The sequence below is a fragment of the Armigeres subalbatus genome, unplaced genomic scaffold, assembly GCF_024139115.2.
Source record: "Armigeres subalbatus isolate Guangzhou_Male unplaced genomic scaffold, GZ_Asu_2 Contig1548, whole genome shotgun sequence".
Classification (NCBI taxonomy): Eukaryota; Metazoa; Arthropoda; class Insecta; order Diptera; family Culicidae; genus Armigeres; species Armigeres subalbatus.
The window spans coordinates 55,646-127,734 of record NW_026942338.1 but is presented as its reverse complement, the minus strand read 5'-3'; the positions used below and the strand labels follow the sequence as shown (position 1 = coordinate 127,734).

Sequence of the window (72,089 nt, the reverse complement as noted above, 5' to 3'; positions counted from 1 at the left end):
CATTTCAAGTGGTGTATAAAAAAATTTAAACTGGTAAATACCCATATATTTGATACACCATAAACATGTCTTATTATATAAAATAAACAATTCGTCAAGTCTGGCAACATTATGCATCAGCTGGTATATTTTTACCACCAAATTCCAACCCACCCCAGTTGTAAACAAAATTTATTTATCGCTGCTGCACTTTTCCGTACCAATTGCATCACTATTACAAACAAGTGATACAGTCAGTAATTTTCAAAACATTGTGATGGAGTCTTGAGCCTTAATAGGCAATGATGGGGAACGGTTTTTCACAAAAGTTACTGTTTTCATAGTACTTTTTATTCAAGCTTAAAACTGCTTGTGCTCAGTCAAATTACATCCAAATTAGCTAAAAACTTAGAACAATTATTAAAATGGCAAATGCCATCGTTTAAGCTTAGGGGAGCAAAAAAGTTAAAATTTGAATCACTCTAATGCACAGTGAGATGGAGATCGGAACATTTCCCCTAGTTAATGCAACTTATAGAAGTACACTACCCGCCAAAAGTATGTAAGCGCAAAAATAAGTATTGCAACACCTACTTTGAATATTGCAACACCCCCAAAAAAGTTTAGCATCACTTCAGAACTCCCATATTCCCATCGGATCTTTTCCATTTAGAATATGTATGTTTAAATTTTCTAAATGTCAGTTTAAGCTGAGTTCCACCGGCGAGTATTTATGCCCGCGTATTTTCGACGCGCGGCTACGTGTTTCCTTCTATTTGCTCCGTAAAAAACATACGAACGACATGTTCCGCATGTGAACGGGCAGTCCCTAGCGAAAGCACATGTCCGATTACTCCGATTTGAAAGGAAGAATCACGATCATTGCAGCAATGATCGTGATTCGATTCCATTTGATCGTAAGTTGTACATGTTCCGATTAACTTGATGTCTACAACTGTACACATTTATAGTAACGGCTTTTTGCGTGCTCTCGCAATAAACGTTGAATCGCGTGAGTTACAGGCTGTGAGTGTAGACGACACCGATTTACGTGTATCTTGCTCTCTTGAGATCATGGTAGCTCACTACCCGAAACGCTCCGCACGAATAAGGATGGAGAGCGCAAAAGCATCGCTTACTGACAATGATGCTAATAGATCTCACATAAGCTGTGTACATGTTCGTTAGTCGCTAGAAGCGATTTTCTAACATCGCTGCTCTAGATAGGCGTGATAACCCCTACACAACAAGACGGTTAGCTCTTTTTTGCAAATTGAATATCTTTCGGATGCTTGATTTGTCCAATCTATACATGCCCTTTACTGTTGTATATCCACAGTCATGCGAGTGCATATTGTTTATTAAACGAGAGGATCGCACTATATGCCCCCAACAATTCAATTTGCAAAAAAGAGCTAACCGCGGTGGAGGTTGATAATCGGATTCTGATGGCTTTTCCGCAAACGTGACTATTAAGTGGTATTGTGTAGGGGTTATCACGCCTATCTAGAGAGTAGGAGGTTGAGGGTTCGAGTCCCTCCAAGATACGTGGATTCTTTTTCGCGAATTTCATATCAATTTATCCATTTCGAAACATGTGCTGTGCAAATGCACAGCCAAGATATTTAACAAGAAAAATGGTTTTCGTACGTCGGTCAAATTTAATAAAAAATAAATATTCAAATGAAAAAAATCAAACTCCTCGGATTTGTTAAAGAATGTTTTGAAAATCCTCAAAATTATCCGAATTTTATTTTGTTGTCCCCTCAAAATATCATTTTTTGACAAAAAAAAATCCGAGGAGGGGGAGACAAAATGGATTTTAAATATTTGTATCGGCCTTATAACAAAAAATAGATGGAATATCAGCTCTTTAATATGTATAGTCATTTAATTTATTTAAAAAATGTTTTGTTTTTTGCGGGTTGTGGAATATTTGATGTCATATTTTTCTATTCCTGTCTTCCTCAAGTAGCGCTACTTCACATACATCTCGGGAATCTACCTTAAAGATGGTGGCATACGACCGCATTTTCTTCCAGAAAGTTTATATCTAGAATTGTAGAATGCAATTTGTTCAGCAAAAATGTAGGGAAAACAGTAATTTACAGAAATAAAATACCTGAAGATTTATTATAGACTCTAGGATCTAGAGTTGAAACAAAATTTACTGGAAACGAAGCATCAGCAGCAGGGACGTTAAATACTAGTTGTGAATATTAGTCTGAAATTTCATGAAATAAATTTATCAACAAAACTCTGGAAACTAGAAAAACATCTTGGTAAATGCTGGTAAGAATATCGAAACATACCTGAACATTAAGTTGAGATCATGTTTTTTCTGGTACCACTAATCAAGTGCGAACAAAAATCGTGTATAATAAAATTGATCCAATTCCGAGTAGTAAAAATGGCGTCACATAAGGAGGCATGTGGTTGGAAACTGAGCTCGGTATTTGCTTTAACGGGTGTTCAGTAAAGCACTTTTGATTTTACTGAGTGATCGGCATATTTTTCGACAACTTCAGAACATTTTCTTATTACAGAGTAGATCGGTAATGCTTATTACCGGAACTCAGTATTCTTTTTTGAACTACTGAGACAGATGTAAAAATGAATGCAGAAATCAGTAAAAGCTTATCAATTACCTGAGCTCTCGGTTTAATTTTTCTTTTACCGAATTAAATCAGTAAATAATTTTACCGAGCTGAAATTCTCGATTTGAGTGTGTGTGTGTATTTGTGTCATGGAATAGCCCTTACCAAATGTTACGCGCGATTTTTTGGAATGACAGGTCTCGTGCTCGATTGGAATGACACTGACAGTAAAAATTTCAAATTCCAGTTGGAACAATTCCTGTCTTTGTTTATAATGTCTTTAGTTATAACAGTAGGAATCGTTTTGGTAAAACGTGAAAAACAGAAAGAACTAAGATAGAAATACAAAGTAGGAAAGGGACGAGCCTGGAATTAAATCCACGCTCTCCTGCTTATAAGGCAGAAGCGGTAGCCACTAGACCACCGAGCTCGTCTTCTTCAACTAGTTCATAAATAAATGCAAAATTATTGTTTTTTAAGCACAGTTCGGTTGATTCTAATACATTTTTCCTTCCGTGTTGTAACTAGGGACGATCCCTGCCCAGCACCAGTGAGACCTCCCTTTTTTCAAATTCCTCAGGGTCGACGTACGCGCTTGATTATCGATTGATTTTTTGTATTAAAGTAACAAGTAACACCTTTCTCTTATTAGCAATTATTTTTTAGTAATTTCTATTGCTAACAATACTCAATATTAAATTGCTTTATTGGCCAACCAGACATCAAAATAGGAGAATGTTAATATATTGATGCTCCTTTTTGTTTTGTTTCTCGCTTTTTCTAAAAGGCCATTATCTAAATCTGAAATTGGCGGCGTGAGAGCCGAATTAGTGTTAAATAATATTAATGTCATAACATTTCGTGACATTTGTATTTGGAACAATGATCTGTTTGGCAACGTTCTGGGATCCTTTAAGCATTACATGTTAATCAAGAAATCCGAATTGAAAATATTTTTTTTTTATTTACTGTCAAAATTCTGAATTTGAAATTCTTTGTTATTTTCGATTTTTGCATCGCAACAGGCGTGGTAAATTCTGTCATTTTGTAATATTTCAAGCTCTATCTGGTAAAAGGGCGAATGTCGCAAGAGAGATTTATCCTCGTTCAGCGTTAACATCTTGGTAGGCGTGGTTAGGCAAACGTAAAAACAACCATTTCCTTTGCCAACGCTTGACAATATAAAAGACGGGCATCAACAGGGTACGAGCTGACGATAATTGAAAACACCCATTGGCAACTGCAATCCATCCATAAAGAGATCTCGCAGGTGAGGGATCAACATTTACCGGTGGTCCGTCAGGTAAACAATGCCCTAATCCTTGATACACTCGTCAAAGACTTGATCCGTTTGCGACGAAATGTCAAACGAAGACAGTTTCAACGTACCGGTCTACCCTACCGAATGCAATCGTATGACCAAAATAATTAAGACTAGAACGGTGGACCTCAGAAATCTCCCAGTCTGTGCTAAGCCGTTCTGGAAATTGACAAAAATTTTGAAAACCAAACCTAAAACCCAAACCAAAATCCCAACGACAACAACGACTGACGAGCTGTTCAACTATGTAAAAACGTCGAAAAACATGAAGGCCCCAGGTTTCGACAGAGTCTCCAACCTAGAGCTCAAGCACATGAGAGAGCCGTTATTCAACCATGTTGCCGTGATTTTCAATCAGTGCCTTCGGCTTAGCTACATTCCTTCAGCCTGGAAGTCAGATCCCAATCAGGAAACCAGGGAAAGACCCAACTTTCCCCAAAAGCTATCAACTCATCAGCCTTCTCTAAGCGTTATATAAGCTATTTGAAAACGCTGTTTACCGCCGGCTACTTGAATCTGCCGAACAAAACAACATCTTACTCGAGAAACAATTTGGTTTTCGCCGTGGTCGATCAACTGTTCATCTACTGATCCGAGTCAAAATCATCCTTAGTCGGAATAAGTATGTTTCCAAAACATCCGCAATGGCCCTGCTGGACGTTGAAAAAGCCTTCGACAACGTCTGGCATGATGATTTGGTGTTCAAACTTCATAGGTGAAACATTCCCAGCTTCTTAGTAAAAATCATTAAAAACTATCTGTCGGCGAGGACGTTCCAGATCTCTATCGGTGGAGCTACATCGACTACATCTAATGCTCATCGCATTATCACAGGCGTCCTCCAGGGCAGCATTCTCGGGCCCCTACTTTTCAATTTGTTCACCGCCGATATGCCAGCACTCCCGAGAGGCGACATACTGTCTCTGTTCGCAGACGACACATCCATCATCTACAAAGGTAGAGTGATCAGAGCTCTCAAATCAAAGCTTCAACAAGGCCTGTGTGCGCATCGGCGGGTTGAGGAATAACCCAACGCTCTAAGCTGCTCCCAATCAGGTCTTAAGGCTCCTCCAGACCGAAGCGATTACATCGCCGCGACGGCGACAACTAGTCGCCGCGATTCTATCGTTCGGTCGCTGCCGGCAATGTTCTATTTACACTTCCATACCAACGGCGACAGAATCGCTGTCGCCAAGCGATAGAATCGCGTCGCGACTGTCGCATCGCGTGTGTTTGGGGGAACCTTTACCTCGTCCACAGCCAGATGTAAAAAGCGGCAATGTTCAGCGTTACTCTAGCGCATGGTCTCTCCCGCTACGATGGGTGTGTTACCATAATGGTAACATGTCAAGGATGTGAATACCAGGCATATACAGCGTAACGACGGTAATGACAGGGTTGCAAGATCGATTATGATATACCACACACCACCTTAAAAAAATATCAATAAATAAAAGAAAGCAATAAATAAAATAAAAATGAACAATCATCGAAGTTTGCCAAATTACATTATTTTAAGTTTTTAGTGTATAGGGTAAAACATGTAGATGGATTCTGTATACACTCAGAATTTAGGACAAACAAGAATAGTTTAAATTGTAATCATTTTATTGATATATCACATTAAAACAAAGCTTAGTATAAAAAGTATACTATCGAACATTGAAATTTATACTAAGGCTGATTTGTGCTTCATTATTAAGAATGGTATTATGTTTTCTCTGAAAAGTGCGAAGAGACATGTTTTCTGCTCATTCAATCGAATTGAAGTCCTACAGCGTATGGCCAACCACATTTTAATTTTGATACGTAAGTGTATAGATAGAATTTTAACGATACGCATGTTGATTGAGTAAATGAAATATCATTAATTTTCATTTTGCATGTGCTTCCAGAGAAAAGCCGTCACCGCACGAGTCGTGACGGAAAAAATGAAGGCTGAAATCGGAAATCTTTACCTGGAGCGATCGTGTTGGTGGTTGCAGTAAATAAACTAAAAGATTCGTTTCACCGTGACCAATGTGGAGAGGTGCCAATGCAAAGTGTAGGACCTGGGACCAACAAGTGGCAAAAACATGGGACGAAGGTAAATACTAAACTTAAACGGTAGAGGTCAAAATGAAACTTGGAACTTTCTCCCAAACAGACGTTACTGGAGCCAGCCCAGAACAGGAGTAACTTATACGTAAATGCGCTGTACTCAAGAAATATAGTTCACGGTGAAATGGGCCTAGTTCACGACGATCTGTGTCACTACGACCCAATGACACTGATTATTTAGTGTAATTTACCCAGATCCCGACGGAGGCAACGGAGGAGGAAAACCTGACCAAGCATAAACACCGGGTGTGAAGTTCGCATTTGGATTACGGAAATATGCTTGAGCTGGTGGATGTCGTCGTTGTGAAGCGTGTTCAGCATGGAATTGCCATCATCGAGTTGTCGAATCCTTGCTCCCTGGACAAGAGTATATGACGTGGACACCATCATCAAATTTGCCGATGAATATGAAGCACTTCCGTTAAGATTATATGTAACTACTGCTCTTGTATCAATAAAATAATAAAGTGGTACTAAAATATATTGAAAGAAATTGGAAAAGAATGTTTATTTATTATGTCTGACAGATCAAAAACAAAACCAAAATGTTTCAAACGCCGTTATACTATTTTCATATACTGAAAAGTTATACTATGCGCTAATAAATTGAAGTTATACTATCTCAGTATTATCCAAATTTAAACTAATTCGGGGTCAACCAGGCGAATAGCCAGTTAGTATGACTTTTAACCTATTTAGTATTTATTTATTTCTGAGTGTACATGTTATGCGCTTTCTTATTTCACGCCAGTCAACCGAAACGTCATTTAGAATGTCATAATCGTCAATTCGCAAAAAAACACCAACAGAGAAAATCAAGACTTTTATACGGGGCTTAAGTACTGGAAATATGTAAATATTCTTCGAAATAAGACATTCTCTGTCAGCAAACCCCGATTAAGTACCAAAATCTATTAAGGAAATGTTTATATGATTTGTACAGTTTATCTGATTATAAGGGTGCTTAGGACCATCTTTGGCGGTGTGCAAGAAAACGGTGTGTGGCAGCGAAGAATGAACCATGAGCTCGCCCAACTCTACGGCGAACCCAGTATCCAAAAGGTAGCTAAAGCCGGAAGGGTACGATGGGCAGGACATGTTGCAAGAATGCCGGACAGAAACCCTGCAAAGATGGTATTCGCTTCCGATCCGGCAGGTACGAGACGGCGTGGAGCGCAGCGAGCGAGATGGGCAGACCAGGTGCAAAACGACTTGGCGAGCGTGGGGCGTATCCGAGGATGGAGAGATGCGGCCTCGAACCGTGTATTGTGGTGTCAAATTGTTGATTCAGTGTTATCTGTTTAGATGTAAACTAAATAAATGAAATGAAAAACAGTTTATCTGATACGCAAAAGTTGTCAAAAGCAAAGCACCTCAGTTCAAGACAAAATTTTCCAACCGTTTTTTTTTTGTTTTCCCTCACACGAACTTACATTTTCCTTAAAAATCTTTGTGATACTGCATTTCTGATCCTTCCAGCAGAGTGAATAACTTCGTGACCTGCTTGTGGATAAGAATTAAATGCAAAATTTGAAGCCGAAAAGAAGAATTGCAGTAAAAAAACACACCTGCAATTTTATGTTTAGGTGAGGAATATGGTTTTATTTAAGAATTAAATACATTTAGAGTTCTTCCGCTTAACACTGTTCCGTTGCGTGAATGTAATTATCCAAGTATGCTGGGGATCGTTTATCCCTTGTAGATCTCCGAGTCGCTACGAGTCGCGTCAGGTGTATCGTCCTTTCGAGCGATTTCCGATCTCGGCTGAAATTCCGATTTGTTGATTACTTTTCCATTTTTCTGGTCAAGTGCCCTCCAATCTTGCACTCTCTTGGTGTGTGATACGTGTCTTTTTAAAGTTTGGCCAGTTTCGTCGACTAAAACTAGCATACCATGTTTCTCCTTCATAACGGTGTATTTCCGGGGATCAAATCTGTATTCATCTTTATTGCGGATTTGTCTTTCTACAATAACTTTATCCCCAGCCGTTATCCGGCATTCGCGATAACCCACGTCGTCGATCCTCTCGTTCCTTACTTTGGATTTTAGAATCGCGATCTCTTGTATTCAGTAAGTCATCGTCGAAAGAAGCTTTTCCATGGCACAGCAGAGGAAGCCCTCGCTTTATTTTTCGCCCCATCATGACGCATTGTAGGCATGAACTGCAGCGTTCAGTTCCTCCACAAAATTTGTTCCGCATGAAGATGCTGCCGTCATCGCCTTATTGACTACTTTCATACAGCTTTCTGCTAGTCCATTTTGCTGCGGATATAAAGGTGTTGAAAAAAAAAAGATTGATTCCGCGCTCTAGGCAATACTGTTTATATTCCTCGCCATTGAAAGGGGGCCCATTATCTGATTTGATTCATTCCGGAAAACCCTCTTTCTCAAATATACCATCCAAAATCTTTCTTGTGTTCTCGAAACTTGTGGACTTTACAGGCTTGGCGATAATGTACCTGGATCGATAATCCACAATCACAAGAATAGAGATCCCGTTGAATTTCAAATAAGGTCCATTGAAGTCAACGGCAATCGTCTCCCATACCGATTTTGGAGCAAACACTCTGGTCATCGGGGTCAATCTCTCGGGTCTGCCGGTTGTCGCACACACTGCACATGAGTTAACCCACGCTTCTGCGTCCTTCGCCATGCCCGGCCACCATACTCGCTGCCTTAAAATGCTTTTTAGTTTAGCCGTAGACGGATGACCTTCATGTGCAACAGATAATGTTTTCTGTCTGAGGATTTCCGGTATAACGACACATCCAGTTTTGAGCAGTAATCCATCGCGCATACTCAATTCGCTGCCAAGAGTTTCAAATCGTTTCAAATGTGCAGGCCAGCTTTCCGATTCCAAGGAGTCCATTATCTATTATTGGTAAAATTCCAAAATTTGGAAGATTGTGTTAGGTAATATTGATAAAATTTACCTCTTGAAACTGTAAATCAGTAGCGGTCGTCTGTTTTATCTCTTCTCGAGTCAAGAAGCTAATTTGGTTGGCTTCCAGTGAAGCGATTTCCCAGGGGCTGATGTCTTCGTTGAAAGGACCGTCGTCACCTTCGTATAATCTGGACGATGGGTCGGCGATGTTGTCGAGTCCGCGAATGTATTCCACCTCAAAGTTATAAGGACTGAGCCTAAGTGCCCAACCATCAGCTCGGTTCAAGGCTCGTTTAGAGTCTTCACGTGACCGATTAAGGATAAATGTGAATCCTTGCGCATCCGTGCGGAGTGTAAATGGCCTCCCAAGCAGGAAATAAACAAAATGCTCAACAGCCCACACTGCTCCTAAAGCCTCACGCTGATTTTGTGGGTACCTTTTTTCTGTTGTCGTAAGCGTCTTGGAAGCGAAACTAATTACGCGAGGAGGTCGATTGTTTGCTTGCTGAACCAGCATGGCTCCAAGTGCATTTGGAGATGCATCGGTGTAGAGTATGGTCTTTTGACTTTCATCGAAGAAGCCGAGGGTTGTCGTGAAACTTGCTATTTCTTTCTTCAATTTTTCAAAGGCTTTTTGTTGTTCAGCACCCCAGCACCACGCATTAGAAGTGGTAATTGCCCACAATGGGCAGGCTGTGTTCGCGAAACCTTTAATGTATGGACTCACGAAAGAAGCCAATTCCCAGAAACTTCTTAGTTCCGAAACCGTCGAAGGGGTTTCGGAAGTTTCTGAATTTACGGATGTCTTTAACTTTCGTTTCTTCTATATTAAAACCGTTCTCGTCAAGTTGGTGTCAAAGAAAACCAATCCGAGTTTTGCCAACTTTTTTTAGCATTCACAGTCAGACTATTGCGTTTTAGTATTTCTAGAACACGAGCCACGATCTTATGGGGGTTTCAGCAATCATCAATATGTCATCGATGTATATTATTATGTTGTCCACCCCTTCGAGAATTCGCGACATTTCCCTTTGGAAAACTTCTGGAGCGCAATTGACAAGAAAGGTAGTCAGGTCGCGTGACTGCTTATCTAACTCTAGATGGTAAAATGCATTTGTCAAATCAAGCTTCGTGAAAAATCTTGCCCCGTGAAGCTTGATCCGCATTTCATCCAACAATGGCAACCGATAGTATTCTCGTTTAATTGCTCGATTCGGTGCCCGCATGTTCACAACTAGGCGAAAGTCATCTTTGCCTTTGGCGACTGCTGACATTCCGCTAATCCAGTTCGGGGCGGTCGTGATGCGTTCTATGATACCTTGTTCTTCCATTTTCTGAAGCCTCGCCCGATATGCTGCCGGCACATTATAATATGCATTTTTAACGGGCGGGATGGATTTGTCTATGCTGAACTTTACTTTAACACCTGGTACTTTCGGAAATACTGTACTTTCACAGATGTTGACGGATACACCTACTTTTAAAAGCTGCATATCGCTAGCAGTAGAGCGACCCAGTAGCGAACGGCTACCTTCAGTAACGACCAGGAATTCAGCATCAACCGATGGTTTTTGGGAACCGATTACTCCTATTTCCGCTCTGAATCCGCACCTAACCGAAATGGGTTTGGTTGAAGCGTAGGATCGAAGATCGTTGCTGGCAGATATTTCCATTGGTTCTAACTTTGCAAGACCGGAAATGAATTCCCTTTCGAGTTTTATCCAGTCTTCTCCGCCTACAAGTAAGTAGTAAAATTCTTCTTTATTTACAAATTTTTTGTTTTACAATTATTTTTGACATGTACAGTGATCGGCTTCAATTCTAATTATTATTATAATTTTAATTATTATTATTATTATTATTTATATTTTTCTACTTCATTTTTAAAATATAATGTATCATGACGGCCTTCAGGAGGCGCTAGTGTGTTTTTAAAATTTGATAACCTAACTACTATGTACACTAATATTTACAATAAAATTTGATAACCTAGATTGGAACTAGCGCCCTAAGCGCTTCTTGGTCCAGTGCAAGCAACGGACCCTAAACTTCTCTTTACACTCACCAAAGCGTATATGTAAGGTTTTTATTCCGGCCAGACGGTGAACCTCGGATGTTCTTGTCCTGGGAGGGGTGTTGAGGATCATCCTCAGGAATTTGTTTTGGACCCGTTGAAGTTTGAGGTGGTGGGTTTTAGCGCAGCTCTCCCAGACCGGCATGCCATATTCGATCACAGGGAGGATGATTTGCTTGTAGACAGCAAGCTTATTTTTCAGGGACAATGACGACCGGCGTCTCCGCCTACAATATTAACATCTACCCCAGAGTCTATTGGGAATCTAATAGGTGTCGATGATCCTAGCCGGCAGTCGACGAGTGCGTCACTGAGTGATAATGCGTTTATTTGCTGAAATAACGTTATGGACAAATTTGTCATCCAAAAATATTCAAAGTTTTTTATATTTCATTTTTATTCTTAGCTCATTTATTATCAGAATAGCTTAACAAGTTCGAATTCATTATGTAATAAAAAAACAAGTGATTTAAGGCGCATTGTCATTTACCTTCTTATCTTCCTCTTTCTCTGTCCATTCTGCTGGAGATTCGACTTTTGACTGAATACTATAAGTTCCGAACTTGTGAAAAAGACGATAGCAATTCGAACAACGTGAACGGGGTCCTAATCCATGATTCTTGCCTTCATTTGTGAATCGTTGTTTCCTGTTGTCGCTGCTTTCTTGAGGGTGCACCATTACTTCCAGTTATATCGTAGCGACGCTTTCGCTGTACCCTATTGCCGGATCGTTGTTGCTGTTCCCGAGCAACGGCAAATGCGTCAGTAGCGCCGTGAAGTACCGGCTAAATACGCCTCCGAGTAGCTGACTGGACAATGAAAGTAGTGTCATAACTAAACATCCTTGCGGCCTTGGCCAGTTCCTTGTTGCGCATTCCTTTTAGTAGTTGCATACGGATAAAGCGATCTTCATCAACAGTGCTGTAGCGACAAAGGCGTACTTTTTCCATTAGTCGCGCGTGGAAAGCAATCGCCGGTTCATCCGTACCTTGCGTCAAGTTTGAGAACATCTCGTGTTCTGCAGTGATGTCTACCATTGACTGTAGATACGACTCAATATTCTTTACAAATACTTTGGAAGCCTGGCAGCTCTGGTTATGCCTTGCAGTTTTCTCCCAATGAGAGAAATAGTATCTGGGATCGTTTAACCGGGTTATCTACATTCGATATTGATGCGGCGATTTCGAAACGATCGATAAAGCGATTCCACTGTTCCCACATTTGATTCGCTGGTACGTCATTCGGGAAAGGCTGGATGTTTTCCCATCTCATGCCCCCAGTGATCGTAGACGGTCCTGTAAATTCACCGATCGTGTTCCAACTATGGTCGTCTTCGTTCGGTGTTGAATTAATGGAGCCATGTTGCTGATTTTAACCAAGCTTTTCTACCAGCTGGTTCAAGGTACTCTGCATATCTTCCATTTTTCGGATGTGCTCACGATTTTCTGCACGTAGAACAGCAATTTCATCGTAACTATTTATGTCGTCCTTCTTCTCTTCAGGTGCATCGTTCACGCTTGAATCCGAGGAATGTGATTCGCTGTCAACATCAAGATCACTATTTGCTCCGTGTAGCCATCCAACATGTGATGTTTCGGAGTCCTCCGAGTCGCTCTGTAATTCAGGCGCTCGTACATACCTCCCTCCGCTCGACATTTTTGACATTAATTGGATCTATGAAATTTGAAACTTAGTGAAATACGTAAATATTTAAAAAGCAAACCGAAATCTCATTGCAACAAACCGAAATACCAATGTAAACGAAAGCTGCAGAGCCCTAAAAGGCTGATAAATTAAAATGTAGGAAAACTGTTAAGAACAAAAGGAATTAGATAAAAAGAAATTTATCAAAAAAAAAATCGGGTGCAAGCTCATTCTTACAACGGATGGCTTGACGAATGCATCAAATTGGAAGAAAATAAGAAGCTCTCAAGAATTCAAATCAAGATTTGGCATAATATTCTTTATCTTTATCCATTGCTATGGAATTATTAAATGGACCATAATTATATTTATTTTATGTGCAAAATTCTATCAAATTTGAGAATGTGACTGTTATGCAAATAAATAGCAAGATGGGACAAAACAATTGGGTTTTGATTTTCAAATTTATAGAACAAAGCCTATTATTTTATCAGTTTTTCCTAAAAATTAGGTAATTTTGAGCTTATATCTGGCAGAAAATCAAAATCGTCAAAAATCGACATGGGACTCTTATGCGAATCGCAGCAGTTCAGCAGCTGCATATTCTGGAAACTGATTGAAACAATGAATTTGAGCTTCCTTTTCAATGCATCTCTCAAATATTTTATCCCCAAAGCTCAAATAACAACCGCCAGTGGGTCTTATGATCACAGAAGATTTATGCCACCTGTCGTCGTCCGTCAGTATGCAATTCTTAGCTTTTCACGGTGTGTGTGCTGTTGATCAAATGATGACTACACCTTCTACTGCAATATATTTCAGCAGCAACACCCTCTTGACTATATGGTACACAGCAGCCACACATTTCCGAAACTCACAAAGCTATCATTACCTAAGGCTGTTATTAGAAAGACTAATTTTCAGAGAAGAGTAGCGCTTTTTTTTTTCCTTTTCGGTATGTTCTCCCTTTTGGCAGGATGACGATGGTGGATGAAGAATTCTTCTTGTTCCGTAATCGCGAAGAACATCTACTTCTGACGAATGGCGTCTGACCGTCCATCTGAGCAGCACAAATATAATGCAGTTGCAGAACATATGTTTTCCGTGGATGCGCCTTTGATTTTGTTTTTGTTTGAGTTTGATATACGCTTTGTGGACATCAAAAAACGGCAGCGTGGCATTATCTGACTACTGTTGTAAATGTTATAATGCTTGAGTTGTGTAGTAGACGTTCTGTAAAAAAGACCTTTTATATTGTCACTTGGATACTCGGCATTTGAAAAATGAAACGCATTATGTTTTATCCTTCCTCATAAACCTACTGCAGCATTCTTCGTACCCATTCAAGAGAATGAATTCGACTTTCAAACCTGAGCAGACTCAACATAACGACTTGTTATGTGATAATGTGATTAATTGGCTATTAATTCTCACCAATCCTTTCACTTTCATTTGAATCCAATCTCGGTTGAATTGTTGCGTAACCTGCATAGCATCTCGTTACCACGACACCCACCTCGCATCCAACGAATCTTGTGACAGCCGGTTTTCTGTGCGCAGAGACAGAACCGTCAGTTGCGTCTCGTTGCCGTCATCATCCTCCCGGCTGGCACCCACCGAAGATCCTAGATATCCAAACGAAGCCTCGCGAGCATCAACCGTCTTCGAGGAAGGTGCCCAAGATGGATCCTCCGCAGTTAGTATGGAAATAAATCTCCATAGGCCCTGGAAACTTCAAGCACGCATCCCCACAAGTCCAGCGCTCTAACAGCTAGCCCAATAAACAGCCAATGCTCACTGAACAGATGCTCGTGCTATCGCGGTGCTCATTAATTTTAATGCGCACCTTTTTGACTGGTGACTGAAAAATGCATTTATGTGATTGGGCACCACCACTACCGGACGCCAGCAACGAGACCCACGGGAGTCATCGGGTTGTCATCGCGGCAACGCAACGGTTAGACCCTTGTGTAGTTGAGTGTGTTATAATGAAATCGAAATCTTTGAACAAAGTCGCGCAGCGGCCGGAGGTCGGATAGAACCATTTTATTCTCAGTCATGAGATACGGCTGTGAAGAAATATGAAAACTAGTTAATACGCAACAGCGAGTTCAATTGTTGTCAGTTTATCATTTCAATTGACAAAAAATGTCGGTAAGCAATTTGCAGTACTGCTATGGCTATAAAAATAGAAGAAAATTCAAGGAATAATTGCAATAACTGGAGTAAGCAAATCAGAAAAAGAAGTTCTAATTTTTCGAAATTACGTTTGCTAAGCGGATTCTAATCAACATCAGTTGCTTCTTTAATTTATATTTAAAAAAAAAAAACTGTTGCAAGTATCTTCCCAGATTGTGTTCGACTTTTTTTCGGAGTTTCGCCACCGTGCGCCGTCGTGCACGAAGAGTTGGATCAGCTGAAGGAGGCTCGGCTAGGCTTTGGCGTATTTGCTGGGGAGGGTTCAGCTTAGGGTGCTAAATGGAGGTCTTTAGAGTTAACCATTTTCACCTACAAATCACACGTCGTCGTCGTCATCGGCTTTGGGGTTGTTTCAATGCTCCAGCCCAGACCCACGGGGCAATTAGGTAAACTTCTGCCGATCGTGTGACTGCCGTAGTTGGGTAACCTGCAAAAGGTGCGCATTTGCGAAGGAAAAATGGGCGTTTTGAGGAGTGCGGTTTCATGCAGCACTTGCGCTTCAAGTGCTAAGTGATTTTAATCAAATGTGGCACTCGTTGAATGTACGAACGAGTAGGTTGGATTACACCATCACTACAAGCCGGAGTCTCCCACGAGTAACCCGGAGGGTCGCCATCGGAAGGCTGAATCAACAACACCCTCATTCTCGTAAGACATGCTCGTTTCGCAGTCGACTACCGACTTTTCGCAAAGAAGACTAACCCATTAGCAGGAACAAATCTAATCTCGAGAACGATTGACTTCTTAATCCTTTAACATTTGTTCGACGTGCGATTTGCTGCGCGTTACGAAATGCGAAAATTTGCCGTTTCCCATGCACGGATGCCGAAAGCTGCAAATGTGCACAACTTGACGCTCGAGCTGAGCTCCGCTGCTTTGTGTCGATATTATCGATTCGATACGGAAGTCAACTCTGATGTGGTGAATCTGCGCTGCCGCGCCGGTTTCAATCATTATGCTAATGAATTCGGTTGGATTCAATTAGGAAACTTGCTCGCCGACATCATCCAGCAGCTATGTGAAGATGCCATCTAATATCACTCCGACGGCCGGTGTGCAGCTCGATATTGAGGAGAACACCGGTTTCGATTTCATCTCGATCTCATTAGCAGCAAATGAGCAGTCTTCTCGATGATTTGTGTGGTGAGACCAAAACCAATTTTAAGATAGATGGGCCACCGTGTGCCGTTTCGGTTTGTTTTTGGAATCCAATTTGTACGACCTCACGCAAATTGATCTCTCGTTGCAGGTCCGAATAGGGGGCCTGTATGACAAGATGAACCTCATCGGGTTTTAATGACCCTGTTTCGATGGACCACTACTGATCCGTTGCATCGATTGAAATATGGTTGATCATTATCCGCCGCAAGTAGCGGCGGTAATAGCAGCAATGCAGTAATACAAGTATGAATGGCGTAATAAGTAATTTGTAGAAGAAATCAAAACATATTGATGCCTATCTTAAATTGTGTACGTGCTGGAGGATGCGGCTACCTATGATTTGCACTGCAATAATGTATTACATTGTATTGTCACACTTAATTAGGGTTTTTTGTATCCACTTTCTAAAAAATAGCAAGAATCAATAGAAACCCGATATCATAAAGAGATCAAATTTAAAACACATTCTGGTGTTGACGTCAAACTGAAATCATGATTTGTTTTCAAATAATAATTTTCTTGATTGATTACATCTTTTGATTTCATTTAGCTTTCATTTTTAAATTGTATGATATGACATCAAACTGATCACTTATTATGTTAACGAAAACCAACATCATGATATTGGAAACGACTGGAAATAGTTTTCATGTAGAAATTTTGGCTATTTCAGTCTTTAAAACCATTAAACGATTAGAGTTTTACTCTGCCCGACGTTTCGGCCATTGGATGTGGCCTTTTTCAAGGGAACAATTGGTCAATCGTTTTTGTCCTAATTTACATGTCGTTCTGGGTGTCGTATGGTCATAGTATTGGCTTTTTTGCGGTGGTTTTGTTATACAATTTGATATTTTATCAACGGTCACAGTGCTCGACATAACAACGACTGTTTTGAAAAAAAAACAACATCAGAATAAGTTTTCAATTTGCTTTCATTGACAGCAGGATAGTTTTCGATTTAATGTCACCACGGGAGCGGCACTCATGTTATCACTATGGATTTTAATGTTTTGTCTATAAATTTATCCCTTTAGGGTCAGATTACCCCAATACTGACTTATTTTGCAACTAGCCGCATGCACCTGGCCTTGCACTGAATTGTCAGGTTGATTTGGTAGTTTAAACATAGGAGCACCGTCTTCGACCAGAGATCGTACAGCCTTACTATCTAGAGTAAAAGTTTCGGGTGTTGTGGGTGTTCCTGTTCCAATACTCACGATAGTACAGATTTCAGAGAATTAGCAAATTACTCGCACCAATCCACCGTAATGGTCAGTTAGTTGTCGTGTCATTTCTTTTAAATTGGTAAAATATCTTTAAAATAGCTTATCTTTTTTCTCTCTTGCGCCTATAGTTGCGGTAGTGTTCCAATAACTGCGAATCTTATATAAAACCTATGAGATTCGCAACTATAGGAACATGAATAACAAAATAGCGCAACTATTGGAACACTGCACCAATAATTGGAATTGCAAGAACTATAGAAGGTAACAATAATAGATGCAGTTATGGCATGCTCCATACAGAATATATTTATTGAGCTTTCGGATGCACTCTCATGGTAAGGAAAATGAAGTACAGGCCGGACTCGATTATCCAGAGGCTCGATTATCCGGAGGCTCGATTAACCGGAGGCTCGATTATCCGGAGAAAATGGCTCGATTATCCGGAGTAATATTTTTACCCATCTTACAAAAATAGAAATAGTATGTATCGTAACGTATCCAATATGTGCAAGACACCTAGTAATGATAGTGCCTTTCTCACTTTCGTAAGGGACTGTTCACAAATTACGTAACGCTTTAGGGGGAGGGAGAAAGTCAGACCAAGCGTTACGGTCCGAACACAAAAAATGAACCTTCCATGAAAAAGGGTTGGGGGCTGTCCATAAACCATGTAGACCGAATTTTCACCTTTTCAAACCCCCCCTTCCCCCTAGTAGACTTTCGTAGACTTTTCCGAAACCCCTCCCCCCTCCCCTTGAAGTCTACGTAGACTTTTCCAAATTTTACAAAACATCATATGTGATTGGAAAAATATGGAAATCAACCACGTTTCAAGCAATTCAGCTGTTCAAATCCATTTCCATGTGAACATTAAAATAAAACTTGAATTTTAAACATAAGTAAATCAAACTGAACAAAATCCAACAAAACAAAAATCATTTTGAAAGGAAATCAAATTTAATCCTCTGTCCATAGCTCCGGAAATCAAATTTCAAGGCAAAGTAATTTAATTTCTGTTGCATTTGATTCCTCCTAGAGGTGTGCGCCACCATCGCCGACACTTTTGCATCGGCGCGCCACTGCTTAAAATCTGTCACGCATCTGTCCTATAATTCTGAACAGTGTTGTAAAATGTCATTTGCATTCGTTTGTATAACTTTCCCAGAACTTTTTTCCAGAAGGTAGCTATCAATTCATGATGTATGACGAACTTATAGCGCTTAAATGTACCTACAACTTTGTCAAACAAGACATTGCTGTAAATATGTAATCTGAAGCGCGAGAGGCAAAATGTCATTCAAATGACATTATGTCAAATGACACGTGACATTTTGGAGAGTTTCCACTTAGACCTGTGCGCCGCCGCCACCGACACTTATTGACATACGCCGACGCCGGTCAAGGTGTCGGCGGCGCGCCATACGCCGGTTGGTTCGACGCCGCCGAATTTCGTATTTCACGCCGATGATTGGCCAACACAAAAATCACATTATGCAGAACGTTTGCATTTGTCGGACCAAAACAACCTATCAGGTATTAATTAAATAGCTGTTATACCTTTAGCAGATTTGTTTGCTTCTATCTCTATCACTTTTACCCGCATTGGCGTGTTAAATGTTAGATAATCCAAGATCTTATTTGCTACAGAAAGCAATAATGGTAACTTGGCTTCTGATGCTGGAATAAGATGGGGCACATGACCCTTGTACTTAAATAGTCACAATTGCTCTATAAATAACGGTTTCGATTTATTTTGATGAACAATTTCCAAAGAAATTTCTTGGTTTTCCTGAAATAATTTCTGAAGGAAGTTCTGAAGGAATACCCGAAGAAAATTCTTAGTCTTGAGGAATTTCGGAATTTATCTCCGTCTGGAAGATTTTCTGAAGGAATCCCTGGAGAAAATTCCGAAGGAATTCTTGGAGGAATGTCCAAAGAAATCCCTTTAAAATAAATTCTTTAAGAAATATAAGCATGTCGGTAATTCCTTAAGAAGTTCCATTGATTTTTTTTTTCTTTATGACTTACCGAATAAATTTCCTAAAGAATTATTTAAGGTATTCACGAAAAAAATATGTACAAATTTTCGAAGGAATTCCTGCTGTAAGATACCAAGGAATTCTTGAGAATATTCGAATATCCGCAATCTCAGGCGTGGTAGCGGGTCACTTTTTAGTGACTTGGTCACTTTTTTGGTAAGTCACTAAAAAGTCTCTTTTTTCGAGTCAAATCACTAAAGTCACTATTTTCAACTATTTTGTAACTTTTGGCTAATTTTAATTTTGGTCAATTCCTAGAGTTCATGGCGGAAATTGAATGACGGATCAGAAAAAAATGACCGCTAAGTGCCTTTTGGTCCGAAAGTTGCTCTTGACTTCTTCGTGACTTAATATTCGCTTTGAAACTTGGCCAACCATTTACCATGGTGTTCTTATGGGATTTTCGACAATAATTTATTGTAAGAGTTTCATATCATAGTTTATATAAGTGATGCAAACAGAATGGGCACAGGGATTTGTTGATTTTTTAAGTTTTTTCAAAAACTATCAAATTTCATTTCGTATCAATTGAACTGTTTACGTTCAGATTAGTATTTTCAATTTTAGATATACTTTCCAGTGTTTCGAGGAAACCGAAAGTGAGCAAGGGGTTGGTCGAAAGGTCATTAATGCATACCTTACGCAAACATGTTAGCCTTCCCTTTTTTTGTTACAAATAAATATAACAATTTTGTAACATAAAATGAATCGAAATACTAAAATCTGCATCTGTGTTTGATAAGGTAATGGGATTTGAGGCGGTTACGTATCAATATTTGTGAATTTAAAAAAATATATTCAAATGATATACATCTGAAACTGAAAATGCATAAATTTTGGCACTTAAGTCACTATTTTGAACGACATTGGTCGCTACAAACCCTGCAATCTCGATATTTTGGGAGATTTTCTTATCATGTAATTTTGATTCTAAGTCAAAACTGAATTTGTTTTAATACTGTCCGGGTTTTTGAAGAAATTCCAGGAGAAATATAGGAATTTCTATGTAAGTTCCAATAGCTGTTTGAAAAATCCATTTAAAGTTCCTTATACTTTCAACAATTGAGTCGGAAATTTCTTCAGGAATTTCTTCGAAAATCTCTTTAGAAAAGCCACCAAGAACTAATTTGGACATTTCGACATTGTTGTTTCGAAAGGGCGAAAGTCGCAAATGTAAACATTGACTTCTTTTGCTGATTTCAGGAAGTTTAGAGACTTCTGGTGGTATTTTACACTTCCGTTCGCGGAAGCTCCACCAGTTCCAAGTGGTTGTTAGTTGGGAGCGGTCCTAGTTGTTGAGGAATATGCATGAACAGTGTCGATTTGTCCAGGGATTCCTTCAGAAACCCCTCCGGAAAGGCATTTGTAATATTTTCAGAAATTCTTTTGGAACTTCCTCCAGGAAGTATTCAGAAAATTACTTCAGTAAACCATACAAAATTACTGCAGGAATAGTTCCGGAAAGAATTCGAAATTGGAGAAATTTCTAAAGGTATTTGAGAGTTAAACTTATTTTCAAATAAAATAAAACCCTTAAAACGTTTAAAAAAATGAAGGAATTTACAAACAAAATTTCCCAATAGAAATTCTGAAGAGATTTCCGAAATAATTCTTAAACTAATTTAAAAGGAATTTTTCGAAGGTCTACAGGAATTTCTGGAAGAGTTGCTAAAGGAATATCCGAAGGGATTCCTATAAGAAATTTTGAAAAGAAGTCCTGAAGAAATTTTTCAAATAAATTCCAAAGGGAAATTTGGAAAGAATACCAAAAATATCTTCCTAGAGTAGTGGTTCTCAACCTTTTCCTTGAGAGGTACCCCTTCGAACTTTTGCACTCATTAAGGTACCCCCTTATAATAAGATACCTTTATGAAACGCGGATCTGAACTTTACAGTGAGTCTTGAAAGGAGGCTTCCGAGCCTCTTGAAAGGAGGCTTCCGAGCCTCTTGAAAGGAGGCTTCCGAGCCTCTTGAAAGGAGGCTTCCGAGCCTCTTGAAAGGAGGCTTCCGAGCCTCTTGAAAGGAGGCTTCCGAGCCTCTTGAAAGGAGGCTTCCGAGCCTCTTGAAAGGAGGCTTCCGAGCCTCTTAAAATGAGGCTTCCGAGCCTCTTAAAATGAGGCTTCCGAGCCTCTTGAAAGGAGGCTTCCGAGCCTCTTGAAAGGAGGCTTCCGAGCCTCTTGAAAGGAGGCTTTCGAGCCTCTTGAAAGGAGGCTTTCGAGCCTTTTGAAAGGAGGCTTTCGAGCCTCTTGAAAGGAGGCTTTCGAGCCTCTTGAAAGGAGGCTTTCGAGCCTCTTAAAAGAAGACTTCCAAGCCTCTCGAAAGGAGGCTTCCGAGCTTCTTGAAAGGAGGCTTCCGAGCCTCTTAAAATGAGGCTTCCGAGCCTCTTGAAAGGAGGATTCCGAGCCTCTTGAAAGGAGGATTCCGAGCCTCTTGAAACGTGGCTTCCGAGCCTCTTGAAAGGAGGCTTCCGAGCCTCTTGAAAGGAGGCTTCCGAGCAGGATTCAGATTTTTTTTTGCTTTACTAATCGCCATGCACATGAAGCACAATATAAAGTTTAAGAATCAAATTTATCAAAACTCTATCAATAAGTTTTGAATGAAACTGTAATAAGGACTGTATCGAAAATAAGATATCCACATCATTTTATTCGAATAAAATCAGATGAAATTTAAAAATTTATTAAAATTTGTCTAGCAATATATGTTAATGCTGTTTGTTAAGTTTCATGAAAAAATATAATACTGAATAAATATTGCACTATTCCAACATTTATTCGAGCATTTTTCTTCCTGATCACAAATCGGCATAAAATTGCCTCGTTTTATAACATGATTACTTTCTAGTCAAAATTCCGGTCACTTGATTTTGATTTTCTTCCTTTTCCGGCAAATTAGCGAACGTGCGTAGTATTCCGCAAGCTTGATGACCATGATTTTTACCTTTGGGGGTGGATAGCGAAACGCTTGGTCAAATTATCCATCTCGATGCCCTTCTTACGGAGCCATGTGTCCAAAACTCGATTTTAAATATCACTTTCAATTTGCGATACATCGGAAACAACAAATTTTCAACAAACAAACAAATTTTGATTTGAAACTTAACATATGAATACATCGATGAATACAAACCAATTCCTTCATGAGCTTCTGTGTAGTATCACTTGTTTTCGATACAGTCCTTATATCCGCCATTACGCATTTTTGTCCGAGGTACCCCCTGGAAACAGCGAAGGTACCACCAGGGGTACATGTACCCCAGGTTGAGAACCGCTGTCTTAGAGTTTTCGAAATGTTTTGATGAATTACTGGAAGTTTTTCTATTAGAAATTTCTGAAGGATTTCTCCCAAATGGATTTTCGAATGTATTCCTAAAACAGTATCCGTAGGTATTCTCATAGAACTCTTAAAGGATTTGGGATGGGTATCTAATTCTTAAAGGAATTTTCAAAGGAATCGCTAAAAATAGTTTCGAATGAATTACTGAAGAAATTCCCAGAAGACTCCGTAAAGGAATCCCTCAAGTAGAAGGAAATTCCTGATGGAACTTTTGAAGAAATTTCGGAAAAAAGTTCCGAAGAAATACCCTAATAAATTTTCAAGGGAATTCTTGGTGGAAGTTCTGAAGGAATTCATTAGGGAAATTTTAAATTAATTCTTAGAATTCCTTTCTCGAATTTTCTGAGGAATTTCCACACGAATTTCTGAATTTATATCCGAAGTACTTTCCAATGAACTCATGTGCTGTGATGCGGAAATGTCCTAGTAGAGGATGTAATGTAAACTTTTTCTGTGGAGATACAAGCTATAGCTATTAGGATGTTGATGTTAGGGAATCTCGAAGAATTACCTGCGTAAATTTCCAAGAATTTTCTGTTGAAATCAACAGAATTTCACTTTGAAATCTAATGTTTTGACGGAGAAGTGCCGTTTGTTGTTTGGCCGGATATGTCATTATCCGACTGGCATAAAATCGTTTGGCCGAAATAGACATATGGCCGATAATGTTGATTGATTGATTGTCGTCTAATCGAATATGTCATTTAGCCAAAAATGCCTAGTTGGTCGTTTGGTAGAAAAGGGCCATTTGGCCGAAATGAACATAAGGTGTTGCTTGTCCGAGCTGCCGAAAAAAAAAATCGTTTGACCAAAAATGCTGCTTGGCCGGGCGAGGTGACATAAGGTCGATAACGGTTTGCGACGTACGGGTGAAGATTATACGGCCGAACTGATAATTTGGCCGAAAAAGACGTTTGCTCCGACAGCTCATTTGTTCGAAAATGGCGTTTGGCTGAATGGGTCAATGTTTTTCGCCGTATGATCCGATCAGCCGAATAACATTTTCGGCCAAATTGGCCCTACCCTTTCGGTCGAATGGAATTTTGGATGAAAGGCCTATTCGACCAAACGACCAGTTAGGGCATACGGCTTTTTCAGCCAAATGACTAGTTTGGTCGTACCGCCAAACCATTTTCCACATAATAACCGTATCGGACAAATGGAATTCGGCTAGATAGCTTTCGGGTAAATGTATTATGCGGCCATATGGTATTCGGTCAAATGATATTCAACCAAACCAGCCTTCGTCTTTTGAAAATTTTCTCGTAGAATTTCCAAAGAATTACTAATAGACAACATAAGGAATTTCACGTAGAATTCCAAAGAAATTCCGTAAAAAATGAAATTCCGTTGGAAACAGTTTTTGTGAAACTTAAAAAAAATCACACGGAAATTCTGTTAAATTCGAAGCATGCATGCCCGGTGGCATAGGCAAATTCCTAAACAATTTCCCGTGAAAATTTTAGAGCAATTCCTATTGAAAATTCGAAAAACTTAGAAGAATCTCTTGGGACAGCTCATTAGATTTTTCCGGGTTCTCCCGTTAATGTCTTAAAATATCCTGAAAAAAAAACTTTACGTTACGAACGTAATAAAAAAAATCGCCAAGCCATCGCCGACCAAAATTATGACAAACGTTGCCGTTGACGATTTTTGAATCGGCGCTGACCTCTAACGGTAGTCAGAATCCATTAACGGACCAACTAATATTTTATTAGATGTTATGTAATAGATCTCTTCATGATTTTCAAAAATATCAATAATTCAACCGGTTAGTCCAGAATCACAATGCTTATGCTAAAATAAGTCTCCTGTCAAATTTTCAGCTAATTCGGATAAAATTTCGAGGTGGCTCAAGTCGATTTAGTGTTTTTGGGCTATTTTCAGTTTTGGAAAAAATCTACCAAGAGATATAAACGTCGAAAACTATCGCAACAACCTCTATACGGAAGCTTTTGGTGTGCTCTACATGTCTTGTTAACATGTCGATTCGTTCCGTTCACGTTTTGTCCTTGTTAAAGTGATTTTTAAGCTTTTAAGTGCATAAAAATACTGTTTCCCCCAAAAGTCGTTGTTCTACAACATTCTTGAGTTTATAACAAATGAATGTTAATTTATTATATTATTATTCCTCTTTTTTCCCTGGAAGTTTGAGTTATATAATTGCCCATGTGTGATTTACCGTTAAATTCTTAAAAATCAGAAGCTGAACATTTGTCATAAATTTGCACGCTGAGATTTTTTCAAACAAGTTGTTCGAACAAAGAAGCTTCGATTTCACTTGTTACTACGATGCACTCGATGTTAAAAGCATGCAGACATATGGTGAAATTAACTAAATTTGGAAGTCGTTTGTTGTAAGCATCAAATATCATATGATTTGATGTATGTTTTGTTCGAACAACTTGACGACTTGAGCCACTTCGAAATTTTATCCGAATTAGCTGAAAATTTGACAGGAGACTTATTTTAGCATAAGAATTTTGATTCTGGGCTGACCGGTTGAATTTTTGATATTTTTTGAAAACATGAAGAGGTCTATTATGTAACCAAAATAAAGATTATTTGAGCAAAACTTAAATTTTCAGCAACAACAAAAAAATGGCTCGATTATTCGGAGTGAATTTTTTTTCAACACTCCGGATAATCGAGTCCGGCCTGTATAGATGAAGTATAATGGAGCAATCAGTGCAGGAACTCTTTGTTCTTCTGACGTCAAAATCTAATATTTTGTTTTTTTCCCTTTCTTCAAAGTTTTGTTTAAAGTCTCTGCCTTTCTGTTCCGTAGAGCTACGTAGCTCTGGACATCCGGAAGATGCTCCCAGACGAGCCATTCCTCGAGCACGACGACACGCCACATCGTCCCTAACGCCAAATGACCGGACGAGCAGCTGATTTTTATTGATTATGATGATTCCCTGATTTCCGAATCCTAATCCCCTTCTTAATCAATCCATCCTCAAACATTGTAAATTTAACCTCGAGTCACCACGAGTACCTTGACTTTTACCCCTCTGCTACTAACTTCATAATAAAATGATATTGATTGTACATATCACAAAGAAACATGGCTCCGTAAAGTGTTATACACACCTGAGCCTACCCAATCGACGAACTTGGAAAAAAAATCAGTGCAGTAGTTTTTCGAGGGTATGTTAAAAATGCCTTTTTAAGACGGGCTTGGTGGTCATATGGCTACTGCTTCTGCCTCATACGCAGGAGGTCGTGGGTTCAATCCCAGGCCCGTTCCATTCCTCCTACTTTGTATCTTTTCATATGTTTCACATGTTCTAGCAATCGCTAGAACTGGAAAAGGGCTTTCATACCGTTTCCATCTTCTATCCCTATACCTACAACTTGATTAGTTCGAGCAGGTAACTGTTAGAATTCGAAATGAGCGAAAAAGTTCCTTTCGGCATCCAATTAGAATATTTACAGCACCCTTTCATAACTGTCACATTGGCAACCTGTTAACCAAGACGAACCTCTGCCATAACCTTAACCCCAAGATTCCAATAAAACTCCGCTGTTAAAAAATGTTAAAAATGCCTTTTTGACGTGGGACTACGTCTGTCTTTTCTATTTTTGGGTACACTTTATTGGGCCACGAAAGTCACGAAACGAAAGTCATTTTTTTTTGGAACAATCGATCAAGGAAGAGTTAACGCTTCTTGCCCGATGAACACTGAAATTGTTTGATCACTGTTTACGCGTTTTTCCTCGGTTTAGGTTCTTTTAGGCGTTTTTTACGCTGTTTTACGATGATATGATAACTTCTTCGATTATACTTCTATGCCCAGGGAAGTCGAGAAAATTTCCAATCCGAAATTTGCCTAGACTGGCACCGGGAATCGAACCCAGCCACCCTCAGCGTGGTCTTGCTTTGTAGCCGCGCATCTTACCGCACGACTAAGAAGGGCCCCTAAAATAATGAAAGTGTTGCGTGTAAATATTATTGAAATTGAAAGACCCCGACCATGGCGCTAGTCGGTAACTTGGTAAGTGCTTGATGTTTTATCAACATTTTTGATTTGTTTGAAAAATGATAAACAATATGGCAGGTTTCTTTTCGTACTTATTAATACAGGGTCGGCTTCTTCGTTTAAACGGGGTTATCGGTTTTTATACAACATTTTGTTTATGTGCTTTTGGATAAATAGCGCTTTGGTTTTCTTATGTTAACCCGTTTCGGTCTGACCTAGAAATCAAAATTGAAATAACTCGTGTTGGCTCATTTTTCGTCCGATTGCCATGAAATTTTCAGGGAAGAAGCGTCATCATGTCTATTTTTTGGTTTGACCATGGTGCCAATCCGGCCGGATTTATTGAGGTGGGGAACTGGGTCAGATGGAGTCAAACACGGGTCATTTTTTTAAAACCATTGATAAATGAACGAAAGTGACCAGAATGCTGATGCAAACGTGGTCAATCATCATTGACCAGCATCAGAAGCTAGTTTTGATACAATTGAATCACCAGGACATGGTTCCGGATGTTCCGGGAACCTGATTCCCTGGGGTTTCCCTGGGGTGGTGGACACTTTTCAAGTGGACATAACCCAGTCTTGCAACATATCAAACTCCATGGTTTTGAAAGACAATGCTAATATATGAGTTTTTGGGAGGTTTTGGACACATTGGCCACGTCCGGAAGTGTTCCCGGGAACCTGATTCCCTCAAGGAAATAGACAAATTACGATTAACACCGAAACCCATCTAGCGACATATCAAACTCCATAATTTTGAAAGACAAGCTCAATAGATGAGTTTTTGAGAGGTTTTGGACACATTGGCCATGTTCGGAAGTGTTCCCGGGAGCCTGGTTCTCTCAGGGAAACGGACAAATTTCGATTAGCACCGGAGCCTATCTTGCGACACATCAAACTCCATGGTTTTGAAAAACAAGCTCAATATATGAATTTTTGAAAGATTTTGGACACATTGGCCACGTCCGGAAGTGTTCCCTTAATTTGTCCGGTCCCCTGAGGGAATAAGGCTCCCGGGAACACTTCTGGATGTGGTAAATGTGTCCAAGACTTCTCAAAAACTCATCTTTTGAGCTTGTCTTTCAAAATCATGAAGTTTGATATGTTGCAAGAGGGTTTCGGTACTAATCAAAATTTGTCCACTTCCCTGAGGGAACCAGGTTCCCGGGAACACTTCCGAACGTGACCAATGTGCCCAAAACCTCTCAAAAACTCATCTATTGAGCTTGTCTTTCAAAATTATGGAGTTTGATATGTCGCAAGATGGGTTTCGGTGCTAATCGAAATTTGTGCACCTCATATAGTGCATATACTCCTGTATATCAAGCTCTATCTGGAATAAGGGCGAATGTCGCAAGAGAGAATTCTCTTCGCCGACTTCCCCTCTTTTAAATTAAAGTGACAAGCAGATGATTTCGTTGCGGTTTTTCCCCTCAGAACGAAAGAAAACAATGAAAACTTGCATTCTGAGGTGATAAACCGCGATGAAATCCACTGCTTGTCACTTTTATTTAAAAGAGGGGAAGTCGACGAAGAGAATCCTCTCTTGCGACATTCGCCCTTTTACCAGATAGAGCTTGATATACGATTGTGATGCATCACCAGTGCTATGATGTGCACGTATTACCTGGCAATCTAACTGCATTGATTGTCTGCCTTTTCAGAATTCCCAATAAGATTCCGTTGAAATATCACAAATGATAATAATTGTTTATGGAAAAGGAAAGAAAAGTACAGTGGGTACCGGCCAAGTTCCCCCTGGCGATGCTAAAATGATAAGCGGGAACAATGCCTAATTCCATTTAAAGCTTTTAGTATCATTAGTGATTAGCACTCGTTATTATTTTATGTGGGGGGCAAGCATGGAACATATTTTTTAACGCGGGTGTCAGGCGGCTGACCCATGCTCGACCAAAACAGTAAAATTTAGCTAGAATATTATAATTTTGTTTGATTGTTTTTATTTTTTTATATTTTTTGGTATCAAATGATTAGGAGGAGCTTATTTTCAGCATCACATAACGCAAGAGAGAGTAAAAAGTTTGTTTTGGAGCGATCATATAGCCTTTACCGTATAGAAAACCCCAAACAAGTGACGCGCTCGCGAGTGAAGGGTATGCGATAACACACTTTTTCCTAACGAAACGAAACGAAACGAAATTTAAAATGTCTCTGTTGATTCGGATCGAATCGAAACGAAATAAAGATTTCTTTCGATACTTCGAAACGATACGAAATCAAGGTTCATTTAATTCGAAATTTTTCGAAACGAAACGAAATTTTAATTTTTTTTCCGCGGAATTTTTATTAAATTGTTTCTACATTATGTACGCAATTCTGATTTCACTTCGAATAACTGTTTTGCGACCAAAAGAGTTACAATAATAGAAAAGGCAATCTGTGATAAATCGTCACATTCTCGCCGCATATACCATTGGCGATAAGACAATACCCCAGCATTTGTGCCGCTTTCAAAGAAATTCATCGTGGAGCGTGTGCTCCCGAATCTGATCAATTTTATATCAGTTTTATATCAGAAAGTATATAAAAATACAGAAATTGTGGGATTTTTCATATACCTACGGATTCAAATTTCGTTTAAAACCTTAGTTCACTTTAGAATTATGTATGCTAAAGCATACTTCATATTGTCTTGTCAGCGTGGACTAAGTACTGACTTAGTCAAAATTAGAACCGTCTAAGACGAATTAAGTATGGTCCATTTAATTCCACCAGTTAATTTTCGTTATCTTTGCAAAGATAACGAAAATTAACTGGTGGAATTAAATGGACAGTACTTAATTCGTCTTAGACGGTTGAATACATTCCACTAAAAGAGCTATATATATTTTTCTCAAAATTAGAAAATGAATGCTTAGATTTTATTTTTTATTCAGTGGGATACTCAATTACGTTTCCATATCTGCCAGGCGTATACGCAGATAGAACCAAAATGTATTCCTTCTTATTCTTCGTCTACATATATAGCATACATTTGCTCACTAGAAGAATCCTGTGCACCTTTCTAAAATGTACGAAGATATGTATTTCCGATTGAATTTAACAGACCCATACTGCCGTGAATCGCATATCTGTCCCATCTTTGCTGGATTTCCTATTCATATGGGACAAATATGCGATTCACGGCAGCATAGTCTTATATACAATCAGCTCGACAAACTGGGCTATTGTCTGTGTGTCCTCGACATATGAGAATAGCTGTTATGGTCAGTATAAGCTGAAAGCAATCTTAAGTTAAGAACTTCCAGCAATTTTAATGATCTTTCAACCCGTTCTGGATTTTATTTTTGCAAATTCCATGCGAAGATCTAGAAATGTCCACAAATCTGCAATGTTCCTTACATTTACATATTGTGCAAATAGTCAAAGAAGAGCTTATTAGCTTGATTAACTGTACACATCGTCGTTGCTAATCATGGGTAAGGGACCTGACCGTAGTAAGCTGTGCCGTAGGTGCGGAGCCGAAAACCACCAGGCTCGCACCTGCCAGGCTGCACCGAGATGCCTGATCTGTCCTACGGGGGCAGACAACAGGCATCTCACCGGTGCGCAGGCCTGTCCGGCCTCTAGAAGGGTCCAGACATGCAAGTAACACAGCTAAACTTGAACCACTGCGAGGCGGCCCAGCTGCTGCTACAACAGTCGGTTATCGAGTGTAAAGCTGATGTTGCCTTGCTGTCCGACCCATACCGCATCCCTGCTGGAAACGGCAGCTGGATTGCGGACAAGTCCGGTATGGTGGGAATCTGGACTTGTGGGCGCTACCCCATCCAGAAGATAATATCTTCGCCTAACGATGAGGGTTTCGTCATAGCAAAGGTAAACGGTGTTTACTTTTGTAGCTGCTACTGTCCTCCTAGATGGAGTATAGAGCAGTACACTAGGGTAGTTGATACTCTTGCGGCGAAGCTAACTGGCCTTAAACCAGTAGTTATAGCAGGTGACTTCAATGCGTGGGCAGTGGACTGGGGTTCCCGGTTTACTAACGCTAGAGGTCATATCCTGTTAGAGTCACTAGCGGTATTGAACGTAGTTCTGCTGAACGAAGGTCAAGTGCCAACGTTCAGAGGACCGAGCGGTGATTCATGTATCGATGTCACCTTCTGCAGCGCAGGATGGACTGAAGAACCGAGATGGATGGTCCACGAGGGTCATACTTCTAGCGACCATCAGGAAGTACGTTTTATGGTCGAGTATACCCGGAGAACTACGACGAGAAGAGGTGGTGCAACGGATCCCGGATGGCGCACGTCACAGTTCAATCAAGAGCTGTTGGTGGAGGCACTGCGCTGGGAGAGTAGGACTACAGGACTAAGCGGTAACGACCTGACGGAAGTACTTACACGTGCTTGCGACGTGGCGATGCCAAGGAAGACCCAGCCCCAGGAAATCGACAACCAGTGTACTGGTGGTCTGACACGATTGCAGATCTTCGTAGAACCTGTCTTAAAGCTAAAAGAAGGTTGCGACGTGCTAGAACAGACGCTGAGCGACTCGATAGACGAAGGGTATTCCGGACAGCGAGCAGAGCCCTGAACTACGAGATTAAATGTAGCAAGCGAGCCTGCTTCGAACAGCTGTGCAGGATGGCGAATGACACCCCGTGGGGCGATGCATACAGGATAGTGATGTCTAGGACCAAGAGCACACCTCCTGAAAGATCCCCAGAGCTGTTAGCCAGTATAGTAGAGGGACTGTTTCCGACACATGAACCATCGGACTGGCCCGCTACACCGTACGAGTCAGTCGACGTGGTACCGCTAGTGACTAACGAGGAGCTTATCGTAGCCGCAAGAAAACTTAAGCTCAATAAGGCGCCAGGCCCGGATGGTATTCCAAACCTGGCCCTTAAACACGCCATTCTTGCCAATCCAGATATGTTCAGGAGCTGCCTCCAGAGATGCATGGACGAAGGAAACTTCCCAGATCGATGGAAACGGCAGAAATTGGTGCTATTACCGAAGCCTGGCAAACAGCCGGGGATCCTTCGGCATACAGACCAATTTGCCTACTCGACACAGCTGGAAAGCTGCTAGAGAGGGTCATTCTGAATAGATTGTCGGCCTATACAGAGTGTGCTGGTGGCTTATCTAGCAACCAGTATGGCTTCCGTAAGGGCCGTTCTACCATCGAAGCAATTCGAGCGGTAACGGATACGGCCAAGATAGCGAGAGGTCTAAACAGAAGAGGTATTAGGTACTGCGCGTTGATTACACTCGATGTAAAAACGCGTTCAACAATGCTAGCTGGGCAGCAATTGCTGACTCCCTGCACCGATTGAGAGTTCCGGATTACCTGTGCAGGATACTGAAAAGCTATTTTCAGAATAGGGTGCTGTTATACAACACTGATGCCGGTCAAAAGTCGATCGTAGTGTCCGCGGGTGTTCCACAGGGATCGATCCTCGGACCGGTTCTGTGGAATATTATGTACGATGGAGTATTACGCCTAAGTCTTCCGGCCGGAGTGAAGATAGAAGGCTTCGCGGATGACGTAATGCTAGAAGTAGCAGGTGACACTCTCGTCGAAGTCGAACTGAAGGCTTCATACGCGATTGGCAGAGTGGAGGAATGGCTCAACTCGAGGCGGTTGTCCCTTGCACATCACAAGACAGAAGTTGTGGTAGTGCATAACCGTCATGGGCTGCAACAGGCGAGGATAAGAGTAGGGACCTGCACAGTTAACTCCGTGAGGTCTCTCAAGCATCTGGGCGTGATGATCGATGATAAGCTCAATTTTACGAGCCACGTCGATTATGCATGTCAGCGGGCTTCATTGGCGATAAAATCTTTATCACGAATGATGTCCAACAGATCGGCGGTGCATAGTCAAGTGCGTAGGCTGATAGCTGGCGTAGCATTGTCTATCATCCGTTATGGCGTGCCGGCATGGGCCGTAGCACTAAAAGCCGAGTACAATGTAAAGAAATTGATCAGAGTACACCGGCTGATGTGCTTACGTGTCGCGAGCGCATATCGCACCATATCATATGAGGCGGTGTGCGTTATAGCTGGAATGATGCCGATAGACACACTCCTAGAGGAGGATGTGGAGTGCTACAACGAAAGGGACTCGGTGCAAGTGCGACGTGTCAAGAGAGCAGCTTCGTTGCTCAAATGGCAAAGAGCATGGGACACCGCAGTCAAAGGTCGTTGGACCCACAGACTGATTCCAGATGTGTCCAACTGGGTTGAAAGGAAGCATGGTCAAGTCAACTTCCACCTAACACAGGTGTTGTCTGAACATGGCTGCTTTAAGAAATTCCTACACAGGTTTGGCTTCGCAGATTCTGCGGAGTGTCCTGAATGTGTAGGTGAGGTAGAATCGGCAGAGCATGTGATGTTCGCATGCCCGCGATTCGAGGTAGAACGCAATACCATGCTGCTTATTTGTGGTATGGATACAACCCCGGACAACCTCGTCGAGAGGATGTGCCGGGAAGAAGCTATATGGAATGCGGTGAACACAGCATCTCAACAGATCATGTCGAAACTGCAGCGGTGGTGGCGTCTTGAACAAAACCAACGAGTGCAGTAAGGGCACCTGTGATGCAGTGAACACCTTGCTCACCCCGACAACCAACATGTCGCGGGTGGGCTGCGGGGACCTCAGTATGTAGATATAGAGGTCATTGCGGTTCACGCGCGGTGGTTGTTGTCGGGGTGCTCGTCTCCAACGTGAGATTATGATACGGACCGTTAGGTTACTATCATAGCTTGCGATCGACGGGTGGTGAGGTAGCCACCCTTGAAGTCGATGTTGTGTGTATTGACGTCAAGTGCGTTAGCATAGGCGTGAGCGTTCTCAATAGTCCCCCCCTGATGTATTGCTTAATTGCGGGACTGGACTGGCGAAAGGGTTTTGGTTTTAGTGGGTCGGGTAAGAGTTACATGACATACCCATCCCCACACTACATGAGTACCTCCTCAGGTGTCTGGTTGCAGATTTCCGTTTACCCTTGCTCAAGAAAAAAAAAAAAAAAAAAAAAAAAAAAAAAATCCTGATTGGCCGAGAAACAGCAAATATGCACAGCTCATCAATTAAATAATATTCTTGGGATACAAAAAAGTTATTCTTATTGTATACTTGCTTCGGTGTTTCCAATTCATGACCAATAATGATACTGGTCACGTGCTTATAGTAAATTTAGGATTAGAAGAGACGAAAATTAGTTTAACACTCATTGTTATAAGAGACCAAGGATTGCTCTGCATTTTCGTGAGCGCTACGGGAAAGGAATCGTTGGTTAGTTGAGAAAGTAATTCGTGTGAAGCCTCTAAGCCCCTAAGTAAGCGACAATATATGTATTACGAAGTTGTATTTTGAAAACAAGAAGACGAAAACTGTGTTTCAAATCAATCCAACGCAAGATTAATTGGTTTCGTTTAATAGGGGAGACTGGGTAGACTTGATCCCCTTTTCTGATTTCCGATATAACACAACAAAAAATGAATAAACATACGCTATTTCCACACAGACTCTCTAAGAAATATAGTATTTAACTTTACTGATGTATGACAGTCCTTAAATTATTATTGTTATTGATACACAATCGATTTTTTGGAGTGCTGTCAAAAATCGACTTTGAAATATTTGGGGGAAATTGATCCCTCTCCAAGAACTTGCTTTGATAAAATTAGAAAGGTGCCCTCAGATTTTTCAAATATTTTCTGTTCAAAATACGCAGAATTATCGAATTGCTATGCGTATACATGAACGATTTTTGTTATTGAAGTCGACAGGACATGCAATTTTAAAATTTGGGGAGACTTGATCCACTTTCTATGAGATCTACGCAATAAATATTTTTTCCTGCCAAACCTGCATCACACCCGTCAAATCTACAAAAAATTAGAAGCCTAAGAACGGTTTTTATTTTTTTTTGAATTTTGTCGCCAAATTTTTGTATGGGTGACTAACGGGGGATCAAGTGTCCCCATATTGAGGCAATAACTTCAAATCCAAAAAACTTTGATGGAATGTTGACATTTTCATCAGTACAGATCAATAAGCATATTTAAGGCTTGTTGCTGTAAAAAAAACGAAAGACTTTGGTCATTGATATGAAAAGTAGTTCAAATTTTGCGTGGCCAATAAAAAAATCTTTGGGAAGGTCAAAACATACAAAACGCCCTGCAGAATAAATAAGGTTGTCAATCCAAAAAATAACTCACTACATAAAGGTCATTTGTCTAGAGGATCTATACTAAAAAATACGCTAGAACAAAACTACTTTAGTTCTCGATAAAACAGGGGGTGATCAAGTCTCCCCGGGGATCAAGTCGACCCACCTTCCCCTAATCTTCTACAACACGATCGATCGGATAAACTGACACGGTTGATCAAAGCGACGATGGATCGGATGATGTGCGTAGTTCGGTTTTCAGGGGCATTCTCGTGTCCCTTTGAAATGCCCAGAGGGTTACGGCAAGATGATGGTAGGGTATCTGTTCCCATATTAATAACAGCCCGTATATTAATCTCAACCGTCGATAAACCAAATAAAAAATCAATTTGATAATAATTTCTCACATCGTATGTACACAATAATGAATAGACCACCTTCTCCAATGTTTGGAATATTATTTAAAATTCCATTTGAGTAATGTTTTAGTTCACAAGACTCAAATTATTAAAAACAAAATTATAAAACACATTCATTTTCATTTTCCTACCTCTGAGCTGTTGATTTGATGCACTGCTCGATTGCTACTAGCAGATTCATCTCATTTCACGCCGTTGTTTTCCACTCAATTTCAAGCTAAAATGAATGAATCCTTTCAAAATACACTTTACAACACATAGAGCACATCACAATTTCACTATAAATATAATCATACTTGAAAAACTAACGCGATTTCCTATAGTTTGATATAGGTTTATTTCGAACAACGTCTAAATTATTCTTGTCCGTATTCCAAACTATTTACATGGCTTGCAGCATCGGCAAGGGTTGCCGATCTAGATTTTTATTTTAAAAATGCTTAAATGAACTTTTACTGTGAAATTCAACTCTTATGTTTGTAAAACAAGGCATATCGAAGAGATAAGCTATGACAAACATAAAATTAAACTGATAAGTTGGAAAACTACAACGAAAACTGGAATTTTGTAATTATATTTCAACTCAAATACAAAACATTGAAGAACTCGGCATCACTGCAATCATATCGTTACGTATACACACAAGTAATAGTGTGCGTATTTTATGTTGGAAACAGTATTATTGATATAGGTACAGGCATAGGATTAACTTTTTTTTGAATGTTATTGAAATAGGTGCATGGCAGTGATAATGTTTTTTAGCTAAATACTTCTAAATTGTGATAACAATTTCATTTTTGAAGTTACCAAATTGTTATCAATTAAAAATGACGTGAGCCGAGCATAATTATTCTTATGTTTCTTGATTATTGGGTGAGAAATAAATGCATTTCATATGCGCATTGGCTTATTGTTATTGATATAGGAACAGATACCCTATTTCATGTCTGTTATTCAACATCGCTTTGGAAGGGGTAATACGAAAGGCAGGGATAAACACGAGTGGTGCGATTTTCAATAAGTCCGTCCAGCCTTTTTTCTTCGCCGACGATATAGATACTTCCCAAGTAACATTCATACAGCTCTTTGGCATTCGATGGTATTTATTATGGTTTTATTATGGCAATAGGCTTGCTCTTTAGTTTTGATAAAGCATTTACCACGCCTGAATTGTGATTTATCTTCAAGCTGTTGCCAAAACCATTTGTGGCAGGTTATAAATTCCGAATACTATGAAGTTTTTAATATGAACTTATTAGGGCAGTCCATGCCTTGATTAAACCTGTCTTGAAAATATCATTAAAACGCCTTGATGTTTATTTTATTTGTCATAATAAAATACTTCTTAAAGTCGTTTTGTTACTATAAAAGTTACTTTCGGCTTTAAATTAGATCAATTGGCATTTGTGCTTGCTACATAAAGAGTCCTATAAAATACAAACTCTGCAGCTCGGAAAAAAATCAGAACCAAAAAAGTGGGAAAGTGAAGACGAGTAGTAAGAGCTGAATCCTTCATTATTGTAAAAGATATAGCTCTGAAACATCACCACGCTGCTTGCTTACTCATAATATACATCCTGACCAATTTTCAGCTTTATAAATCAACTTGATATCGAAATATTCATTTCCGAAATCGCGAGGTGACAAACTTTAAAGAATACAAGATAGCTTGAGCTTGAGAAGATAGATAGAAGAAAAACACGGTATGCAGACCCGCTCCAGTAGCTATAAATGTTTCACTTTTTCACTTTTCCAACAGTGGTACGGAAATGTTGTTTTGTGTGTCCAACTGATAAAGCGCCGACACCACTAGTTGAGTACTTCATGTTTTACTTACGTGTATTAAATGATCAATTTGAACTCTATCCAATTTTTATCGATGCCCTGTGTTTTCCTTTCGTTTGGTAAACATGAACTGTCAAATTCACTCTAGTTATGGTCACCATATATGTCGAAAAATGACCATTCAGCATTTACAACAGTCATTCGAGCCTTCATACATGCCATATCTAAACATTATGATTTTATTGTTAATTTCATCGAAGCAAAGCAATGTGAATAAATGGATGGCGAGAAATCATCTCGCAAGCCATCGCCATATTTTTTTTCACTACACATTAGGAGAGAATTTGAAGCGAAAAATCTATTAGTACTGCATTACACTTAAGATTTTTTATGAAATTTTATAAACAAATCAACTGCAAATAATAAAACAATTAAACAATGTGCAATTAACAGATAAGTGCAAATTTAACAACAATTTGTTTTTCGAAAAATAATATTTAAAACGAGGTTTACTGAGAGCGCATCAGTTATATTGGAGTTTCGCACTATATGACACAATAAATCTCATTTGGCACCAAAAATTGAAGCATCATACATCACATCTGCTTTGATTATTTTTCTCGATGATTATAAATATTTCATTTCAATGTTTGATTATGGCATTTTAAGGGTTCATGTACAATAAACTTTAATTTATTTTGTTGAGACTGAACGTATTTTATTATTTCATGTGAATGTTTGCATAAAGCTAGATCTAGAGATTTCCGCAGGCATCAAGATTAAGTGGCTTAGAAAAGGTTTCAAATGAGGCCAACTGTCTTTTATAATGGTTTACAAATAGACTACGAAAGGTTTTTGGTGCCGAATTCGTATTCATGCTTTGTCATATTCTGATCTTGAAACCCGTCTTGCATTTACCCTTCAAAACCATTTCAAGAGTGGGCCAACTAGGCAGATACTACTCTCCAAGAGGTTTTGGTGTTAGCGATAAAGAATAAAATGCCTTGATTATGGTTTTATTGTTGTAGGATTCAAATACTCTTGTAGTAAATCATAAATCTTAAAATGTTACTTGGGATTATGACACATAACTTTGAGAAGATTGAGGAAGCCTACATCAGATCGGACTAGACATCAACGAAGACGAAGTACATGATAGGAAGAGGTTCAAGAGAAGACAATGTGAGCCACCCACCGCGAGTTTGCATCGGTGGTGAGGCACGGTGTAAAAAAATGGATTATTATCGAAGTTTCATGTACCTCTGATTTTTTTTCACAGAAAGTTAGGCAAGGTCATTAGAAATGAGGTACGGGGTGTTTTAAAATATTTCATCGGCGATTTTTTCTAAAAAAGTGATTTTTATTGTTTTTTTCTCTAATATACCGTACAAAAAGTCAATTGATAACCCAACAATGGATCAATAATTGTAATTTACCCCTCAAGATTGATTATAAACCCATTTTTAGCCTTTTTGTCTATATAGATATCGTATCTTGACACGAGAATAAAATTTTGAAAAATGTTTTTAAAGTTCAAGCGTTCCTAAAGTATTTTTTGTATTATTTTTTATGTTTTGAAATCTTTGCTGAAACAATAATCTATCTTTTGTATCTTTATCTTTCTCTGATGAATATTGTTTTTGTATTTCTATCTTCTAACATTTTTACTGTTTTACTAGATGACCTGCCCACTGAAGTGTGCCATATTTTATGAAATTCAGAATGTTTTCTCCTTTGATGATGAATTTTGCTTGTAATTCATGCGTATGAGTCGCATGTATTTTTTGGCCTCTCACCGAGTATTGTACGCTAGAAAAATCTGAAAGTATCCTAGGCTGCTTTTAACGTTTCATGTCCGTAATTGTTCACTTGAAAAATTGAGGGATTATAAAAAACGAATTTCGTTTCCATCTGAGTTCTTTTTCTTCACCGGTATTGTACGAGACCTAACTTAGACCTAAAACTGGTTATGTACGCCAGAGGTAACCCTATCTAAAGCAGACAATCTTCATAGGAAGTCATTGCCAGTGTTTACAGCATTGTTAGTGTTTGTCAGCATTTCAAAGGTAAATTTTGTTTATACATCTTCAAACATATCCCCTTTACTTTCTTAGCACAAACAACACTAAGCTTATCTCTGTCTCTGCATGTTATTATGTACTTCATCTTGGCAGAGCTTATGCATATGCTCCTAGGTTTTGCAGATGAAATTAAGCTCCTCAGGAAACAATCGCAGAGTAGTGGTGGAGACTTTTGTCTAACTGAAGATTGAGATGGTGAGAAAGCACATATCCTTTCACACTACCAGTATGAAGTACATTGTTACTGATAGAAATAGAAATAAGAGGATGTACAGGAGATGATTGAAGGCGTTGAAGAAATAGTTCACATTGGAATGCTTGTGAAACGGGATAATGATCCCTAGTTACATCGTTGTACTTATGTATAATGGTTTCATAGCACACCTGAAGAGTAAATCGCTAAACATTATAAAATCATAATTATTACTTGGGTGCAAAAACGGTTTTTTACAGCTTACCATATTACTGCTCATAAAAGTGGGTCATTCATACTTTTATGAGCAGTAATACACACAAATATGGAATCAGTCAAATGTGAGACAGTTGTGCTTGTAGCAACAATATAGCTCCCGTAACATGCTACCGGAAATGAAATTTGCTGTGTATAACTCCATGCAATAGCCTATTTCGGACATGAAGCGTGGTAATTATAAGAAGCAGGCCAGTAAGGTTTTGGGGTTTTCATGCAAAATGTGCTGCGAACAATATTCGGTAAGGTTATTGTACATGGTATGAGACACTGATGATGAGACACTGTATCTAGAGTAAAATATGAACCCTTTAAAATATGGCAGACTGACAATGGGCTGGTCTCATAGTGCGAATGTCGGAAGAAGGAAATGTGAATACAACATTCAATAGAGAACCATATTTGGGGTGGAAAAAGATGATAATTGCTAAAAAAATGAAAATAACGCAAAAACAAAATAATAAAAACATAGTTTAGGAAGGCTTGAATTACAGAAATTGATATTTTTCAAATATTTAGATCTATTTCAAGATAGGTTTTCTACTCAAAAAAGTCTACAAATGTGTACATTTTCAATTTTGAGGATTAATTACAATGATTGATCCTTTGTTGGGTTATCAATTGACTTTTTGTACGGTATATTAGAGAAGAAAACAATAAAAATCACTTTTTTCAAAAATTTGTGAAAAAAAATCAGAGGTACATGAAACTTCGATAATAATCCATTTTTCACACCGTGATGAGGTGGTAGAAGAATTTGTGTATTTGGGCTCACTGGTGAATGCCGAAAATGATACCAGCAGAGAAACTCGGAGACGCATAGTGGCTGGAAACCGTACGCTCATCAACCGTAACGCTCATCAGACCGGTAGTCCTTTACGGACACGAGACCTAGACAATGCTCGACAGATGGCGGACGGTACGTGAAGGGGACGAATGAGCTTCTGGGAGAACCATCCATCGTTCACACCGTGAAAATCGGGCACGTAGCCAGAATATCGGACAGTAACCCGGTGAAAATAGTTCTCGACAACGATTCGACGGACGAAGGCGAAGTGCGCAGCAGGCGAGGTGGATCAATCGGATCAGATGGAAGATGACTTGCGGACCCTCTGTAGACTGCGCGGTTGGCAATGTGTTGCCATGGACAGGTCACTTCGGCCTTTGTAAAAAATCTATTGTGTCGCCAGCACTAAATTGAATTCCGATTTCAGACACTTTACTTCCGAATTTGCTCCCGATATCATGAACGTCAAAACAAAATTTAAGTTTGCCACCAATACATTGTCGGAAGTGTGGAAATCGTCTTCCGAACTTCAATTTGGTGCCAGCGACGTTGTCAGCGACAAAATAAGCTCGATCTTGTGACATTTTTTTTTCGTGTGAATCTCGTCGGAAGTGGACCTTGCTGCCAGTTCATCAGCGTCATACAAACAATTTTGGTCTAAATGCACAATATCTTCTTCTTCTAAAAAAAATGAATTTCTGACTGTCTGACCCTTATAGACTCGAAAACGGGGAAGGTTCTTAAGATGGTTAGAGACACCTCCCTCCATTGAAAAGGGGGCTCCCATACAAATGGAACCGAAATTTCTGCATAACTTGAGAACTATCAAAGAACAAATCAATTCTTGGTCTAAACGAAGTTCGTCGGGTCTGCAAGTATAAATTCAAAATAGATGACACATCACTTTAAAAGTAATGGCTGAGTTGAATCATCGTACGTTTTCATTTGTTCTCCGTGAATTGACGTTCGTCGCATATAGTACAATGCAGACTCTTGTGTGTTATACAATAAATTCACATCAAACTGATTTTAAACATATTTTGTTGAAAAATATGTTTTTGGCAAATAAGTGAAACGATCCGTTTTAGCTTGAAAAACTCAATGATTGAGATTTGTGAATGATTTTACTAACACTGATCAGACCTTAATGAAAATGATATGATAAATGGTAATATAATCAAATGACACTGCAACTGTAAAGGATTGAGCACCGGAAAATAACACAAAACTTAGAGGGCCCACACACGTTCCGACATATTGTACAACTTTGACTCCACCCCCAGGAAATTTGGCTCGGTCGGAGTAAAGTCGGACCGTCTGTGGGCAAGTTGTACTGTCCAACAGTCGTACAACTCACCCACAGACGGTCCGACTTTACTCCAACCGAGCCAAATTTCCTGGGGGCGGAGTCAAAGTTGTACATGTCGCAGCGTGTATGGAGCCCCTTAGCAACTGCGTCCTTATTTTGCGGTATTTAGTTAATAATTAAAACAAATAACAATAATTGTGCACATTTGATGTATAAGACGCAGATATAACCCTGATTGAAGTTCAACTCTACTATGGAAGGTCATTTTCCCCTACTTGTTCCATTTAATCTTGACCAACGTAGATTTTACCATCTGCTAACTAGTTCGCTGTTGTCGATACATCTTGTACAAATATTGGCCATCATGATGCCGAATACCTTTCTCATAAGCTGCATCCGCATCCACTCGCTGGCACACTCGAGGTGGGTGGTATTAAATTAATCCAACCTGGCCTATTACAGATCTATGGGAGATGGGCAAGCTTTACCGAGCCCAGCAGCGTCCAATGCGATCCCATTTCTCCGCAAAGATCCCACCGTAACGCCTTCCCGTGGTGGCCGCTGCATTGGGCGTTCAATGTTCACTGACTCTTGGCTCGGTGCCCCTCTCTGCGGCACGTTGTTGTGGTCAGTTCATAAAATTCTATCGGTCCACTGTATCTGCGCCGCATCCTGCGCTTTGCAATGCCCCCTTCCTTCGCCCCGAATGCTTTCTGGTGGTGATGCTCTCAATCTTGCCGAAGCGCGTAATTTATTTACTTCACGATCACCATCATCATCGTCATCGACAGTGATGATCGTCTGTGCACCGGCAGGCTGGCAGCAGGCCAACAGGCGGCCAGTCAGGAGTCATAATCTCATCCCGATTGGAATGTGCATCGGTCTTTCCTGTGTTGGTTTGCTGTGTTTTTTGCAAATCGATTCCATGGGAAGTTACCCCGATGGGGGTGAAGCACCGCACCGTGGAGAACGAGGAGGAAGGAAGCAGAATTAACAGATACGCGTTACACTTTACCCATTTGCAGTATCTCGTGCAATTTAATTGACTTTTTAATTACGTTTAGTTTAGCGCAACGGTCAGGTTTATTTAGCGCTCAGTCATTTTTACCCTCGCTTCTGAAATGGAAGTATCGTTGGCGAGGGGTGACCTCCTTCAAAAGTTAGAGGCGGATGTCGATTATTGAAATAGAAAATTAAAGAAATTCACGCAGCAGCATTAAGGAGCTATCCAATGAGGGTTTAAAGTTTTCTTAAATTGCATTCAGTGTCGCATAAGTAAAATGTAACAAAATATATTGTCATTGTTGGTAAAAGCCTAAATGACTAAATGCCTCCAATTATTTAGATCATTATGGCACAAATGAATATTATTCAAATTGATATTAATTCATATGCAAAAAGCTTTTTTTTTTCAACAGAAAACTAAAAATCTTGTAGGGGACAGACTTTGGGCAAAACGCCCTTCCTTCTGCCAAACTCCCGTATGAAGGGGGAGGGAAGAATATCAGCGTGGAAGCTGATACATCTCCACTGGCAAAGGTCGTGTGATATGTGCCATCACAAATATTGCCCTCCGCTCACTTTCAAATCGACTTCTATAAAAAACATTCTTCATGCCTGCCGTATCCTAATGGAACTATCAATTCTATACTTTCGCCTCTAATTCTATCATGAACATGTACGTCTTTGTTTGGAAGATGATATTAGCATTTCCATATCATTGTAAATCGTTTAACTTCACGTAAAAGTAACACACACATACAAAATCATTAATTTAGTGTACTACGCTTGGTGGGGGCATCCATCAATTCAGCTGTTATTGGTCGACGGTACAGCAGTAGTGCCTTTCTCTGCTTTCTTCTCTCCGAGGCAGCCAAGTTGGTTGCGACGAGACGGACGCAATGAGAAAACAGAACTGTGCAACAAAAATCCTATTCGACTAGATGCTGATGTCACATTAGAAATTTGGAGAAAGTACTCGTCGATAGAAAATCCTTCCGCACGCGATGGCATATGGGCAAATCAAACCACCTTTCTTTTGCCAGTGGAGATATATCAGCTTCCACACTGATATTCTTCCCTCCCCCTTCATACGGGAGCTTGGCAGAAGGAAGGTCGTCTGATATGTGCCATCACAAATATTGCCCTCAAATCGACTTCTATAAATAACATTCGTCATGCCTGCCGCATCCTAACGGAACTATCAATTTCTATACTTTCACCTCTAATTCTATCATGAACATGTACGTCTAAGTTTGGAAGATGATATTAGCATTTCCATATCATTGTAAATCGTTTAACTTCACGTAGAAGTAACACACACAAAATCATTAATTTAGTATGTTTTTACAGATGTTTTAGGTTCTTCAAACCATTCTGGATTTTAGAGCCTTGGTCTACGAGGTCAATTACGCTTGGTACGAAACCAATAAATAGCAACCCATGGCCTTGCGCATAATTTACGATCTAAACATGTCCAAACCGGATGTTCGAAGTACTCCAAATCATTCTAAAGTTCAGGCGAATTGATCTACCAGGTCAATTGGCCTCAATAAAAAACCAATAGCAACCCATGGTGTCCATACAGGCCCTTAGAGGCCATGTGCGTGATGTATGATTAAGATATGTCTAAACCGGATGTTTCAAGTTCTCCAAATAATTCTGGACTTCATACCAATTAATCTACCAAGTCAACTGGGCTCAACACAAAGCGGCTTTGTATTGCGCCCAGTTGACTTGGTAGATCAATTGGTTTGAATTTTAGAATAATTTGAAGAACTTTGAACATTCGGTTTGAACATATTTAGATCGTAAATTATGCGCATGGCCTCTAAGGGCCTATATGGACACCATGGGTTGCTATTAGTTTCGAACCAAGCGTAATTGACCATTTAGGTCCCTAAAGATCATGCGTATGATTTAGATTTAGATATGTTCCCATACAATAATCTGAGAGCTCAAAACATCATATTTAAACGAACATAGATCTAAGCATGGCCACAGTTATTAACCACCATCCCACCTTCAGCGCATTTTACCCCCATCTTACCTAATTGCTCACCACAAATATGACATCCAGATAGCCGAATAATAAGTTCAAGCCCATAGTCTGCACATAGAATAAGAATCCGATCACCTGAACTGAGCTGCAAATTACTTTATTAGCACCGATAGAATCAGAACGTCAACCTTGACCAACAATTGCTGCGAACTGATCGGTGCCACCATTAGGAGGCGTGTAGTGGATGGCCTGCAATGACGATCTCATCTCAGCTGTGAGCTGACCACCGACCGGCATCCATGTAGGTAGGTAGCCGAAAGGTCAAATGTCAGTTCAAAATGCTAAAAGCACTGGCACTGGACGAACCCTTTTCGCGCTTGCGTACCCAACCGAGCCGCCGAGGGAATGGAATTCTAAGCATAACGAGCACAACAGCAGCACCTGTGAACCGTACGCGAGTGTGTGAACATTAATATCAAGCGCACACGCTTGATGCCGCCGGTTTGTGCGCGGTGTGGTGGGCTGTAAAAAGCACGATCGGTTCTAGGCTCTCATAAAGCAAAGTACCGTCACATAGTGGTCGGAAAGTGAACGAAATCTTGATTTGGCAGAAAACAAAAAGTCCTAACTGAAATTGGGAACGGAGGTGGGGCTGGGTCAGAAAGGAAATTCAAAAGATTCTCAAAAAACTTATACGGGTATTCAGGATCCATAATATATGAAAGTTCAAAACAACTCGAAACATTTCGGGCTCAAGAATTCCAAGTAAATTCCGAGTCCGGAAAAAAAGTCTAGGACAATTACGTGGAAAAACTCCCGGAGAAATTCCTGAAGGAATTTTTTCCGGGAATACTTCCATAAATTCAATAGCGAAATCCTCTAGGATTTCATTCTGGAATTCTTTCCGCAATTACTTCAGAATATCCTTCAAGAATTCCTCTAGAAAAATTCTTTAGAAATCTCTCCAAGAATTCGTCCAAGTATTTCCCCGGAAATCCTTCCAGGAATTCCTTCAGGAATTTCTCCAGGAACTTTTCCGTGAATTTTCCTAGAATTCTTTCCGGACTTACTCTAGAATCTACTTCAGAATTTCATTCGGAAATTAATTTGAGATTTCCTCCAGGATATCTTCCAAGAAGAACCAGAATTTCTTCAGAACAAACAAAGAACAGCAATTCATATGGGAATACTTTCAGGTTTTCATCTGGGAGTTTCTCTTTCCTTTTTAGCCGTGCGGTAAGACGCGCAAGACCATGTTGAGGGTGGCTGGGTTTGATTCCCGGTGCCGGTCTAGGCAAATTTTCGGATTGAAAATTGTCTTAACTTCCCTGGGCATAAAAGTATCATCGTGTTAGGCTCATGATATACGAATGCAAAAATAGTAACCTGGCTTAGAAACCTCGCAGTTAATACCTGTGGAAGTGCTTATTGAACACTAAGCTGCGAGGCGGCTCTGTCCCAGTATGGGGATGTAATGCCAATAAGAAGAAGAAGAAGAAAAAGAATAAGATTTTTCCGGGAATTCCTTCAGATATTTTTCCAGAAATTCCTTCATGAACTTCTCCAAGAATTATTTCAGGACTTACTTGTGGAAATTTCTCCGGAAGTGCTTGTGGGAGTTCCTCCGGGAACTCATCCAGGAGTTTTTCCAAGAGTTCCTCTGTTAATCCCTCCAGGAACTTCACCGGGAATTCCTGGAGGATATTTGGCAGGAATTTCAAGAGAAATAGGATTTAGTAAGTTCCTCTAGAAATTCAACTCCGGGTATTCCACCGGCTGTTCCTCTGAAAATTCCTCTGGGAGTTCCACCAGCAGTTCTTTCAGGAATTCATTCAGGCTTTATTTCAGGAATTCATTTAGGCTTCATCTACAAACTCCTCCAGAAGTGCCTCGGAGAATTTCTCTGGGAGCTCGTCCGAGAGGCCCTTTAAGAATTTCTTACGGAAGTTCATTTGGAAGTTCATCCAGGAGTTCTTACGAGAGTTCCTCCAGGATTTCCTCCGGAAATTCTTCCTGTAGTTCTTCAAGAAATTCATCCAGAAGTTCCACCGGCAGTTCCTCCGAAAATTCCTCTGATAATTTCTTCGGGAATTCCTCCAGAAATTTCTCTGGGAGTTCCTCCGGAAATTACTCCGGGAGTTCCTTCTCAGAGGAACACCTGGAGGAGCTGCCGGTGAAACTCCCGGAGAAATACTCATAGAAATTGCTGGTGAATCTCCCGGAAGAACTCCTAGAGGGCCTCCCGGAGGAACTCCCAGAGAAACTATCGGAAGAATTTCGAGAGGAATTTCTAGCTAAATTTCCGAAGAAAGCCTAAATGATTTCCTGAATGAAAAGCCTGAAGAGCTACTGGTGGAACTCCCAGAGAAATTTCCGGAAAAAAACTCCCGGATGAATTGAAACTACCAGAAGAATTCTCGGAAAAAATCTTAGAGAATTCATCTTATAGACAAATCTCGTCTAGCTGAAACCTTTGTAGGGGTATGTAGCTGGACCATCATCATCATCAGAGGACCTCCCGGAGAATTCCTTGAGGAGCTCCCAGAGAAATTCTCGGAGGAGCTTCTGGAGGAATTTCTATATAAATTCCTGAAGAAGCCTAAATGAATTCCAGAAAGAAAGCCTGAATGAATTCCCGGAGGAAATTCTGGAGAAATTCCCGGAAGAATTTTCAGAGGAACCCCCGTAGGAACTGCGGGGAGGATCTCCCGGAGGAATGAAGGAATTATTGAAGGAACTGTCGGTGGAACTCCTGGAAGAATTTCCGGAGGGACTCCCAGAGCAACTGCTGGAGAAATCTTGAGGTTTCTACCAGAGTTCTTTCAAGTTTTCTATGGGAATTAATCTAGAAATTCCTCCGAAAATTCCAATGTTGATTTCAGTTTCTGTATGTTTTTTCTGTATAAATTTTCGGTGAATTCCTGGAGAAACTCTTTGAAATTTTCACAAAAAAATATTCGTAACTTTTAACGGAAAATTTTATGGAATTCACACAAGAAATTCAAAGACTTTTACCGAAGTTCTCAGGAATGTTTACCGGCAATTCTGCGGAATTTTCACGGAGCATTCTTGAGAATTCCGTGGTTCAATTTTCAGAAATTTTTATGAGAAACAGCACGAAAGAATTATCTGAAGAATTCCCTGCAGAACTTATAAAGGAATTCGTGGAGGATTTCTTGGAGTAAATAATGGTGGAATTTTCGGATCAATTCCCGGCGAAATTGATGGTGGAATTCCTGAAGACATTGCCGAAGAAGTTGCTGGAGGCATTCCTAAAGAATCCGGGCGTGAATGCGTCACGTTTATTGGCGTTGCGTTTTAGTACAAAACGCTGACGCGCAACGCGCTATTGTGATCCGGCCTTTACTGTTGGTTGTGGATTTGGTTTCAAAGTGTTTGGAATATAAAAGGAAAAAGTACCAAGCACTAATATTCATGTGTTTTTATAAAACTACTATAGAACTACGATTCGTAAGACCTAAAAAATTTGCCCCTCCCCCTTATCGAAATCATGGCTACGCCCATGCGTCATTGTCTCCGGAGCGTCGAGTTAATGGCGGCTTGCCAGTGGGCGATCACCGCTTCACAAGATGGCGGCGTGAACTCGTGCCCAAAATGGCCGAATTGCGGAGAGAGTGGCGGCTGGAAGAAAAACTTCCAATTTTCGATCCTCGCCCGAGCAGGAGAAATTGGCTCAATAATACTTAATTCTGTTATTGATACCATACTCTGTTATGAACTAGCCCTAGATAAGAGGTAAAATACCAAGGGAATAATACCAAAAACTAATATGTACAATACTTAAGCTATAACAAACTCAGTTATTAAATTGAATTTCAATACCAAATGCATAACCAATTATTATTCGTTTGGTATTGAAATACCTAAGCATGGTATGCCTCAAGTATTCTGCATATATTTTTTTGGTATTATTTTTTGGTATTTTACCTCTTATGCAAGGCTAAATCATACCAATTTCTGATATCGAGGTCGTCGCTCCTGCTCGGGCGAGGGCGTCCGGAATACCGTTCCCTCGAGCTACTGGGCGAGGACTAAAAAAAGAGACTAACTCTCGGTTCGGGTTCGGTCCAACGTACGATAATTAGCGACGTATGGGGACCGTCCTCTCGGAACCTGATCACAGGGGTTTGTAGCATACGGGTGGTTCTTGGACAGTCCAACGCAAGTCCTCTAGTGCGAGTGAAAATGAACGAGCTCAAGAGTTCTACTCTTCAGGAAATCTTGAAGGACAATTGCTTATTCTTTACCGATTTTCGAATGGCAAAAGCAATTTGGCGCCTTCCTTGATTTAAGCAAATGGTTGGAAAAGTGCTCTATACTTTCAGTAATTGCTGCACTCACTGAAGTAGTATACCACATAGCACTTCGCTCAGCCGAAACACAAACCGCACGAAACGTTTCATTACACAACACAGTCAAGTAGTCAGGCAAAGATTATATTTCGATCTCGCTTTAGATTTCGAATCGATTAACGAATTCAATCATTATTTTACTTAAAAGGTAAAAAACGTCCGAGCTAAATGAATTCAAAAGAAGATAAATATATACAAAAAACAAAAAAATTAACAAAAATAATAATAAACTTTAATTCAATTTATTTATTATTTTGCTTAAAAGGATAAAAACGTCAAAAGCTATTAACTTTAATTACAATAATCAAAACTAATTTCAAAATTTATTTACAAATGATTTTGCTTAAAAAAATAAAAACGTCTAAAGCTTTTGAATTTTATTTCAACTTAAATTCAAAATATCCCGACCACGTTACAACATGCCTTGAACTGTGATTCTCAATGGCAATTGGGAAGTGAGAAACAAGATACTTAGTGGTGAGTATTGAGGAATAAGGAGAAAAGGATGTGGAAGAAAAAGTAAAGAGAGGAGGAAAAAGCAAAAAAAGAATAAGGAAGAAGCACAATGAAAGCGTAGCGTAGTTAGCTACACGTTCGCCTTATGGAACGTACACACGGTCAAGCAGTTTGACCAACATTGACTCCACCTCTCGTTTATTCAAACATTCATCAAGTTTCACCAACAGCGACACGAACAATCAATTTATTCGACCAACAATATCACACACGAACGACTGAAGCGCCAACTTGAGCACCAACCATCAAAAAATATATGGGGGTTTATGCAACTTCACTACAAATGCTCAAACATGTTCGGCGAACCTTGACTCCGCCCCGACAACTCAAACCAAAATCAAACCGTTTTAATTTTTTCCAACCGAGCCGCTAACTGTCAAATGGTTGTTCGAACAACTTCACACACGTTCAAACAAAGCAGCAACCGAAGCGTTTTCTTGGGGGTGGAGTCAATGTTCGTCAAACTGCTTGACTGGTGTGTACGTTGCATTACAAGCGGATGGTCATGGGTTCGATTCACAGCCCCTTCACCAAAACCCTCGTCAGTCGCCGGATGCGCAGCCTATGCGGTGGCGTATTGGGCACAGCTGCCTGATGACGACTGACTAGATTCTGTGTGGATTCTGGATGCAGAATACCACATTAGATCTCGGCACAGTAGCGGTTAAGTAACACAGAGTGCCTACCAAATAAAGAAAAGAATAAAAAAAGAGCAATGAAAGAGGAAATAAGGAAGAAGAAATAGGTAAGCAAGAAAAATGAAGAAGGAGTAAAAAAAAAGGAAAAAAGATAAAAAAGGAAGAAGACAAAAGAAAATAGAAGTAAGAAGGTAGAAAAATAAGGAAGAAGGAAGAAGGATAAGGGAAGAAGGATGAAGGGAAAAGGAATAAGGAAGAAGGAAGTACCAGGGAAGAATTATTTTTTGCAACGAGATGCAGTAAATTAATTGGAGTGGAAACGATCGTGTTGGTGCTGGGCACGCCAGCTAGTCCGAGAGAATGTTAAGTGAAAAAAATAATGTCTGCATCAAAGTGCAGACAATTAATTGGGAGTCGCGATTGAACGTGTTTCATAACGGGCGCGGTTCTACGTGCTTATCCCAAGTAACATTTTAAGTTTTATAACGCTCTTGAAGACCATAATTTACTCTACAAGAGTGTTATAAAACCATAATAAAACCAAAATGTTACTAGCGTAGTACTGTTTTGTGTGGGCGAAACTTAAATAAATTGCTGAAAGTCTCCTTAATCAAGACACAAAAAAATATAAATTAGTTCGCGTAAATTGTTTATATTGAAGGCAGAACGATCGTGCTACCATATAAATGTTTGGTTCTGCTTTGTGCGGGTGAGTAAATTTATAAGAAAATAAAACCTTCAGTGTGCATTTGCTCGCGTTTTATATTGGACTGCGTGACCATCGTTATATTTGGTCTGCTAGGTCGATAAATCGATTAATGATTGCTTACTCATATTATTGTTTAAAATGCTCTGATGGTCACATCACTTATCAGAGTAAATCCAGACCAGTTTGCATTTTTTTATTTTCAATTAGAGATGTCATGCGATGTTTACATATCTGACCTTTTCAATATCTATAGAAACGCAAAGAATGAATGGCATGCGACAAATATTTCAAAAAAATATTTGTTCCTTGACAGGGCATGAAAGTGTGCAATATCTTCTTAAATTTTGTGTTTATTACCACTTTCAACTCGGTGAATTAAAGGAATATGATTAATTTATCGATTAGTCACTATTCAATGCATTCATCTATAAGAGTCATTGAGAAATTTTATTTTTTAAATAACGCACAATATCCTCTCATGACTGCCTTTCAGGCGAAATTGATCAAAGAACCCACGATTCTTTCATTTGGTCGCCTGAAATAGAAAAAGGCGCTTTGCTCTCTGTCTTATGACGATCACGATTTTTTGCAGTACTGATCCAGACCCAACAATACCTACCCATTAACAAATGTTCCTTCCTGTGATTTTTGTGGAGACGCAGAGGTAAACACGGTCTCTAAATAACAAAAACCACCTACTAATGATGCTTCCTTATTCCTAACTGACTGTAAGAACGTGACCGTTATTGATCTTTGTATTTATTGAGTTACAGGGCGGACTCGATTAACCGGAGGCTCGATTATCCGGAGTTCGATTATCTGTAATTTTAAACTATCCGAAGAATTTTTTTCTTCGTTTTTTTTTTAATTTTTTAATTTCAATATTATAATATACAATACGATTATTTTAACAACATGGGACGTATCTGTATATTAAAATTGTAATTTTTTTTTTGTAATTGTAATTTTACTATAATATTACAAAATATGATTATTTGAAGAAACACGAACGTAGCTGGAATAGGAGGGAATGAAGTAAGGGTGTTCTACATATATGTTTAATCTTAATTCCATGAATCAATTATTTTCTCTAGAACATGTCCACAAACTTCTCGCTTCAAGAACTTTCCCATGGTAATCAGTTCCCTCTCTTTATCTTCTATGCAATTGCTTGATCGTTTGTCAATTAAGCTGTTGCATTTGAGACAAAATCTTCTACACTACTCACTTCTGACGTTTCTCTTTCCACTTCTCATTTCGTCTCACCTCTCCATTCTCTTCTCACTTTGCACTTCGCACTTCTCTCTTCTATCTTCTTACTTCTCACTTCACATTTCTCGCTTCTCACTTCACACCTCTCTATTCTGATTTTAATCTTCTTACTTTCCACTTTTCATTTCTTCATTCTTACATCTTACTTCTCACTTCTCTCTACTTTCCGGTTTGATTCTCACTTTCCTTCTTTTCCGGTTTGATTCTCAAGCGTCTTGTACCAAAATGCGAACGATCAACTCAAATCAGACGGTCACCATCCCCGCCCCCTCGGAAAGCTTTCCAAGAGCTTCCGACACTTGGCCATGGATATCTACAAGGTGTCCAGGAAGAAGCTGATGATTGAGAAGTGGTTTGGGGCCAACAAGGAAATCGCTTCTGTAAGGACCGTTTGCTTGCACATCGAAAACATGATCAAGGTGTGACTTAAGGATTCCAATACAAAATGCGTGCCGTACATGCCCATTTTTTCATCAACTGTGTTATCAGCAAAAACAACAGCCTGATAGAAATCTGTAATTTCCTTGGAAAGAAGCATATCCGCCGTATCCGGATGCAGCCTGAAGTATCTGTCGTGAACTCGGCCAAGCAAAAGGACTAACTGGTTCTAGAGGGTAACGACATTGAAGCCGCTTTTCTGTCCCCCGCACTCTTCCAGCAGTCGACTACTGTCCTAAACAAGGATATCCGTAAGTTCTTGGACGGTCTTTACGTGTCGGAGAAGGCAACTGTTGTGCAGGATGAGAATAAAGGATTGCGCGTAAATAATTTTGTTTCTTTTATTAAGGATGAAAGAAAATGGAGGTTCTTCCCATTTCGCACTTCACACTTCTCTATTCTTACTTCTCTCTCTGACTTTCCACTTCTAATTTGTCTAATTTTACTTCTCACTTTCTACTTCTCACCAGTGCACTGGTGTTGGTATAAACTCAAATTCTTAAATCTCATCCACGAATCAAATCAAGCGCGATTCAAACCCACCCGACTCATGGCCCAGAGAATAGTCCATGATTCGATTCGCGATTTGCATCATTGCGTGATTTCTGCGTGTTCTCTTCTTCGTTAAAGTCTTCGGAATAACTTTCTTTACTTAAAACAATGGACAATAAATCCGGGTTAGGGACAAAAGGTCGAAAGACATAAGGTCGAAAGGACAAAAGGTCGAAAGACAAAAGGTCGAAGGGACAAATGGTCGAAAAGGACAAAAGGTCGAAAGGGACAACAGGTCGAAAGACAAAAGGTCGAAAGGTAAAAAATTCGAAAGAAACAAAAGATTAATAAGATCAAAATTACACAATTTTTAACAATTAATTAAAATTCATTCAGTGAGTACAACTAATAGATGGATGTTTGGGTTTTCTAAATATCACATCGATCTGTCAAAATGGCACACGCCATACATTAAATACATCAATGCCCCATTTTGACAGATCGAAGTGACATTCAGAAAACCTTGATATTCATCTATTATTTGCACTCATTAAATGCATTTTATTTAATTGTTAAAAATAGTGAAAAATAAAAGGGCATTTTTTTACCAACTGTATAGGACAACTCTGTCTCGCGCAATACAAGTTTTATTCATTTCCAAAATCAACAATCTGCTTTATCTCTAACAAAACTATCTAGACATTCATAATATTGTTTCATAGTAATTTCTCCTTCTTTGAAAATGGCTCATTCTTCAACTTTGATTAATGAGATGAGTGTGTTATTGTTCCTGCTTGAAGTTTAAATTCATAGCACAAACACCCAACTTGTTATCAACTTGTACTTGATCGAAATTTTGTTCCTTTCGACGTTTTGTCCTTTTCGACCTTTTGTACTTTTCGATCTTTTGTCCTTTTCGACCTTTTATACCTTTCGACCTTTTGTCCTTTCGACCTTCTGTCCCTTTCGACGTTTTGTCTTTTCGACCTTTTGTCCTTTCCACCTTTTGTCTTTTCGACCTTTTGTCTTTCGACCTTTTGTCTTTCGACCTTTTGTCCTTTCGACCTTATGTCTTTCGACTTTTTGTCATAGATTCAATAAATCCATACGTAAAACATAAAACGATGCGATTTTGCGTGAAAAACTCATGCGCAATCGCAATGTTCTCTCTAAAGAATCGCAAGAAAAGTCAGTTCGCACATGATGCTTCGATGAGTGAGATTTGAGCACGATTCTACCAACACTGCTTCTCACTTCTCATATCTCTCTCACACTTCTCACCTCTCACTACTCACTTCTCATATCTTACCTCTAACTTCTCATTCCTCATTTTTCACTTCCCACTTCACACTTTTTACTTCTCAATTCTTACTTCTCACTCTTCACTTATCATTTCTCACTTGCCTCTTCTCGCTTCTACCTTTTCGCTACCCTCAACTTACTAATAAGAAAAGTCAATTTTTTTTCAATAGTTCGATTTTTGTCGACTTTTTTTCACCGATCTCGGCTGTGCGATTCTCGGTTTACGTTCTTTTGCTGAAATGTCAGCTGAATTGACGTATGAGTACAGCGGCTTCTTTGAGTGCCGCAGCAAATAAACTACTTTTTCACCTGAGATATCAGCAGAAAGTCACGAACCGTGCTCTCAGCTGTGCGGATCTCTGTAATTGCATAAAAAAATGCTGAGCTGAACTGAGTGTGTACGGATTTTTTTTTTTAACTATTCGGCCAAACGGTATCCGGAAAAATAGCGTTCGACCAAGTGGCACAACACCGAGCAGTACAAACCTTGCTCATTTTTCGATAGAAAAAGGAAGCCGTTCCAAAGTAATATGATATAGGGGGAATGACGGCTTTGGCAGGCTTTGTTCTATTATTGGTAGGGGGTTTTTTTTTATGACTGAGTAGGCTCAAATTTGGCCTAAACATTCTTTGCATATCAAAGAATATTGAGGCCATATTTCATAAAATTTGGTCGACAAAAACCCCCTGCCAATAATAGAACAAAACCTGCCAAAGCCGACTTTCCCCCTAGAATTTTTGTTCAGACGCTGGATTATGAAACAATTAAAAAAAAATCTATGAGTTTTATTACAAACCTTTAACACATTAACAGATCTAACTGTCCACTTACCAAACCTTCCGTATTCGTAGAGATGCTGTGGTGGATCATATACCCTCCTCAGGTACTCGTTTGAATAAATAGCTACAACTTCCCAACATTTTTCCTTGATAAGTCTTGAAGATGATGTGTTCATATTTCTGCCGAGTTCTATTCGGATTCCTTCCACTGTGCCAGCGTTGTACCGGAGAGTCAACCCTTGCCCAGAGATCTGGGTGAGCGATTGTGGCGAAGAAAATGTTTTTATGTTTGCAGGCAGCATTTGACTTAATCTGATTTCCAGTCTCCGCGCTCAAATCGAGAAGGGGTGTGTGAGTGTGCCGCTCGAAAGGGGGACATACTTATGGGTGACGTGATTTTTTTTTTTCCAGTCCCAAGAATTTCTGCGCATTACCTAACCAGAACCCCTTAGGAATCTCTTCACGGCTCTCTAGGTTCTGGTATTTTAGGGCCTACGGCGGCGGTCTATCGGTTCGGAAGGAGGTGGTGACATAAGACTGAGATTTTGAGGTTCGATAATTAGTGTCTGCTCACGACCCCGTCGAGGCTGCACTACGCTGCGAGGGGTGACATTCCTCAGATGGGGAACCGTTGATACATGTTTGCAAACCTCGCAAGCTGTCCTCTCGCAAAGTATTAGATTCATCTTGAGACACATAAATACCATTGACCGTGGTTAGGACTAGAAAAAATTCGTTTGATTAACATTTTCTGAAATCCACCCGGTTATTAATTTTCCATCTTTATCTCGTTTCCATTCGCAGGTGAGTGTCGATAGCATCTCTAAATTGGCCCCTTCTTGGATCGATCACGGAGCCACGGTAAGCGCTCTAAATCATGCCCCGGCTCATTTACGAAACCCTAACGCAACTCGATTTGCATACATACTAAATACCTCGCTAGTGGTAGGCCTCGATCCATTTAAATCGGGGCAGCTTAACGATAGTTTTGTTGTTCAACATTGTGAACGATGTTGGGTCGTTTATTATGGATAAATATTTAATCATCAGCCTGCCAGTTGCTGTTAATCGCCCGCCGAAACTCCGAGCCCTCATGAACGATGCCAATCTCGCTAGCTCCCTCGGCTCTTGTGTGCAGAGAAGTTGACCACACGAGGCGGAAGAATCCCAAGCAGGGTATTGAAAACATCATTCGGGGTCCAATAGATGTTCGTTAGTTCATTAGAAGCCAATGGATTTCCTTAAGCATCTTTAAGCACGCGGTATACCTAAACCAATAAATCTTCAAGTTCCCAATTACGCACCCCCTCCCTTCCCGGGGTTCCACCCCAATCACAGAATAGTGACCTACATGACGTTCATCTATGGGAGTTGCACCGCCTATCTGTGTAGTCGATTCGCGAGGAAAACAGAGAGAAACAAACTAAACAGTGCTGCTCATCAGCACAAAAGAGGTCGAACACTGCAACCACCTGCAAAACAAAGGCGGGAAAAAAAGAAAATTAATTTCACACTGTTGTATCCGAGTAGCAAAGGCTACAAACACACAAGTCAGTGAGTTACAGCAACACGATATTTTCGATGCAACTTCTTGGACAAAGATGTATTTAATGATACCGATTTGGATAGAGTAATTCTGCGTCAAATGTTTAGTAAAGCAATACAAAATATTACCCTAATTGCCTTGGAGTTAATACATTGATATCTTGACAATCTTTATCTTGAATAATGGCCCAATCACCTCTCATATTTAGATACAAAACAATATTTCCTCCTCATCGAAAACAGTTTGCGAAATTGACGAATGTATTTCATATTAGACAAGACCACAAAACGCACCAAAGATCCCAAATTTCAAGTGATAAAAACTCGCAAGCGATTAGGAATCGTTTGAAAATCGTATCTTGATTTGAAGCATTTACCGTTACATTTTGAAGTCTTTTTGCTTGCTACCATAAAACCATAACGTCAAATAGAAGATATAACGCGACTGTTGACAATTGGCTGATATTACACACTTAAAATAGATTTCACTGTTCGGTAATTTTTTTGACGAAAAACTTCGGTAAACATTAAAAATTACAGTAAGTTCGGTTGGATTGACTTATTTTACCGAATATTGGTAAAATATTACCGAACAAACTGTAACTACAGATTTATTTGACTGAATTCGGTAACCGAAGTTACAGTTCGTTCGGTAAACCCAGGTTATTGCAGTATATGGTAAAATAAGTACCGAATAAACTGTAAAATAATTTTTTTATTACTGAACTCCGGTAAACTAGGTTCAACTGTCAAATTGTCAAAGCCATAGTTGTATTGATTCGAAATCCGAAAGTGTTTGCAGCTGGCGGGTGATTTAGATCTTTTTGTTAAAACGGTCAAAAATTGTCTCCTTTGTGGAAAATCACGCTCAGGCGCTGATAGGAGAAATCATAAAAGGTATTTTAGTTGACGATCAACTCGGTTTGTGTTTCAACTCAATATTTTCTTTTCAGGATCCTCATTCAGCGATTTTTTTGCCTGAAAAAATCATGCGTTCAGGATTCTTCAAAACGGAGAAAAAAAGCCCCCAAAACACACGCAATGCGAATGTACTTAGGTCGCAATGTTCTGTTAATGTTTTCATAACAATGGCGAAAGAATTGCAGTCTCCCAGTAACGGGGACATCGCGTGTGATTGGGGAATCTTTTAGTGTGAAACAAGAATTGAAATGCGTTTTTTACTCGTTTTACCATGCAATGTGGAAAGCAATTTGAATAAAATCATATTTTTGAAACCGCAACTGTGTTTTGTTTCACAACTATAATTGAAAGCATTGAACATTCATATCTTTATTCCCTTCCAAAACAAAAAAAGTACCGTAGCGTTCGGTAGTTTTTCTTTTCAAGTTACCGAACTGTACGGTTCATTTTGACAGATCAACACAAAATTAAACTACCGAACGAACTGTAATCGTTTCGTTTACCGAACTGATTACCGAACGTTCAGCTGTTGAAAGTTCGGTAAAAAATTACCGAAGACTGTAAACTATTCTAAGTGTGTAGTAACATATTTAATGTTTGAATGAAAATTCTGTGTTTATTACGACAACTTGCCTACTATTTTCACATGAAAAGTTTTCACATGAAAATGTCAATCATTGTCGTCTGATAATGATTCGGCACAACACTGTGCACGGATATGAGAAGCTACAAACAGTGTTGCCACATTTAAATCTGTATTTCGGAAGAAAAAAATCTTTTTCATATGTATTACAATTAAAAAATCTGTATGTGAAATCTGTATGATAGAATTTGTCAATAAAGGATAAATATCCCAGTATTTAAGTGTCCTTTTCATCATTTATAAAATTAAAATTATTTACTATCAATTTCAAACAATCACACCACTTCTTCAACTATGTTATGGTGGTTGTATAACTTGACGTAGGAATTGGTTTTCAAAATTCGGCACCAACATTTCAAAAGGGCTAAACAGCTTTTGTAAACAAGAGCTTCTCTCGTCGGTGGTGGGTTAACCTGAGCCCACCCACGCAATCCACCACAACTGATGAAAGCAGCGAATCCTCTTCTTCATTACATGGCGCTGGATTGCGTGGGTGGGCACACATTAGCCCACCAGCAACGTGAGAAGCTTTTGTTTACAAAAGCTGTTTAGCCTTTTGAAATGTTGGTGCCGAATTGCTTTAAGAAAAGTTCAAGTGGCTCGATTTTTGAATTTAAAATTGTTCCTGCCTTGAGTTTAAAATTGTTGTGCAATGAAATGTGCTCTTCAGCTGCTGATGATTGAGGTATAAATGAACAATTGGAGTATGAATGCTATGCTTTAAAAGGCATAGGATTGCTAATCCGGAGATGACGAGTTTGATTCTCGGTCCGGCCTTGTATGTTTTTTCTCGGCTCTCTGGGTATAGTGTTTTGATTGTACGTGCCACACAAGATACATATTCATGCTCTTCGCGGGAATAGATACGACTTCAATTGATAACTGTGGAAATGTTAATAGAACACTGTGTTGAAAAGCAAGCCAAGTTCCAATTTGAATTAAAAGAAAAGAAGAAATTTTTATGAGAAATAAATTTAGTTCTGTAATGTTAAAAATCTTTTTGATATCTGTTGATTTCTGAAAAGTCTGTAATCTGTTTTTACAGATTGTTGGTATAATTTAGACCCAAAAATCTGTATCATTACAGAAAAATCTGTATATGTGGCAACACTGGCTACAAATAATAATTAGTTATTCGAGTTTTTATACACTCAAATACGATTTGTTTTCATTACTACACGGTTAGAAAAAAGTATCTAATATTAGGTACTTTTCACTCAAATCAAAGGTTTAGTGTGGGAACCCAAAATTGAGCATTTTTTTGTTGAAATTATATAAAATTCACTTAATATTAAGTAAAGTATACTTAATTTTAAATAGAAAATAACCAAAAGTTAGGTAAATTTCACTCAACTTTTGTAAACAGGAGTTTACTTAACGTTGGGTTCCCACACTTTAATGCCCTTATTGAGTGGTTTTACTCTTCATTTTATGACAACAAAGGGAAGAGGGAGGGAGATGCAAGAGGAAAAAAGTACCTAAAATTAGGTACTTTTTTCTAACCGTGTATAACAACTTTCGTGTATGATGAGTTCAATAAAACTTTATTCGAAAATAATCAGGTTGGTTATTTTGATTATTGGAAGACGTAAATGCCATTTTATTTGCAGGTTTTTATACGATCTGTGGTTTACTGGAATTTGTATGTATAAAAGTCTGATGCCAGTTTTCTCCGACTTGAGTAATTTACCGTTGAATTTTTCAAACTCGTTTTACATGGAGAAATACAGGAAAATCCGATCAATTAAAATCTTTCAATTAAATGGACCATATTTAAGGTTATTTTTTGTGTAAAAAAGTATCAAGCCTACTATTTTATCAGTTTTTCTTAAGGTGAAGGTGGGTTGAGTACCAAAACAAAGCTTTGAAAGTATTGGTACAATGCAAACTGTCATATTCTGAAGTAGTATTGGTGTCGTATTTATGAAAGAACAAAGAATATTAGTAGGGTGGTTCAAAAAACGACCCAGCTCCACCACGCTCACTTGATTCCGTCCCATGCTCCGACTGTCATCCAAAAGCCGATTTGAACAAAAACTGATTGAGAACAAGCCGGTTCAAGTTTGTATGAAAACTATTATGGGAAACTAAACCTTTCATTACACTAGCTACAGCGCCTCCCCTCCAAACGCTGGCGAAAAGAGAACCCACATAGCTGAAAGCAACATTCCAGAGACTTCACTGAACGCACCTTAGGAAAGATCCGTTGAAATAGCATTTTATACTCCGCTCACCTCTATGTCACACTTTTTGTATGAAGTATCTGCCCCTGGTGCGATAGATATCACAGAAAAAAATCTGGCTATTTTGTTGAAATACACAATTACACAAACACAATGTCAGTGGAACGGAAACGGCAAATTTGACAGAAAATATATAAGCTAACTGTCAAATTTGCCGTTTCCGTTTCCGTTCCGCTGACATTGTATTTGGGGCTTTATTATCATGCTAAAGATTTGCAACCTCAACCAACTATTAGAACGTCCATTCAATATGCATTGTCTTAAAGGAGTTAAAGCTCTTGAATTTCTTCCAGTCATATGGTCTTCCCCTCGTCAGCGCCCAATCACGGAGTGCCACAATCAGAATAATGTAAAACTTAACCTCGCCATATCAACTGCCATACAAACCTGAAACGACCTGTGCACGGTAAGCCCGTATTCGAACCGACCGAAACCAGCGAACGACCACCCAAAATATGAAACAAAATCGACTGAGCGTGGCGGAGCAAAATCAGTTTTGAACCACCCTGTTTATTAGTTTGCTGCTATCGGTACCGGTGTTTACATTCGCTCCGCGATCAGTTTTTAATCGTTTTCTTCGGGCAAAAATTGCAGTTTATATTAAGTTTTCGCTTCAAACAAGTGACTTATTCCAAAAAGTGAAGTTTAATTTGCATTCCATCAACATTTCGGGCTGCTCATGTGCGGAGAAGTGTGTAAAAATTTGATTTTTTCAATGCCCTTTGAGAAGAAGTGAAGTGCAGTGATAAACCCACCAAACCGCGGACGGCTGTTAAATTGGCACGAAACTGCTGGTTTATGCTATATTTCGAGACGAAATACATAGGACTCTTTAAAAAAACATGTTAATTATCACGGGAAGTACATAGTATAAGGTTAGTAATCTGAATATTAAACTTTTGTTCGATGCTGTCCTTAAACTGAATACAATTTTTAGCTAATTTCTGAAAGTAAATTAAAATCGTAAAACAAAGTACTCTTATGCGAATCTGGGCAGTATATACGGCAAGATTAGCCGATAGGGGGGAGTAAGTTCCGTATACAAAGTATATATGAAAAAGTTTGTTAAAATTGCTTATTTTATATGTGTAATTTTTGGTTCTAACTTACAAACTCCACAAATGGATTCAAAATTTATCAATGGGTAATTTTTTAGCTCTTCAAAGTTCAACTTTGAAAAAAAACAACAACCGTTTTTACTTGCCCCGGTGTACTTTAATTGAATTTTTTCCTAATTTTGATATTATGAAAAAACTCAGCAATCAAAAAGTTTACCTAACATATCAGTAATAATAAATGCTGACTTGATCGGTACTTTTTGACAATTCAGGAGAGTTTCGGTTTACCGAGTTTTCTGTAGCTGAAACTTTTACCGTCTTTAGTCAGCTGTTCAAAAAGTACCTTCAATTTTATCTTTTTCTTTCTTTATGGATCCTGTACACCTCCGGTGGTGCAAAGGGTCGACTTGAAAGATCTCCATCCTGAGCGTTGCCCGGCTATCGCTTTAACCTGTTGCCAGGTTAGATTTCGGTCGACTTCTTTTATTTCTTTATTGAGGCTTCGCCGCCATGAGCCTCTGGAGCGCACGGCAAGGTCGTTGAGCTTACTCTGCATATCAGAGCGCCGTTGCGCGAGGAGTGCAACGTCATCAGCCAATTCGAAGTCATTTAGGTGCTCCATGGTTATAGGCTGCCATAACAGCCCGCGGTTTGGTTCACGGTCAATCGCATCTACCAGAATCTCATCGATTACGATGAAGAACAGTAACGGTGATAGAATACATCCTTGCCTCACACCAGCTACGACCCGGATAGGGTCGGACAGGTCCCCATTGTGCAGCACTCTACACGAAAAGGCCTCGTACTGTGCTTCAATGAGGCCGATGATTTTCTCAGGAACCCCCTTGCGTCTCAGGGCGCCCCACATATTCTCGTGATTGAGACGGTCGAAAGCTTTTTCGTAGTCAATGAATACCAAGTAAAGGGACTTTTGGAATTCGTTGACCTGCTTCAGAATGATACGGAGCTTGACAAAACGATCCACACAGGATCTTCCGGCACGGAATCCTGCCTGCTGCCGTCGGAGAGTCTCATCGATCTTCTCCTGAATCCGGGCTAGGATAATTTTGCATAGAACTTTGAGAAAAGTACACAGCAACATAATGCCTCGCCATTTATCGCATACAAACAGGTCACCCTTTTTGGGCGCCTTCACTAAGATACCTTGCATCCAGTCGACCGGGAAAATTGTGGTGCCCCAGATATTACGAAATAAACGATGCAGTAGTTGAGCGGATGCCATGGGGTCAGCTTTGAGCATCTCGGCTGATATGCGATCGACCCCTGGGTCTTTATTCGATTTCATGCTTTGGATGGCTGTTTGAATCTCTAGCAGTGATGGAGCTTCGGTATTGATGCGTGTTATACGTCGGATCCTAGGCAGATCATGCCGAGGTGGTGATGACCTGGTTGGCACTTGAAAAAGTTGTTCGAAGTGCTCGAACCAGCGTTTCAGCTGGTTAGTTGGGTCGGTCAATACTGATCATTCTCGTCTTTCACAGGCATAGTTGCATTCATCTTCGCCCCGCTTAAGCGTCGTGAGATATCGTAGAGGAGGCGAATGCCCCGGTTGCTGCGGCTCTCTTTCCTTCGTCGGCCAAAGAGTCTGCCGACACTCGCTTGACCCTTCGACATGAGCGTTTTACTTCCTTCTCAAGAGCCGAGTATCGTTGACGGGCTAAGACTGGCTCCTCTGGTTTTTGATCGCTCTATCGCGACTTTGGCTTATCTTCGCTCCTCTATCTTCCACCAGGTCTCATCGGTGTTCCATTGTTTTCTCTGGATGCGCAGTTCGCCCAGATTGTTCTCGCTGGTGGCGATGAAGGCATTCTTGATGGCGGTCCATTGGTCTTCCACGCTGCCACCTTCCGGAATATCTTCAGCACGCGTCTCCAGTTCTTCAACGAAGGACCGTTTCACACGCAGTCGGCGTGTGTTGAATCGTCGTCCAACTATTTCCGCCTTTAGACGGGTGTTTTGTTTTTTTTTTGTATTTTTTATTTTTTATTGATTATATTTTGTAGAGTTGTTGATGTTAATCAATAATATAAACTTCAATGCATGTTTAAATGTGTTTTAAAGTAATTTTTTAAAGTTTTACCCATTTATAAAACAAAATATTGAAAATTGGGTAATATTTTGTTCTTCCCTGTTTTCGCTCGTATACATTTGAAGAGTGAAATGTTTGTAGTTTAGTATTTTTCTACAACTAACCTTATTCAATAGGGCACTGCATGGACTGCTTTGTCTCATTCGCGCTGCAAAGAAATTAGAAAACAACAAGGCCAGTAAACGTCAAAACTTATGAGGAACGAAAGAGAAAGAGATGTTTCCGTACAGTGCCCTATAGAAGGTTATAGTGGTGAATGTTACACTCTAAAATATTTATCCAACTCGTTACACGGAAAATAAAAAAAACACTGAAAATTTAAAAATTTCAATAAGTCAGCATTGAATAGGAAATTTCAAACTCTAAATATGTTGAAAAATAAAAAATAAAAATATTCAAGAAAACTATTTGATTGAATAAAAAACTTGAAAAAAAATTATTAAAAATCGAAGTGTGAAATTGACAAAATTGCGAATTAATAATTTTAATGATTAAATCCTGTTTAGATCGATTTTAGAAAGCAAAATAGTGATTTTAAGCGAAAACAAAAATTTGGGTTGTAGAGGGTTAAAGTGAAAAGTGATCGAGAATTTCACAAAAAAAAGCACTCAGTAATTTTATAATCAACCGAGAATTGTAAACTGGGATTTAAGATATGAGAGAAGCGAAATGGGAGAAACAGCAAGAAAGAATAAGAATTGAGAAGGGAGAAGCGATAAGCAAGCAGTATGAGCAGGGAAAAGGTAGAGAAGTTAATAGTGTGAAGACTACTCAGAATAGAGTTTTTCAGCATAGATTTTTGATCATCCAAGGAATCCCTGGAGTAAGGCCACGCATTCTTCTTCTTCTTATTGGCATTACATCCCCCACTGAGACATTGCCGTCTAGCTGCTTACCCGATCAAAGTCGGTTAACAAAATGAGAGCAAATTGATATTAAGCTCTGTTATTGAGATTATATTGAAAACAAAATTTGATCTCAATTGTTAGTTAATTCAAATTGATATCGCAACATGTTTTCAATATACATTCCTCAGTTATCAAAATGTCGATAACTGTCGATTATCTAAAGAGTGTTTTACGAAAATAGGAAGCAATCTGCAAACAAAATATGCTGTTGTTGTTATTAATGCTCATAAAAATAATCTAATTGAATACTCATTTTGATATCAAATTAAAAATCTTATGATATCATGTTGATTTCATTGACAGCAAAATTTGTTTTCAGTATGATTTCATAGTGTGAAAATATGCTCTCATTTCTGCTGTGTTAACCGTTAATCCATACAAAACGAGATCAACTGGAGTAATCAAATAATTGACATCATGACAGCATTTTTGCATTCGTATATCATGAGACTAACACGATGATACTTTTATGCCCAGGGCAGTCGAGACAATTTCAAAACCGAAAAGTGTTTAGACCGGCACCGGGAACCGAACCCAGCCACCCTCAGCATGGTCTCGCTTTATAGCCGAGCATCTTACCGCTCGGCTAAGGAGTCTCGTTTCGACCGTCTTCCAGTGCGGTTGGTTTTTGCGCTCTACTTTTGTGCGGTGATTCGCCTAAAAGTAGAACAATAGAACCAGTGCAGTGACCGCGGTCGAAACAAATGTGTAGTGTATAAAAAGTGCTGCAGATCCGGAAGACGTGCGCATGTTTGTGCTTGCAAGGGCTGATCGATTGTTATCAAGGGCAATGCCCTTGCTAATATTGCGATCAAGCCTATGTAAATGCTCAAACATGTTCAGCGTCAGATTTATTGAGGAGAGGTAAGGTTTTGATAATCCGTAAATTTAACACGCACGCACTCACACAAACGCACACACACATTCACATTATACACACATACATATACACAAATACATACATATACTGGTGGACATGAGTGTTCGTCATGTTTTCATAGTAGCTCTATTAAAACATGACGAATACTTTTGTCTATCAGTGTAGACATATAAACACACATACACACTCACTCTACACACATACAGATATACACATACACGCTCATATACATCATACAAAAAACACGTACACGATTTTTATCATATATTAGGTATCTATATTATTGGAAGCGTTTGGTACGGGAGGTCCACGCTTTCTTCCTTTCCCCTCGATTCCAAGCTATTGAGTGACTTTAGGTATTCCTGAAGTCGCTCAATATCTAGGAGTCATCTCTGCGGTACATACTGCGTAATTGGCCTGGCCATATGAAAAAAAAATGACGGAATTCAGAAACCGTCATTTTCCAGGATGCTTTCAAGTATTGGCTACGCATGTATGAGATTAGATTATGAGATTAGAGCATCTTACCACTCGACTAAGGAGGGCCCGACCTACACGTGTAAATATAGATCAATCGGCTTGTTTTGAATATGATACATGAACACTTAAATAAAGCCCCAAAAAATATTATGATACACGTCCTTTAGGTTGGGTAGACTAGAATAAGTCATTAGATTACAGTTCATGGTTGTCCGTGAAGACATGAGTGCATATCTCCCGGGATTTCTTGGACGACCAATAACCTATGCTATGAACACATTCTATTCTATTTGTTAAATTGTCGTGAAACAAGTTGATGTGTGCAGTGCATACAAGATATGTTTATTCTATAATTTATTTGGTGAGCGCACGCGACCTTGTGCATTACGGAGCTAAATCACTATTTTTCCTCTAACGGAACATGTATCACGCATCCAAGAAATTCAAGCAGTAAGATCTTAAAGTCTACATGAGTAACCAGCGATATATCGGACTGTTTCAAATATGGTACATGCCCTTTGTACTGCATAGAATAGAGGATTTTCACAGTATGGATACTTGGCCGTCCAAGAAATCCCTGAAATAAGGCCTCTAGGCACCTCTAGATCTACGAGGCGAACCGATCCAGGGCCGAAAACCTCATTAATAAAGATATTAATAATAATTAACCTCTAGATCTACATGCTTAATTGAAGATCCATTGGATAGTTTCAAATATGGTACATGGCCTATGTGATGCATAGAATTATCTTTAGTTACGCATGTAGACTTAAGGCCTTATTCCAGGTTTGTGTTGGATCGCCAATTTTGACATACACTAATAAAAATCCACAGATTTTTATTGGCAAAAATCTAAAGAAATTTAGAAATAAATTTTATGTGTGCGTTAATAACCACCTGCTATGGGAGAATCCATATAAAGGTTATTCGTTAATGAGTATTATGTGTGTTTCCACATATATGCTATGCGAATTCACATAGCCGTTATGTGGGAAATCCTATAGTCAAAATTTATGTGTGCCACCCATATAGTGTTGGTGATGGTTTTGGCACGGGCCTGGCGAGCAGCCTCTTATTGTAAGATATCCGTGGCGTGCACAGTGCACACACATTCACGGAGAGCCACTGCCATATAATTTCGTTCCGTACATTTAGGGTCACACAATGTTGTGTAAACTTTTTGAATCATTTATTAAGAAACTGCACCCATCCATTTCACACAATTTCGAGAATTTGTAGATTATTGTGAATTCACAAAGCAACCTGTTGCTGTTTTTGAATAATTTAATGATTTCCCGGAGTTGTAACCAATCAATAAAACATCACTAGTCCAACCCACGGTATACAGACAACAAGGTAGGCTCGTAAGGAAAATGACACTTCAAGAATGACACATATTTTATCGCCACATGTTAGAGTACAAAAGTAAGCATCCGGAGACCGTAGAGCATCATCTCGGTTCAGCATGTGCCAAGATAGTACTTACGTCACATGTTTACATTCAAACTGAATGTTTACACGCGTGCTAAGCCTGCTTTGTTTTTTTTTTGTATGCCGTGAGTCCAACCTAATTTTTCCTTAGCAATTCAAGGGATTTCAAAATCGTACCTTATGGCACGTGGTGAACAGAACAAACTCTATTCGGATTATTGGAAATCGATCATTTCAGACAAATTACACACGTTAGACATATCACACCATAATGTTTTGATTAATGTTAAAATTCATGGAAGGCTGGTTTTAGATAACCTGCATTTCCAATGAAAGTTTCATTTCCTTAGCATTCCGTAGGGCTGAATCGAAGTGATTCATACTACGGATAAACGAAACATCGTCCAAGTTTTAGAAGCAATACATTTTCCACCGCTGCAGAGATTATGAACCCGAACTGATATCGATCTTCAACTTTCAAATCAACCTGCTACCGTGGAGAAGGCACCTGTTCGCCGCAGTCGTCTTCGGTTTCATTCGCTAAATACATTGTTGAGGAACCATAATTAATTGGACCAGTACGGTATAAAAATGCAACGAGTCGAAAATATTCCTCATCGGTATTCCTCGGCTCAGTTCATCGGACTGACCACCCCTCATCCACGCGCACTCTTAGAACAGGTTCCACGTCAGCGCCTCAAGCGAATCTGCCAGAAAAAAAAAATCTGCGATAATTTATCTCATTTCAGCCGAAATGACAATCTATTATTTTTATTTTTATCCATTATCTTGATTATCCGCATCGGAATCGGAATCCATGGCGACCCTCGGCACCCGAACCGAAATGGCATCCTTCAGTTGTACTAATAAAAAGAGCAATGAGCTGCAAGATGCTGCACTGCTGATAACACGAACGAAACGAGCAGTTTGTGAATGTGAATCTCCCCGAGGATCTGCTCCCGCCGCCGTACAATGGTTCCAGTTGGCGGGGAAAGGTGGTCATACAAACTGTTCTCGAAAGCTGTCTCAAAATGTTATTCCTGGAAAAGTAAATGATACAACACTTTTTTAGATAGGGTATTCAATAATTTTTTCCATTCATCATCGGTGTTTATCTTATTTATACTTTTGAGTTGATTTCACTCAATTATTGTTAGGTTATCCGGTTTTAGGATGAAATTTCTGATAAGTAAGACATTACTCACAATTTCTCAGTTCTAATTATAATCCTGGATCCCGATTCGCGTAAGACCGAATTGCTAGAAGTGTTTGAAGTGGGGTTACGATGAGTGATGGGAGACCAACTTGTTTCAACGGACTCAATGGATCGAGATCACTTAAGGCCGGAGCTTCGCCATTCGAAACTCCACTTTCACTTTGATCTGTAAACCCACTCACTCACTGATGCTAAGACCAAGCCAACGGGGACATAAACGATTTTAAAACTCCATTTAGTTACACCCATCATTAGATTCGTCAAGTTATGTCATAGAGTCTTGTGTCTAGAATTTAAAAATATCGATCTCATTTTAGCCAATATCACTACAAAAGATCATTGCTGGATTATCTGGAAACGTGCTTAGTGCACGCAAAAAAAAGCGTTCCCGAATTCGTGAACCAGCAAAAATACACCGTGATTTAAGTCATGGATTCGGGAACACCAGTCACGTTTTCCAGAACGTTCCGGAAAATGTGACTCTGTTTCCGAATCCGTGACTGTTGTTCACGAAAAAATACACCGTGAACTTGTTAGTTCACGAATTCATGAACGTTTTTTTTTTGCGTGTGTGAAAAATATGTTAGCCAATTTTCACGCGGATTTCCCCATAGTGCGCCAGGGGAAATGACGAAAATAATTGCCCCGCGCTGCGACCGGCAGAACGTCGACAACAGCCGCTGATCTGATATCGCCAGAACCTGCGAAGAACCCAGAAGACCCCGGGAACTATTCAAATTAGCCTCGAATTCGGGCTGCTGGCTGACGCGCGGGAAGTTGCGAATCAATCAACGGATGGTTGTCGTTTTGATTTTCTGATTCCCGACTCAAGCTGTGAGTGGCAAAACAAGTGCCACGATCTGTTCCATTCGATTGGTGCATTCTTTTTTTTTCGATTGCGGAATGGTTACGTTTGAAGAAACAATTCCCGAAGAACCGGGCGCAATAAATTATCTCGCGAAACGCCAACTTGAGTACGGCGTCGTCGGCGGCGACACGAGAAGCCGTTGTTGCAATCGAGTGCGAATAAAACCCACAGATTTCCTCTTATTTGCAGCTCGAAGGGAACAACAAGAGCGAACCATTAACCCACAGAGAATGGGAACCATCTCAACAACCACCGAGCCGGCAACCCACCGCCCGGAGGCAGAGGCGACAGAGAACAAGAGCCGCTCATCAGTTTTGTTCAATGGAAAGGCGATCGATATATAGAGCCCTCCTCTTCAATGGCGGTTCTCTAGCGTCGGGCACCTGCACCTGCTGAATCCGTGGCGTTCGGAGGCACCTATGAAGAAGGCAGGTACTTAGATCAAGCGACTAAAAGGCAAACGACACCGTCTGTCAGTGGTGGCAGTCTGATTTATGGCACTTTTCCTGGCAGCTGGAAACGAACGAGGAAAATCATTCAGTGTCAATTGAAATCGGACCACGTGTGGCAGATAATTTATGATCCAGCACGGTAGCTGGCTGGCGAATGGGAGCTGGTGGTGTTTTAATGTTGATTTCCGGGGCTTGTTTTAGAACATGTTGGAATGGTTTTCTCCACTCAGCTGCATATAATATGATACACTTTCGCTTGTTTTAGAAATCTTGACTTCAACTTGCAACTCAAACCGATCGTTTTTCAAAACTTAATTTGTCTGATTTATCAAATTGGCAATTCATTTCGTGACGTCCGCATTTTAGAGAGGTGTGTGCTGAATCTTTCAAATTTTGTCGGAAAAAAACTAATAGGGGAAGGAGGGGCAATATGCCCTAGCTAAGCATAGACTGCTTTTATGCCTTAGCTATAACGATTTTCATGTGTGTTTCTACCTCACGCAACAGTTAAACAATATAGCTAGCTGATGCCATATTAAAATTAGAAAAATCTCAATCATATTGATAATATTCACATTTCAAAAAAGTGGTGATATTTCGTTGCCGGAAAACTCATGAGGCAAAACGCCTTTTAGCAGGCAGCTCTTAGGGAACAACGTACCATGCGTCGGCACATCAACATTCTGGTATGGACAGTGCATGGAGACGCGAGTGCATTGTAGGATAGTTCCACTAGGGCGTTCTGCCTCCCCGAAATGTTAGATGTTTCATCAAAATGGGGAAAATTTCGGTTTTTCCTACATTCCTATCTATTATTTTGACATATAATTGAATGACAATATAAGTGAATACCCGAAAGTCGTTTTGCCCCGGGGGGGCGTTTTGGGGCCTCTTCCCCTAGACTTAGCACCAGCATTGAGCATATGGCACAAATTTGTAGGTAGGTACACGCCTAGACTATTGTATGAGAGAAGCATCATTTTCATCCGTTACCACAGATACTGATTTGGGACTTATCATTATCTCTTAGATGGGAGCAAGGCACTGTACTGGCCACGTCCTTGCGAATACTGACGAAGAGGTAGGATGGTTAGTTGGACACCTACTTAAGAAAGATGCAGAGATCTCTACGAACTCTTATTGTGAAAAGTAAGAGAAGTAATCGGCCAGGTAGAACGTGAAACACAGAAAGAACAAAGATAGAAATACAAATTGGGAAACGACCTCCTGGCTATAAGAAAGAAGCGATAGCCATATGCCGGAAAAATATAATGAACTTCCCCAGAAATTGAGGCCGATTCAGAATCAGTCAATTTTTTAGATTTTTTCTTTAACAAATCCGAGGAGTTTTATTGATTTTTCCATTTTAATATTTATTTTTTATTGTCGACCCCCTTGACCTTTCGGAGACCAGTAGAACATAACTTAAATTAAATATTTGCAACAGTCTTATTTTATTTCTTGAAATTATAGCTGAGTAGATAAAATCATACAAAGCTTTTTAAAATTCCAATGAAAAATTGTTTCATATCTATTTTCTTCTATCTACAAAAATGAAATGGTCTGTGCGAAAATCACGAGTAAATCGTGAAAACTAAAATTAAGATTTGTATGAATATTTCTCATGGGCAGTTCACAACGCACATTTTCGCCTGCTAAGCAGGACAACACAACGTCTGCCAGCGCAACTAGTTTTCAAATGAAAATGTTTGGAAATTCTAAAAAAAATATTAAGATTTTTGGCGGAAATTTTTTTTTGAATTTCCCTGGGATATTCTTCAGAGTTTCCACAAGAAATATTTGGAACAAATATTCTTAGGAAATTAAAAAAAAAATGTGCAAAATATGGAGTTCAGCAAGAAAATCCTTGGTTTTCAACGGAAAATAGTTCAGCATGACACGTTAAGCCGAAAGCCATCTAACCAAATTCCATTTAGCCGAATTGAATATTTGGCTGATTGGGGCATTAGGTCGTAAACGGCTTGGCGAACAATGTTATTTTGGTCAAAAGGGATATACGACCCGCTCGGCAAAATGACATTTCCGGTCATATGGCTGTTTGTACCTAACGACCATTTCGACTAAAACGTCCAAACAAAGGACCAGTTCGACTCAAACGACATTTTCGGCGGTTTATCCATTTCAGCCATATCGTATTTTCAGCCAAACTGTCCTTTCTGCTAAAAGGCCATTTCGGCTGAAAGTAATTTTCTGCAAAATCACCTATTCGACCATTTCCGGTAGAATAGCCCTTCCTCCATAACGACCGTTT

The 72,089-nt window shown here is 39.6% G+C and overlaps 1 pseudogene; it reads left to right on the top strand.

Moving 5' to 3' along the window:
- Window positions 1–26,537: 26,537 nt before the first annotated feature.
- LOC134202988 (large ribosomal subunit protein uL6-like) lies at window positions 26,538–69,709 on the top strand (annotated as a pseudogene).
- The last annotated feature ends 2,380 nt before the right edge of the window (window positions 69,710–72,089 follow it).